General features: G+C 38.9%; 2 protein-coding genes across 3 annotated transcripts in view; both read left to right on the plus strand.

The window, feature by feature from the left end:
* The window catches only part of si:dkey-103j14.5 (isoaspartyl peptidase/L-asparaginase), a 108635-nt gene extending 100794 nt beyond the window's left edge, over positions 1–7841 (plus strand). The window contains exons 3-7 of the mRNA XM_062058292.1: positions 3097–3239; positions 5191–5354; positions 7206–7324; positions 7426–7536; positions 7631–7841. Of these exons, the coding sequence (XP_061914276.1) occupies positions 3097–3239; positions 5191–5354; positions 7206–7324; positions 7426–7536; positions 7631–7827 (734 nt within the window). The 3' untranslated portion in view covers positions 7828–7841. The remainder of the gene's footprint in view (positions 1–3096; positions 3240–5190; positions 5355–7205; positions 7325–7425; positions 7537–7630) is intronic.
* A 17993-nt stretch (positions 7842–25834) lies between these two features.
* phf3 (PHD finger protein 3) lies at positions 25835–60299 on the plus strand. 2 transcript variants are annotated; one of them, XM_062058294.1, is made up of 17 exons: positions 25835–26125; positions 29156–29418; positions 32973–33086; positions 37447–38662; positions 38857–39127; positions 40217–40259; positions 42069–42189; positions 42279–42435; positions 42540–42656; positions 42753–42875; positions 47004–47151; positions 47256–47439; positions 47514–47661; positions 47987–48076; positions 48175–48370; positions 58157–59133; positions 59230–60299. In XM_062058294.1, the coding sequence occupies exons 2-17, from the start codon at positions 29184–29186 to the stop codon at positions 59662–59664; spliced, it is 4575 nt and encodes a 1524-aa protein (XP_061914278.1). In that variant the 5' UTR covers positions 25835–26125; positions 29156–29183; the 3' UTR covers positions 59665–60299. The 2 variants fall into 2 exon arrangements, with proteins under 2 accessions (XP_061914278.1, XP_061914277.1); XM_062058293.1 differs by having other exon boundaries at positions 58157–60299.
* Positions 60300–61547: the final 1248 nt, after the last annotated feature.

Consider the following 61547-nt stretch of genomic DNA (forward strand, 5'->3'; position numbering starts at 1 on the left):
ACAGTCTATTCTTGTTCTTAGAAATGAAGGCTATTCCACAAAATTGTTTGGGTGACCCCAAACTTTTGAACGGTAGTGTATATATACATATATATACATACATACAGCCTGGCCCCCGGCTAAATTGTTTAAACCCAATGCGGCCCCCAAGTCAAAAAGTTTGGGACTCCTCGTTTAATAGAAGAGTTTGTTTATTTTTAGTTCCATGTTGTTGTGGTCATTTTGAAATATGGTGTTTGTTTTGTATGTGAAGTTTTGCATAATATTGTTAAGATAAAATTCGGAGAAAAAAAAGCCTCTTCTGGTAAACTAAGACTGAACCAATAGATGGTGTCTCAGAAGCAGCCAATGAGATGTCAAGTTTGCAGTCACATGACATGGTTACTCTACAGTTTGTGTGTGGGCTTATAGGTTGGCCCAGTCAGGAGGAGTCTTATTTGATAACAACTTTACAAGACTGACTTTAATGATAGAGTGGGTGTAAAATTTTGACTAAATTGCTGTGCAGTATGACTGGCTTTATTTTCACTCTCACATTTAACTTTGCGAAGTGCACATATGTCAACTTGTCAACAGAGTACAAGCTAAAAGTGAGCATTTTTAGTCATAGTAAAATGAGTGACAGCTCATATTGACACAAAAGTGTAGCGGCAAAGCACGTAGAAAAGGAAAAGTGAGGCCAAGTGTAGCGGTTGTGTACTTTGAGGCATGAGAGTCAAGCGTGCTGACTACAGAGCTAAAAGCCCCAGCTTTTTTGCACGATAGCACAGGGTTGAAAGATCCTGGTCATGTAGCCTGCCCCCGATAGGGTCTGATTCGTTCCGCCAATGTGCAGAACTACACAGGTCTGCTGTATGTGCTTGGATCCTTTTTAAGAAGGCTTTAAACATGTGAAGGTTGCTGTGCATTAGTGAAAAAAAATCCTACAATGCCAAAAAAGGATACAAGCTGATCACACACTAACACAAACACTTAAAATGATGACTGAAAATGTTATGACAGACCACCTCAAAAAAATGAATTAAATTTTACAGTTTTTTTACTTAATAAGACACCCACAATGTACTTGAAAATAAAGAATGCGGGCTTTACAATATCAACTCTGAACAATACGACACTGATTAAGAACATATGAAAGTTACTTAGACACCCAGCTCGTTTTTTATATATTTTACAATCGTCAAAACACAGCAAAAATGCAACAAACACAGTGAAACATGAAGGTAAAAGGCAAAAAAAACATGCACATATAAGACATAATACCACACTCGCGTCTCACACTGGCTGCTCCGTGACCAAACCCCGCCCACTCTACTTTGCGCCTCATCTGTTTGCAACTTTTGTGACATAGTCCCTCTGATTACCGTAACAACCCGTAAACAACTTGCACTGAGCCTAGTCTATAAAATCCGCTACACCTCCCTGATACCGAAGTACATGTCAAACTACTTCCTTAACGTAAATGACCGCCATAACCACAACACAAGGGGGAGCTCCACTAACCACGTTAAACCCAGATTCCGATCTAACAAAGGTCTTAACTCATTCTCTTTCTATGCCACATCAATATGGAATGTGCTCCCAACAGGTATAAAAGAAAGGGCATCTCTATCCTCCTTCAAAACCGCAATAAAAGTACACCTCCAGGCAGCTACAACCCTAAACTAACACCCTCCCCGGATTGTTAATAATCAAATGTAAACAATCAAATGTAGATACTTTTTCTTATGCCTTCTGGAAGCGCTAAAAACTACAACATGGCTGGCGTGGAGAAGACTCAGTCGAATTGGAGGCACGTAAATAAGACCGCCCACAAAACTGCATCTTGAAGAGACGGTCAGAAAGCGGCTTGAAAACGGTCTGTAAAACATAATCTTTGCAAAATCTTGGCCAAAGAACCACCATGAAATGTTATGTAGACCACAAGAAAGTCTTTTAAATGTAGAAACATTTTTTTTTAAATTTATTTACTGGAAGTGGGTCACATTTTTTTCACAAAATCTATATAAACTGAATTTTAAAACACTGTATTTTAACAAACTGGACTTTTAATTTTGCACACGTTTTTTACTCAATGAAATTGTCAGCATAAAAAAAATCAGTTCACAAAGCTCAAATGCAAAAAATCTGTTGCATAATTTTAGCTTCCAAAAAATATTTGGTAATGAAGACACAAGTTAGCCTCCGTAGCAAATATTAGGGGTACTGTTGTCGTTAGGGGTGTGGGAAAAAATCGATTCGAATTCGAATCGCGATTCTCACGTTGTGCGATTCAGAATCGATTCTCATTTTTAAAAAATCGATTTTTATTTATTTATTTATTCATTATTATTTTTTATTTCTTTAATTAACCAATCCAACAAAACAATACACAGCAATACCATAACAATGCAATCCAATTCCAAAACCAAACCCGACCCAGCAACACTCAGAACTGCAATAAACAGAGCAATTGAGAGGAGACACAAACACAACACAGAACAATCCAAAAGTAGTGAAACAAAAATTTATATTATCAACAACAGTATCAATATTAGTAACAATTTCAACATAGCAGTGATTAAAAATCCCTCATTGACATTATCATTAGACATTTACGTATATACAAAAAAAAAAAAGAACAATAGTGTCACAGTGGCTTACACTTGCATCCCATCTCATAAGCTTGACAACACACTGTGTCCAATATTTTCACAAAGATAAAATAAGTCATATTTTTGGTTCCTTTAATAGTTAAAACAAATGTACATTATTGCAATCAGTTGATAAAACATTGTCCTTTACAATTATAAAAGCTTTTTAGAAAAATCTACTACTCTGCTTGCATGTCAGCAGACTGTGGTAGATCCTGCTGAAATCCTATGTATTGAATGAATCGAGAATCGTTTTTAATCGGGAAAATATCGTTTTTGAATAGAGAATCGCGTTGAATCGAAAAAAATCGATTTTGAATCGAATCGTCACCCCAAGAATCGATATTGAATCAAATCGTGGGACACCCAAAGATTTGCAGCCCTAGTTGTCGTGTACTTTTTTTTTTTCAACTGTAACGTGTGGCTTATAAACATTTATTATAGTTATGTGATGTCATTAAAGGTCACGGAGCAGCTTTGAACACAAACGGAGAAGTGGAGCTGGACGCCATCATCATGGATGGAAAGACGTTGGCTTGCGGTGCTGTGTCATCAGTGAAGAACATCGCCAACCCTGTTACTTTGGCACGCGCAGTAATGGAGAAGGTGCTGGTGTAGCGGTTGTGTACTCTCTCTCTCTCTCTCATATGCATTGTGTTTTTCTTAATCACAGACGTTTCTCTTGTGGGTTGAATTAGCCGTTTATTCTGATAATAACAGTTGGCTTCTCACAGTTTATAACATCCTCCAATATCACAGTTACGACCACTCCAGACTGACATGTTTTAAATAGTAAAGCAATGACAAATTAAAGGTACCTGATAATAGAGTGCCTGGGATTTCTTGCTGAATCATCCCACAATGCATTGCGAGCGGCCATATTGGTAGGCTTTGTTCACCGAGAGTCATTGTTTACGATAGCGCTATTCAATGCACACATGATATTTCCGAACTGTTCAGTGGAAAATAACATTGCACCGACTGTGATACGATGTTAGTCATTACAGTAGAAGTCCCTTCGTCGTTACGAGGAGAAAACTGTTGAATGTAAGGATCCTTACCAGATCGACAAGTCAGAGTGGACTACACATACTTGCCAACCTTGAGACCTTCGAATTTGGGAGATTGGGGGGGCGGGTTAAGGTGTAGGGGGGCGGGTTGAGGAGGCCGGGGTTGGGGGGCGGTGTTTGGTGGTAGCGGGGGTGTATATTGTAGCCCGGAAGAGTTAGGGATGCAAGGGATTCTGGGTATTTGTTCTGTTGTGTTTATGTTGTGTTACGGTGCGGATGTTCTCTCGAAATGTGTTTGTCATTCTTGTTTGGCGTGTGTTCACAGTGTGGCGCATATTTGTAACAGTGTTAAAGTTGTTTATACGGCCACCCTCAGTGTGACCTGTACGGCTGTTGATCAAGTATGTCTTGCAGTCACTTTCGTGTGTATGCAGAGGCTGGGCCGGCACGCTCTTTGTATGGTAAAAAAGCGGACGCGTCGACAGGTTGTAGAGGACGCTAAAGGCGGTGCCATCACGGCACGCCCTTAATATTGTTGTCCGGGTGAAAATCGGGAGAAATTCGGGAGAATGGATGCCCCAGGAGATTTACGGAAGGGGCACTGAAATTCGTGAGTCTCCCGGAAAAATCGGGAGGGTTGGTAAGTATGAGACTACAACATCTTCCCCAATGCTTCATACCTGAACTTTGTGATCTACTTCATTTTCCAACCCAGCCCATTTTACACCTTGAACGACTTCCAAAATTATAAGAGCCTTGAAAGCTATGACTGGTTTGTTTGTGGATGGGTTTGTGACTTTTGTTTTTCTGCATAAACTTAGTGGACCTCGTGTTGACAAAGCTAGAGCCATGCACTCTAAGAAATTATCCGACTCAAGTTTGACACCCTGGATAATCTCGGATAACTAATCTAATGTCATCTCATGTCTCTTGACTTTGGCTGTGACCCGCAGACCACGCCCCCCTCCACACACAGTTTAAAAGTGTAAAAAAATGATGAATAAAGGGTACCCCATGATACCAACATATTGGCTTCTCACAGTTCACAATACTCCGACATCTATCAAATTCTGAGAACAAACAAAACAGGACGAGACACAGTTAGCACAGTTTGACATTCTAGATGAAAACAAACGCTTCCCATCCAACCTGATGGAGCTCGAGAGGTGCTGCAAATAGGAATGGGAGAAACTGCCCAAAGATAGGTGTGCCAAGCTTGTGGCATCGTATTCAAAACGACTTAAATCTGTAATTGCTGCCAAAGGTGCATCAACAAAGTGAATACTTATGTACATGTGATTTTTTTATATGTTTATTTTTAATACATTTGCAAAAAAAAACAAACAAAAAAAAAAATTCACACTTACATTATGGGGTATTGTGTGTAGAATTTTAAGGACAAAAATGAACATACTTATTTTTGAAATAAGGCTGTAACATAACATAATGTTGAAAAAGTGAAGCGCTGTGAATACTTTCGGATGCACTGTATTAGTACAATTCACACAGCTGATACGTTTTATTTTCTCTGTCATGACAACCCCCAGACTGACCACGTCATGTTGACCGACAGCGGCGCAAACCTGTTCGCAGAGAGCATCGGCATGGCCACGGTTCCCACTGATACGTTGGTGTCCAATTACGAGAGAAAAGAATGGGAGAAGCACAAGAAATATGTGACAGGCGTAATGGAAAGCTTCAACTCTCGCTGGTAGGCTTAATCTTGAAGACCTACCCTTGCTTCCACTTCAATGGCCTCATTAATCACAACGCTGCAATCTTTTAGTTTGAAAAGAAATCAGTTGTAAGACAGAAGAGCACACAATTCCGCACTGATTTATTTATCTTTTCATCCTGCTTCTACTGCAGTTTTTTGGTCCGGAAGGTGAGCAATTTGATTTCACACGTTTTATATATTTTTTTATTTGTTTACAGTAAACCCTCGTTTATCGCTGTTAAGTGGCTCCCAGCCTGACCGTAGTAAATATATTTCCGCGAAGAAGGAATCCTTAATTATAAATCTAACATTTTCACAGCTAGAGAGTCTAAGGAGAGTCTTATAATAACAATAACACCCACAGAGTCACTTTTACACTCTTTTAATCCAATACAGTACAGCTGCACTTCAAATCTAGCAACTTCACCACATTGCAGATGATTTTAAAGTTATTTAAATCAAATGCCACAATTTGTTGATCTTAAATAAGCATTTTCAAACACATCAATGTCTAAATGAACTAAAAATAACAAAACTATAGTGGTATTGGCCTCTAGGTGAGACTTCATTTGGCATTTATTTCATTTATCGCGGTCATGTCTATCTGTGTTGGCCCTGCGATGAGGTGGCGACTTGTCCAGGGTGTACCTCGCCTTCCGCCCGATTGTAGCTGAGATAGGCTCCAGCGCCCCCCGCGACCCCGAAGGGAATAACCGGTAGGAAATGGATGGATGTCCGGAACCAATTAACGAGGGAGGACTGTAATGCTGCCTGAGGCTAAGCCAATTAGTGTCCACCATACTAAAAAGCCTACTGTGGTTGGTTTGGGCTCATCTAGTCATCTAAATATTTCTAATTTATAAGTTTGAAAATGCTTAATTTAGACCAAAAATACATAAAATATATCTAATTAAAATACAATAAATATGCAATATAGGGAAGCTACGGAGCCCCTAAAGGGAAATGGGGGGGGGGGGGGGGGATTTATCATTTTTTATTTATTTTTTTTAGACATGTAACTTGTGCGCGCGAGAAACTATCTCGTGCGGATGAGAAACTTTTTATAAAGTTATAAAAAAAAAAAAAAAATTAATTATAATTTCTTATTTGATTTTTTTAGACATGTATCTCGTGCGCACGAGATACATGTCTAAAAAAAATTACAAAAAATTATTACAATTGTTTTTCCCCCCCATGTCCCTTTCGGGGCTCCGTAGTAAGCTGCAATTTTTGGAGCGCTATTTAAACTGTATTTAATATTTCTTCTACTTTGTTTTCTTTATTACTTGAATTTAATTTGTTTTGTACTAAAACAAATTTGTTAGAAATAAATTGTTTAATAAATGCTGAATAAAACAATTAATACAATGAAAATATAAAGTTGCACATGTTCCTGGTAAAACCCTGACCGGGATACAATCCCTGTTGGTTAATTTGCCAGTCCAGCTTTAACTGACCACAGGTGGCAATTATGAATGAATGAATGAATGATCTTTATTGTCAATGGGCATGTATAGGTACAGGTCCAACGAAATTTAGATTGCTTCCCTGAGGTGCTTTGCATTTTTTTTAAAAAGAAGAAACCACACAATATACAAAAACAACACAATATACACAATATGCAATATACAATGTGGCCTAAGACCACTCTAGGAGGCAATGTAAAAGAAAACGAGACAGTAAAAAGTATAAAGTGACTAGAGAGGACTAATGCTGAATCCCAGTGTGCTAAGGGGGTGTATTGAGACATTTCCTATGACATTCTTCTTATATAACAGAGCAGGAAGAAGCTGGTTGTCAACACTGTTAAAGAACTGTGTGTTACCTATAATGTTGTCATTCTAGGGCCCATGATACTGTGGGTGCTGTTGCTGTGGACTGCTCTGGAAATGTGGCCTGTGCCACATCCACTGGAGGAATCCGAAATAAAATGGTCGGCAGAGTTGGCGACTCCCCCGTCATCGGTCTGGTTTAATTTTCTTGGTCTCTCTCAACTACTTCTTTTCTGTCTTCATTGTTGACTTTTTGCCTACATGAAGTGTGTTTTCTGTTGCAAAAAAAAAAGGCTGTGGCGGATATGCAGACAACTCGAGTGGTGCAGTGTCTTGTACCGGCCATGGAGAGTCTATCCTGAGAGTGACACTGGCCAAACGCATCCTTTCTCTCATTGAACAAGGTTACTGTACATTTCATGACTTTAATTTGACAATGACTGTACTGCACTTTAAATCTGTTTTTTATTTTATTTTTTTGATCTTGCCCCCACAAAGGTAAATCCGTGGCCCAGGCGTGTGACATGTCACTGCAGTACATGGGAGAGCGCGTGCGTGGCGCTGGCGGGGTCATCGTTGTTTCTCCAACGGGTCAGTGGGCATCAGCGTTTACCACAGAGCGAATGGCTTGGGCTGCTGTGGATAATAATGTTCTGTACTATGGATTAGAACCCAATGAAAAACTGAAAGAATAACACTTTTTTACTTTGCTTACATGTCATGCAATAGAGATCTATGTTTTCTATATGTATTTATCCAATTATGTTAAAGAGGTTCATTTAGCCTACTAATGTGTATTTATAAATGGTTGATTTATATAGGCTAGTACTAGCCTATATAAATCAACCATTTATAAATATTTATCCAATTGTAGACACATTTTAAACATTAGTTTTAACCATCTCGTGAAATCACAACTTTGTTTTTACTAAGTTAGACTGATTTGAGAGCATATGTTGTAGTTGAGCAATAAGTTCATGTATTAATTATGCTATTTGCAGCAAATAGCATTACGTTAGATTACAACTGAAATTATCAGTAACAATTAATCGACTAAATCAGTGGTTCTCAAGCTTTTTTCACCGAGTACAACATCAGAAAACACTTGGCACTTCAAGTACCACTATAATGACCAACATTAAAATACAGTAGCACTGTAGTCCAAAATATTCTTTAAAAAAAAGGTAGAGGTTTTATTTAAAAAGTATATTTGATATATAGTTTAGTTTAGTTTATTATTCTTCGGTCAATGGTCAACAAAATAAACAAAAAGTTGTACATTCATAGATTGAAAATGAAAATGTTGCAGACCGAAAGGGTTTAGGCTAAAGTTGAACACTTATTGCGCCTAACCCTATAAACAATGTCAAGTACAAAATGAACTTCCGAAAATTATGAAATGTCCTTTGTACAACATATTATAAATACACATTATACACAACATAAACACAGTTACATTATATACACAGTCAGGGGCGCCGCTAGGGATTTTGGGCCCCATGAAAAGAATCTTTACAGGGCCCCCAACACAGCGGCAACATTTTTTGATGCTATTTTACATACAATTATGCATTTTCATGGTATTTTTGACTATCATTACCATATTTTTGAAAGAAGAACAGCATCACAGTTGACATGTACAGTAGGGGAAGAACTGAGCACTCTGAATACAATGGAATTCATTTTGAGTCATTTATTTGCTGCACCACTGATTCTTAAATTGGAAATAAACTCTTCCATGAAAAAATAGCAATTATAATCAGTGGAGAGAAAAAAATCTCAGCAAAAACAAAAACGCCATCAGAATACAAAATGGCCATATATGATTTCTCATAATTTAGGTAGAACTTAATATATGAAAGAATGGTAAATATATATATATAATATAACGTTGCAGACTGAGTCAAGCTTCCTTTTGCAACCTTTCAATCACTGGTCCTTGCTCAACTTTTCACAGCTGCTCACCTCCTTCCTCATGTGGGGGCACTGGGGCTGATTCAGGGGCAGGGGGGAGTTGGGGGCTGACAGACAGCTGCTGCTGTTGGTGCACTTGACTCTGTTCAGAATGAGGCATCATTTTGACAGAGGGGAGATCAACTATTATTGAATAAGAACAGCTTGATAAATGTTTGACTGGATTGATTATTTAACTAATACAGCAGTAAAATGTAAAAATCCAGAGTTTTCTTGAGCTAACATGGTGAGAAAAGTGAGCTAGCTTACTACCACAGACAGGGACAAAGTTAATATGTATAACTTTCCACCACAACAAACCAATAACAAACCCACCTTTTTTTTTGAAATATTGGGTGACATATTGTCGACCCTTCTACTCCTTCTCCTCTCTTATTTTCTTTTCCTTTCTTTTTTGGCTGCCTGATTTTTGAGGCATACTGCTGTCTCCTCCGCTTTACCCGCTGTGGCGCTGTCTGTGACAAATCGCAGGTGCTCTACCTGCAGCTAATCCAGTTGGACTGAACCATTTTACGTAAATAGAGGGGGGAAGGGAGGGCCCTGCAGGTGTTGATGCTTCCAAAACAAATAAAGGTATTGTTACCAGGACATAGAAAATAAAACATGTGTGATTATATGTTAGTTAATAACTTAGTGTCATTATTTTTTCTGTATTATAATTTCATCATCATTAGGGGCCTCTCTGGGCCCCCTTTCATCATGGGCCCCTAGAATCCGTCTCATTTACCCCCCCTTTTCGGTGCCCCTGTACACAGTAAAGGCATGTGAAATATCCTTGTACACGTGTTAAACCTTTGCACCAATTATATACTATATACAAACAATTATACTTCCATTATTATTTATATCCCACATTTAGTTTTTAATTAACATTGATCATAGTATTAACTACAGTGTTGATTCAAGAGTGATATATTTTTTCAAGACATTGGTCTTAAAGTGTTTTTTAAATGTGTGAATGGAAGTGGAACATTTTAAGGAATCATCCAAGCTGTTCCACAGTTGAACCCCCCTGACAGAAACACATCTACTTTTTAAGCTCATTCTTATGTTTGCTTTCTGAAAGACAGCTGAAACTCTGAGTTCATAGGGATTCTCTCTGGGTTTGAACCTCTCCTGTAGACACCCAGGCAGCATGAGCTTTGTACATCACAATAACAGTGTTGAGGTCAACAAGATTGTGCAGTTTTAATGTTTTTAATTTATTAAACAGAGCATCGGTATGGTCATGATAATCCGCATAATTTACAATTCTAATCGCTTTCTTTTGAAGTGAGAACATAGAGTTGATGTTTGATTTGTAATTGTTACCCCAGATTTCAACACAATAATTAAGATATGGGAGTACGAAATAATTACATAAATTGTTAAGAGCCTTTTGATTTACAGAGTTTTTAATTTTATGTTACATAGCAATAATTTTTGCCATCTTTGTCTTAAGTATATTTAGGTACAGTTTCCAATGTAATTTATCATCTTTATAGTATCCCAAAAAATGTGTTGAATACACCCTTTCTATCTCCATATCATCAATTCTTATATGACACTGTATGTTATTTTTCCTATTTCCAAAAATTATATATTTTGGTATTATTTAGGTTGATTGATAGTTTATTGGCATCAAACCATTGCTTTAGTATGTGGTGTTCACTCTCTACAGTCTCTAAGAGTTGGCCAAGGTCTTGCCCAGAACAGTACAGACTTGTATCATCAGCAAAGAGAATACAGTTGAGTTTACATATATATATATATATATATATATATATATATATATATATATATATATATATATATATATATATATATATATATATATATATATATATATATATATATATATATATATATATATATATATAAAACACAGTTTGAACTGTAACGCTGTGTTGTAATATGTATTTAAGTAATTATTTAGCGTACCACTAGTGGGACGTGTACCACAGTTTAAGAATCATTGGATTAAATCGATTTATTCTTTAAGAAAAAAAGCATTGATTTCTATTTTGTTGCTTCGATTAATCGTTTGAGTGCAACAAATACAAGTTGATCAAATATAGAACGCTTTTAAATACGCCAACATCGTTCCCGCACAGCCGCCTCAATAGAGCGTACATGAGAGCGGTGGTGTGTGGGTGCTGGATCTGTGTGGGAACACACAGCTGATGTATATATATATTTGTATTAATACACACATGTTAAAAGTGCAATTTCAATGTTGATGATGTGCATTTATTAGAAAAAAAGCAAGTGATATTAAGCAGAACAATCATTGTTTATTTCAACCATTTTCCCCAAAATATGCATTGAGGCTATAAAGTGCGATTTATCAGACCACTAGATTAATCAAACAAATTAATCGATACATTACTGGATTAAAAAAATCGACAGCCGTGGCCCTAATGTTCAGTATAAAAACTGTGATGTCATTCTGTGAGAAGAACTTGTGATTTCACTAAAACATACCTATCATTTTTCTCAATTGTAATAAACTGTCAAGAAGAGCTGTGTTGTGAACGTGGTTAACAAATTGATGTGTGTTCCTGTTTTTATTCATAACATATATACAATAAAAAAAACTTTTTAAAGGCCCCATGTCTATGCAAAATATGATTTTTTCCATATTAATTCTTTATTTATACAATGCAGAACTTGTTTGAGTGTTTTCAGTCGTCATCAAGCACTATGTATAAACATACCTGTAGGGGGCAGATCAGCTTGTGAGCTGCAGGAACATCAGCAAAGAAAAGCTAAATTCAGTAATATTACAGATTTGATAGAAAAACAAGTGAAGATTCTAGGACATCCTGTCTTCAGCTTCACAAGATTCAACTACAATAACAAATAAAGGAACATACAAAGCAAAGCTACGGCCTCAATCCAAAGGAGCCAGTTTGCCACCACTGTTGGATCTGTAGTGAACAATTATCACCCTGTCAAAAAAGACCAACAAAACATTACATCAGGAATGAATAAATGTTGTTTTCTGCGGTGCGGGGACACACTTGTCTCGTGTGCACAGTTGGGAAGATTGGAACATGAGAAGATTAACTTCTAACAGTTAAATGCAATTTGCTTCGGCTGTTTGTGCAAAAAACACATTAGTAGGCACTGCCGCAAAATGATTTCCTGTGCTAAGTGTAGCATGAAGCATCCCGCTGTACTCCACTGAAATAAAGGATTTAGGGTAGGCCGAGAAGGATGTGGAAACTGGTGTCCACATGCTGGTGTCAAGTGGTCTTACAGGGGCTGGAGACCAAGATTACAATTTGCTATTAGTGCCAGTCCATTTTAAATCCAAAATAGGAAGTAAAAGTCGAACCACTTATACTTTTCTGGATCAAGGAAACACATCCATTGTCTGTACAGAAAGCTTAATTAAAGGCCTACTGAAATGAAATGTTCTTATTTAAACGGGGATAGCAGATCCATTCTGTGTCATACTTGATCATTTCGCGATATTGGCATATTTTTGCTGAATGGATTTAGTAGAGAACATCGACGATAAAGTTCGCAACTTTTGGTCGCTGATAAAAAAAAAGCCTTGCCTGTACCGGAAGTAGCGTGACGTCGCAGGTTGAAGGGCTCCTCACATTTCCCCATTGTTTACACCAGCAGCGAGAGCGATTTGGACCGAGAAAGCGACGATTACCCCATTAATTTGAGCCAGGATGAAAGATTTGTGGATGAGGAACGTGAGAGTGAAGGACTAGAGTGCAGTGCAGGATGTATCTTTTTTCGCTCTGACCGTAACTTAGGTACAAGGGCTCATTGGATTCCACACTTTCTCCTTTTTCTATTGTGGATCACGGATTTGTATTTTAAACCACCTCGGATACTATATCCTCTTGAAAATGAGAGTCGAGAACGCGAAATGGACATTCACAGTGACTTTTATCTCCACGACAATACATCGGCGAAGCACTTTAGCTACGGAGCTAACGTGATAGCATCGTGCTTAAATGCAGATAGAAACAAAAGAAATAAGCCCCTGACTGGAAGGATAGACAGAAGATCAACAATACTACCAAACACTGGACCTGTAACCACACGGTTAATGCTGTCCAACCTGGCGAAGCCTAGCAATGCTGTTGCTAACGACGCCATTGAAGCTAACTTAGCTACGGAACCTCGACAGAGCTATGCTAAAAACATTAGCTATCCACCTACGCCAGCCCTCATCTGCTCATCAACATCCGTGCTCACCTGCGTTCCAGCGATCGACAGCGCGACGAAGGACTTCACCCGATCATCGATGCGGTCGGCAGCTAGCGTCGGATAGAGCGTCTGCTATCCAACTCAAAGTCCTCCTGGTTGTGTTGCTGCAGCCAGCTGCTAATACACCGATCCCACCTACAGCTTTCTTCTTTGCAGTCTCCATTGTTCATTAAACAAATTGCAAAAGATTCACCAACACAGATGTCCAGAATACTGTGGAATTTTGCGATGAAAACAGAGCTGTTTGTATTGGGATACAATGTGTCCGAATACTTCCGCTTCAACCATTGACGTCACGCGCAAACGTCATCATACCTAGACGTTTTCAACCGGAAGTTTCCCGGGAAATTTAAAATTGCACTTGCCGTATTGGCATGTGTTGCAATGTTAAGATTTCATCATTGATATATAAACTATCAGACTGCGTGGTTGGTAGTAGTGGGTTTCAGTAGGCCTTTAATGAACTGCAATTCACAGGATTGAAATGACGCATGATGGGTCAACTGAAAATTGTGGGCAGCAACACAGTGTTAGGACTGGATGAATTTCTCGTGTTGACCAAAGTTTACACACAGGAGTCCATGCTAGGGCACAAAGTTAATATTCCTCAAAAAGGGATGTTAAAAAGTCACCACCTGAGAATGTGAAACACTTTCACTTGCCTCAAATTGAGGCAGGATTTGAGCTTCTGATTGCAACAACTGTACCCTGGAGAAATGATGTGCAGTGAGGATGGAGAACCATTTGCCACCAGGACTAGGCTTGGATGGACCGTTAATGAACCGCTGGGATACGACTAGACAGCAAATTGGCCACAAATAACTGTCAACAGTGTCTCTGTTGTGACCTTAGAAGAGCTTTAGCAGCAACAGTTCAAAAATTATTTTCCCGAGAACAGTTTAGATGAGCAACTTGCAATGTCAAGAGAAGATCAGCGGTTTCTGGAATCAGTCAACAACTCAATAAAACGTCCAAATGGTCATTACCAGATCAGCCTTCCAGTAAAGCAAAGCACCATCTGCATGCCAAATAAAAGGAAACTTGTTGAGCAACATTTACAACATCTCAAATGGAGGCTGCAGAAGAACTCAACATTTTACCATGAGTATAAAACCTTTAGAAATTAGCTTTTTGTTTAAGGCTATGCCGAGAAAATCCCTGAAGAGGAGCTGGACCGTGCTGTTAAATTTGTATGCGGAGCAAGTTACCAAGGAACATCACTGAATGCACAACTTGGCCCTGATCTTACCAACTCTTTGATTGGAGTGGTGACCCGCTTCAATAGGAAACCTGTGGTGATAATGGCAGACATTGAGTCCGTGTTTCACCAGGTACGATTTACTCCTTCAGTACACATATCTGCTCATGTTCACGTGGTGGCAAGATGGAGACCTGGGGAAACAACCTGCAGAGTACTGGATGAGAGTGCATTTATTTGGGGCCACATCATCACCCAGAAGGGGTGCAGATGATTATGGGCATCTCTATAATGTGGAAACAATACACAAACGACATCAGTGTTTCTATGTTGATGATTGCATAATTTCGGCAGCCAGAAAGGAAGAAGCAGTGTCACTGTCTCAGGAACTGGTCTCATTATGTTCCAAAGGAGGATTTTCTCTCACAAAAAGAATGAGCAGTGAATCAGGTGTGCTGGCTACCATATCGGAGAGTTTAAAAGCAAAATGCATGGATCAGGTGCAAAAATTAGGGAACACATTTCTCCCATCCTCTCCTCCCTTCACTGGCTCCCAGTGAAGCGCAGAGTGAAATTTAAGATCGTCACGTATGTCTTCAAAGCGCTCAATGGTCTCGCCCCAGCTTACATTAAAGATCTCATGGACCAACCCACCAGCTCCAGGCTTGGTCGTTGCCTTAGATCGGACAACCAAATGACACTGAAGGTCCCACGGTCAAACCTAGTGACAAAGGGAGACTGTGCTTTCTCAGTGATGGCACCTAGGCTATGGAATAAGCTCCCTCTGAATATTAAGTCCGCCACCACTCTGGACTCTTTTAGAGCACAGCTTAAAACTCACCTCTTTACCGCAGATGACTTTTGATGTATGTGTTCATTGTGAGTCTTAAATGTTTGGTTTAGATTCCTTTGTGTGTCTCAGTCTCTGTTTCTGTTTTTTTTGTTTCTCCACTCGGGCTGCGCTGATGTAACAGTTGGTTGGGGGGCGCATAATAAATGAAAATAACATAACATAACATAACATCAGTTGAACATGTGGTGGGATAATATATCTGTGCAGGAGGAAATAAAAAAGTTTAAAAGGACCACTGTGACCAAAAGTCTCACTGTGGAGGACTTGGACCGGGGTGAATTAGCCATTTGTGATTTCCAAAAGAGCCTGTACATGTACAAGAAGGAGAAACACGGGCATGTCTGCATGATCCGCCTCCATCTTTCTGATGTCACTTAAAGTGTGGGGCGCGGTCTTTCTGGCGTCACTTCCTGTGTGGGGCGCGGTCTTTCTGGCGTCACTTCCTCTCCGAACTCACTTTGTAAACCATCAATGAGTCCATACAAAGCTGGAGATTCAAGAAATACACGGCTGACTTACCCGTGTAACAATTTGTCTGAGGAGGGGGACCATAAACGATGGTTTAGCGGGGCGTCACTTCCTCTCCGAACTCACTTTGTAAACCATCAATGAGTCCATACAAAGCTGGAGATTCAAGAAATACACGGCTGACTTACCCGTGTAACAATTTGTCTGAGGAGGGGGACCATAAACGATGGTTTAGCGGGGCTGAAATGAATAATTATTCGTTTAAGGCAGACCTGGGCATTGTACGGCTCGCGGGCCGCATCCGGCCCTTTGCGCATCCCTGTCCGGCCCGCGTGAGGCCAATCATAAATTACAAAATAAATGTCAAAAAGTATCTATGTCGAGTGTGCAATACAACGGTGCTGCTTTTGTTTTGAAAAGCGTTATTTGTATTACTTCTGTGTGGACGTATGCGCGTGTGCGATTGTGAGTGAATTGAACGGCGCTATCACAAATTACAAAATAAAGTTTAAAAAACATCTATGTCGTGCGCGCAATACAACTGTGCTGCTTTTATTTTGAAATGTGTTATTTATGCCGTATGTCCGGGGGGAACCTGTGAGTGAAGGTGCATAGAGACAAGTGATGAGACGCTAAAAAAGAAAAGTTGATGAGGAATGGCGTGTTTTCAACAAGACATGGACTGCCAAGTATTTCTTTACATAAATTAATGGTAAAGCCGTGTGCTTAATTTTTGGTACACAGCTTGCTGTGTTTAAAGAATATCATTTTAATCGCCACTACACGAAGAAACACGAGGGAAAATACCGGAATGTGTCTGATGAAGCGCGCGCAAGGGAGGCCGATGCGTTGATGGTAAAACTGCAACCCCAACAAGGACTTTTTGCCATATTTCACACCCCCAGAGATGCAGCCGTCAGGACAAGTTTCGTCATTTCTCACAAAAGCGCCAGAAGAAGTAAGGCGTTTTCTGACGGAGAGTTTATTAAAGAGTGCTTATTGGACTCTGTTGCGCTGATATGCCTGGAGACAGGACTGTTTTTCGCTAACTTTGGATGAGAGCTCTGATGTACGTGACACCGCCCAGCTGCTCATCTTCTTACGTGGGATAACTGCAGACTTTCAAATCACGGAGTAGCTGACAGCCATGCAGTCAATTAAAGAGACAACCACAGGTAATGACTTGTTCACATAGGAAAATGCGTGTTTGGACAAGCTGGCAGGTGTGACAATCCAATCCACTTTATTTATATAGCACATTTAAACAACACTAATGTTTCCAAAGTGCTGCACAACAATATTAAAAACAATATTCAAATATTATCCTTAGCTCCACCAATGACTGAATAAAAAGAAAAAACAATTACATATAAAACCAATATAAAAACCAATATAAAATATATATGATTAAAAAATATTTTTAACAACAGGTGGTTGTCCAAATCTGATGGGGAAAAATGTTGGATAATGCAGGATAAAGTGACCATCAAAAGCAATCTGCTTTTGTATAAAGTTAAGTTAGGTTAAATTAAATTATTATTATTATTATTATCATCATTATTATTTATCTTACGGTATATCAAAAATAATATTGAGCAAAATTTAATTGAAATATTGTCGTGTGGCCCTCCAGCAGTGCTCGGGTTGCTTATGCGGCCCCCGGTGAAAATTAATTGCCCACCCCTGGTTTAAGGAGTCAAACGACTTAGTGTAGACATGGCCTTAGGTTGGTTGGGACGGACTGGCCTCTGTATAGACTTTGGACCTTGTGTAGACACATTTGCAGAACTCGGTTTGTGGGTTACTTTTTAATTTTTGTGCTTTCTTCTTTCATTCATTCCTTTGCTCACATTTGACTGTGGACATATGTTTTTTGACTTGAAGAAAGAAGAGTCCAGTGTGGATTATTAATTTTGAAGGACACTGATGCAGGTGTATAGGATTGATATTATTGCTGCTGCGTTTATGTCTCCTTTTATGATACGGGTAATTACGGAAACATATTTAAGGGTCTGGTGTGTAGGAACCAGAGCATGTGTCTAAAAAGTCATGTAGTATGTGTGTGTGTGTGTGTGTGTGTGTGTGTGTTTGTGTGTGCGTGTGTGTGTGTGTGTGTGTGCGTGTGTGTGTGTGTGTGTGTGTGTGTGTGTGTGTGTGTGTGTGTGTGTGTGTGTGTGTGTGTGTGCATTCACAGAAGGGAAGTTTGTGTCACGTGACATTAGTGGCGGTCCCTAAAGGGAAGTTTGTGTCATGTGACATTAGTGGCGGTCCCTATAAAGGGAAGCTTTTTTTTTTTACCTGTGCTCAGTGTTAGAGAGAGTGGAACTGGGTAGCCATCATTTTTGTTGGCCACTTTATTGGACGCTAAACAAACAAACCCATCAAGTTTATGATTATAAAATCTGCTGTTTTATAAAACCTTTTATAGCGTTGGATTCAGTAACTCTGTGTGCTTTACTGGCCAAGCAGGAAGCATGTCAGACAAGTACCAAACCAATACTTTTACTCTCAAGCGACAGGCCGTTTTTGGCCTCTTAACCTAAACATTTTGTTATTCATGACCACGGCACTACTATTGGACTTTGAATCAATGCTTGCTGAAATGATACTGAGATAACATCTTCACTTGCTTTTCTTACTGTTTGAAACAGAATAGCACTGGTGCAGGGAAACTGCATATTTATGGTTTTCTGTGTTTTTAAAGGCTATATCATATGTTCCCAAAATGAGATGCAGTACAAAAGCTAAAGTAAAATAAAAGTTGTGTCTATAAAATTAAAAACACACTGTATGAGATATAGTAATTTAACACAATTGTCATTGTGGGTACATGTAGTAGTTGGTAGAATAAAATGTATGATTATTTAGTTTACACAAGACGATACTGCACTGTAAACTATAACAACAATAATGAGCACATAGTATTGTTACACATTAACACCCATCAAAATACCATCATTTTTGTCAAGGCAAGATACATTGTTTTCTCTTGTATTGGGTTTCATTAGAATGGGCTAATTTCATTTCATGTACAATAAAATGTTTACAAAAATGTTTTTTCACAACTCAGCAGGATTATATCCACATTCTTTGGTACATCGAGAATAAAGTACACATTTTGTCTAAAGAGTAGAACACTTATTTAAAGTACATTAAAATTGTATCATATTTGTACATATTACTTCTGTATATAGATTTCATTAGAGTGAGGCATTGTACAGGTAATTGATTTTGTTTTATTTCATGATCAATAAAGTTTTTACAAAAAATGGTTTCCACAACTCAGGATGATTATGTTCACATTGTTTGGCACATCCAGAATAAAGTACATTTTGTGTAAAGAGTACAACACCCATTTAAAGTACCTAAAAATTGCATCATATTTGTATAAATTACTTTCGTAAACAGTATTAGATTTTGAGACCCCGAGAGGGAGAAGCGGTAGAAATGGATGGGTGGAGGCTATAATTGATTTAGTTTCATCTCATGAACAATAAAGTTTTTACAAAAATGGTTTCCACGACTCAGGATGATAATGTCCACATTCTTTGGTACATCCTGAATGACTAAAGAGTAGAACACCTATTTAAAGGCCTACTGAAATGAATTTTTTTTATTTAAACGGGGATAGCAGATCTATTCTATGTGTCATACTTGATCATTTCGCAATATTGCCATATTTTTGCTGAAAGGATTTAGTAGAGAACAACGACGATAAAGATCGCAACTTTTGGTATCTGACAAAAAAGCCTTGCCCCTACCGGAAGTAGCGTGACGTAGTCAGTTGAACATTTCCGCAAAGTTCCCTATTGTTTACGGTGATGGCGGCCAGAAGTGAGAGCGATTCGGACCGAGAAAGCGACAATTTCCCCATTAATTTGAGCGAGGATGAAAGATTTGTGGATGAGTAAAGTGCAAGTGAAGGACTAGGGGGAGTGGAAGCGATTCAGATAGGGAAGATGCTGTGAGAGCCGGGGGTGACCTGATATTCAGCTGGGAATGACTACAACAGTAAATAAACACAAGACATATATATACTCTATTAGCCACAACACAACCAGGCTTATATTTAATATGCCACAAATTAATCCCGCATAAAAACACCTAGGTGTTTGTTGTGCTAGCTCCTAGCTCCTAGCTACTAGCTCCCGTCCATGTAACCCGCCAATACAATTCAAACACCTGCACAACACACACATTCACTCAGCCCAAAGGACCGTTCACCTAACCCAAGGTTCATAAAGCTTATATATTTAACCGAAGTTACGTACGTGACACGCACGTATGGGCAAGCGATCAAATGTTTGGAAGCACGCGGGTGGGACCTGATATTCAGCTGGGAATGACTACAACAGTAAATAAACACAAGACATATATATACTCTATTAGCCACAACACAACCAGGCTTATATTTATTATGCCACAAATTAATCCCGCATAAAAACACCTAGGTGTTTGTTATGCTAGCTCCTAGCTCCTAGCTACTAGCTCCCGTCCATGTAACCCGCCAATACAATTCAAACACCTGCACAATATACACATTCACTCAGCCCAAAGGACCGTTCACCTAACCCAAGGTTCATAAAGCTTATATATTTAACCAAAGTTACGTACGTGACACGCACGTACGGGCAAGCGATCAAATGTTTGGAAGCGCAGCTGCGTACTCACGGTACCGCGTCTGCGTCTGTGTATCCAAATCAAAGTAATCCTGGTAAGGGTCTGTGTTGTCCCAGTTCTCTACAGGCGTCTGTGTATCGAAGTCAAAGTCCTCCTGGTAAGAGTCTCTGTTGTCCGAGTTCTTCGATCTTGACTGCATCTTTCGGGAATGTAAACAATGAAACGCCGGCTGTGTTGTGCTGCTGACTTCCCTCGCAAAATACTCCGCTTCGCACAGACAACTTTCTTCTTTGCTTGCTCAGCTTCTTTCTCCATAATGCAATGAACAAATTGCAACAGATTCACCAACACAGATGTCCAGAATACTGTGGAATAATGAGATAAAAACAGAACTAGTTTGTATTGGCTTCAATGGGGGAGCCATACCTCTGTTTCACTGGCTACGTCACGTGCATACGTCATCATCCAAAGGAGTTTTCAACTGGAAGTTTAGCGGGAAATTTAAAATTGCACTTTATAAGTTAACCCGGCCGTATTGGCATGTGTTGCAATGTTAAGATTTCATCATTGATATATAAACTATCAGACTGCGTGGTCGGTAGTAGTGGGTTTCAGTAGGCCTTTAAAATATATGACAATTGTATAATAATTATATATATTTTGTTTATAGTATTGGATTTCATTAGAGTGGGCGGTGTAATTGATTTTGTCTCATTTCATGAACAATAACGTTTTCCAAAAATGGTTTCCACGTCTCAGGATGATAATGTCCACGTTCTTTGGTACATCCTGAATAAAGTACACATTTGGTCTAAAGAGTAGTACACCTATTTAAAATACATGAAATATTTGTATATATTTGGTATACAGTATTGGATTTCATTAGAGTGAAGCGGTGTAATTGATTTTGTCTCATTTCATGAACAATAAAGTTTTTCCAAAAATGGTTTCCACGACTCAGGATGATGATGTCCACGTTCTTTGGTACATCCAGAATAAAGTACATTTTGTCTAAAGGGTAGAACACCTATTTAAAATACATGACACTTGTATAATATTTGTATATATTTTGTATACAGTATTGGATTTCATTAGAGTGGGTGGTTTTTGATTGATTGATTGATTGAGACTTTTATTAGTAGGTTGCACAGTGAAGTACATATTCCGTACAATTGACCACTAAATGGTAACACCCGAATACGTTTTTCAACTTGTTTAAGTCGGGGTCCACTTAAATTGATTCATGATACAGATATATACTATCATCATAATACAGTCATCACACAAGATAATCACATTGAATTATTTACATTATTTACAATCAGGGGTGTGGAGGGGGTGGGGGGTAGGATATGGACAGCAAGTAGTGGACATATAGAGAGAGAGAGAGAAAGAGAGCGAGAGAGAGAGAGAGAGAGAGAGAGAGAGAGAGATCAGAAGGCATAAGAAAAAGAAAAAGTATCTGCATTTGATTGTTTACATTTGATGATTAGCAATCCGGGGAGGGTGTTAGTTTAGGGTTGTAGCTGCCTGGAGGTGAACTTTTAGTGCGGTTTTGAAGGAGGATAGAGATGCCCTTTCTTTTATACCTGTTGGGAGCGCATTCCACATTGATGTGGCATAGAAAGAGAATGAGTTAAGACCTTTGTTAGATCGGAATCTGGGTTTAACGTGGTTAGTGGAGCGCCCCCTGGTGTTGTGGTTATGGCGGTCATTTACGTTAAGGAAGTAGTTTGACATGTACTTCGGTATCAGGGAGGTGTAGTGGATTTTATAGACTAGGCTCAGTGCAAGTTGTTTAACTCTGTCCTCCACCTTGAGCCAGCCCACTTTAGAGAAGTGGGTAGGAGTGAGGTGGGATCTGGGGTGGAGGTCTAGAAGTAACCTGACTAGCTTGTTCTGAGATGTTTGGAGTTTAGATTTGAGGGTTTTGGAGGTGCTAGGGTACCAGGAGGTGCATGCGTAATCGAAAAAGGGTTGAACGAGAGTTCCCGCCAGAATCCTCAAGGTGCTTTTGTTGACCAGAGAGGAGATTCTGTAGAGAAATCTCGTTCGTTGGTTAACCTTTCTGATTACCTTGGTTGCCATTTTATCACAGGAAAGGTTAGCCTCTAGAATGGAACCTGGGTAGGTGACCTCATCTTTCCTGGTGATAACAATGTCACCCACTTTTATGGTGAAGTCATTGACTTTCTTAAGGTTGATGTGGGACCCAAACAGGATGGATTATGTTTTACCCAAGTGTATGGATAGCTTGTTGTCAGCGAGCCAGGTGCAAGTTCTACACAGCTCAGCACTGAGGATTTTCTCCACCTGTGACTTGTCCTTGCCGGATACCAGCAGGGCAGAGTCATCCGCAAACAAAAACAATTCACAGTCGCATGCCGATGACATGTCATTTATGTATATTAGGAACAGTAAAGGTCCCAATATACTGCCTTGGGGGACTCCACAGCTCACCGAGAGGGGGGGCACACGGTGCCGTTCACCTCTACCACCTGCTCCCTCCCCTCCAAGTAAGATTGCATCCAGCTCCATGAGGTTTTGTTAAATCCGATTGCTCTGAGCTTATCCAACAGTATAGCGTGGTTAACGGTGTCAAAGGCCTTCTGAAGGTCTAATTGATTTTGTCTCATATGAACAATAAAGTTTTTCCAAAAATGGTTTCAACGACTCAGGATGATAATGTCCACGTTCTTTGGTACATCCAGAATAAAGTACATTTTGTCTAAAGGGTAGAACACCTATTTAAAATACATGAAACTTGTATACAACATTCCCTCTAAGGTGCGCGCCTGTGCAATTGCGCACTGCTCAAGCGTCCTCTGTGCACGGCAAATCTATGCCACGCACAAAATCAAAAAAAAAAATGAGCGCATAACAATTTTCGACACGCGGACACGACAGAAAACAGTTTTCGTCATCATTGTTCAAATATTGTAACGTCTGTCGAGACGCTTTGAGGACATGAATTCCATCCATCACTTTACTGAGCAAAACTCTTTATTGTCGGCCATAAACACATCACCAAAACATTAGTAAAAAAATGATATCTAGCAAAAGTGGTCATTTTCTGCAGTACAAACCAGACCAAAACCAACTTTGTTATATCAACAGCAGCCGCTCACTCTTTCTCACTTGCGCCAACACATGCACATATGGCACTTAGCTAGTGATGCGTTTACAGCCACACAAAAAGTCGGACAACTCCAACACCACACATAAAGTGTAATTCCACTATGATTTACCAATCAAATGTGTGCTTATTCTAGTGTCATTTATTAGGAATCTTAATTTATAAATATTAATCATGAAATGCTGTTAGTATATTAAATAAATACTAATAAAAATATATTTTTTACAAACGGGAAGTTGCAGGAATGTACACATGATCCCCTGCTTACATCTCATTGTGCAACATGTGAATGTTTTAATGGGAACTAAATGCAATGTCTGAAAGGGGTACAAACTATTTCCAAAGCAGGACCTCCACCCAGACAAACAATACAAGTACACAGGTCATGAAAAACAATATTTTTTTGTTATTGTCATTGTAAGTGGGCCTAAACTTAGAAAATCATCTCATGGAAATGACTGCTGTCATTTGATTATAATAATAAGAGAATGTTGTCTGTCTATCTGTGTTGGCCCTGCGATGAGATGGGGATTTGTCCAGGGTGTACACCGCCTTCCGCCCGAATGCAGCTGAGATAGGCTCCAGCACCCCCCGCCACCCCGAAAGGGACACGCGCTAGGAAATGGATGGATGGATGGAGATAGAACTTGTTATTTAGTCAGGTTTGGTACAGGTGTGCTGCTGGTGTAGCCACAGTGTGCACGTCTGATGTTGCTCACATGGGCTCCACTGAATGCTCAGGGAGTTTTTGCGTTTGCTAACACACATGAACAATTGGAGGGAACATTGCTTGTATAATATTTGTATATATTTTGTACACAGTATTGGATTCCATTAGAGTGGGCTGTATAATAGATTTTGTCTCATTTCATGAACAATAAAGTTTTTCCAACACGACTCAGGATGATAATGTCCACCTACATTCTGAATAAAGTACACATTTGGTCTAAAGAGTAGAACACATATTTTCAATCAATCAATCAATCAATGTTTATTTATATAGCCCTAAATCACAAGTGTCTCAAAGGGCTGTACAAGCCACAACGACATCCTCGGTACAGAGCCCACATACGGGCAAGGAAAACTCACCCCAGTGGGACGTCAATTTTAATGACTATGAGAAACCTTGGAGAGGACCGCATATGTGGGTAACCCCCCCCCCCCCCCCCTCTAGGGGAGACCCAAAGCAATGGATGTCGAGTGGGTCTGACATAATATTGTATAATATTTTCAAATACATAAATATTTGTATATATGTTGTATACGGTATTGGATTTCATTAGAGTGAAGCGGTGTAATTGATTTTGTCTCATTTCATGAACAATAAAGTTTTTCCAAAAATGGTTTGCACGACTTAGGATGATAATGTCCACGTTCTTTGGTACATCCAGAATAAAGTACATTTTGTCTAAAGAGTAGAACACCTATTTAAAATACATGAAAAGTGTATAATATGTGTATATATTTTGTATACAATATTGGATTTGGAGTGAGGCCGTGTAATTGATTTTGTCTCATTTCATGAACAATAAAGTTTTTCCAAAAATGGTTTGCACGACTCAGGATGATAATGTCCACGTTCTTTGGTACATCCCGAATAAAGTACATTTTGTCTAAAGGGTAGAACACCTATTTAAAATACATGACACTTGTATAATATTTGTATATATTTTGTATACAGTATTGGATTCCATTAGAGTGGGCTGTATAATAGATTTTGTCTCATTTCATGAACAATAAAGTTTTTCCAACACGACTCAGGATGATAATGTCCACCTACATTCTGAATAAAGTACACATTTGGTCTAAAGAGTAGGACACCTATTTTAAAATACATTAAATATTTGTATATATTTTGTATACAGTATTGGATTTCATTAGAGTGAAGCGGTGTAATTGATTTGGTCTCATTTCATGAACAATAAAGTTTTTTTTAATATTTTAACATGGCTGCAACAACACAGCATGATATACGTTAGTTTTCAGAATAAAATCAACATAACAATGTAGATTACTTTGCATGGTCAGTTGCGTTTTCTTCACAATCAATTAGTTACAAAAAAAACTGATATATATTGTGTTGTGTTGAAACGGTTCACGTCAGTCAGTGGCATACCCTGAATAATAAATAATAAAGGAATAATATTTCAAGGCCAAACGTCACATACTCTTATTTTGTCAACACGGTGGTGCTTCCGCTCTCCATTCTCTCGCGCGTATATTACTGCTTACCATATATTTGAAAATGACATTTTAATTGTATTGTTTCACTGACTAATACCTGCCTCTCTGAGGTATGTCCGCCAAGTGTAAACACGTCCTTTAAGTCACGTTAGTAGCGTCTTTACGTGCTCAGCTGCTAAGCTACGTGCTGTAAACACAAACCACGTGACTCGCAGCTCTGGCCGTCAGCAGCTTTTTGCAGCAGCGGGACGAATGACGGCTTAGACTAGAGGAAGTTAGTTCAGCCAGCCCGCACTACTATGTCATCTCTACACCAATTGTACACACCACTGGACTGAGACAGAGGTAAGACTCATTCATTTATCACGCCGAATATACAATTAGCCCGACGCTGGCGTGGGCGTGTTCTGGAAGCTTCTGTTAGCGGCGCGCAGGCTACAAACAAATCCTAGGCCCGTGCTAGCACGACCTAGCTAGCATGCCTGACAGAATTGAGCCTTCGTCGTTACACTCTGTATACTACACGTTTTCCGTCAATTAAAAACACTGTTCTATTCTTACATACAGCTGCTTTTAAACAACTGTATGGGGGAAACGTAGGAATGGAGACTTGAGTTATAACTAAACTTCCATCCACAGGTCACCGTTAGCGAGCTAACAGCACGGCATTAGCCATGTGTGCTAACTTGCAGGCGGCTCATTTGTAGTCTGCTTGGAAAACAAGTCCGGATAAGCAACATTAAAGGTTTTAGCATTCAATTGCAAGATCGAATAGTTACCCGGACTTACGTGTGTCTAATAACTACCTCTGAGCATAATAACACGATTAGTGCATTTACATTTGGCCCGTTTTAACGTGTGTACCATGAATTGATTAATACCAGGAATTGATTAACGTGGACCCCGACTTAAACAAGTTGAAAAACGTATTCGGGTGTTACCATTTAGTGGTCAATTGTACGGAATATGTACTGTGCAATCTGTTAATAAAAGTTTCAATCAATCAATCAATACTCGCATGCTAAAACTTCATAGGACGCACAGATTATTTTAGCATTTGTGACAAACCGCATGTTAGGATATCCTATTAAGACTGATATGTCAAACTACTTCCTTAACGTAAATGACCGCCATAACCACAACACCAGGGGGAGCTCCACTAACCACGTTAAACCCAGATTCCGATCTAACGAAGGTCTTAACTCATTCTCTTTCTATGCCACATCAATATGGAATGCACTCCCAACAGGTGTAAAAGAAAGGGCATCTCTATCCTCCTTCAAAACCGCACTAAAAGAACACCTCCAGGCAACTACCCTAAACTAACACCCTCCCTTCCACATAATACCTCTTCGGATTATAAATAATCAAATGTAAACAATCAAATGTAGACACTTTTTCTTACACTTTTTCTTATACTTTCTGATCTCTCTCTCTATGTCCACTACTTGCTATACACACCCTACCAAGTCAGTCCTACACTGTTTCAATATCCATTTCTCTAATGATGCAATTGTTGATGCTGATTGTTGATGACTGAAGTGTTGATACCAACCAAACCAAACACCCTCCCCCACGCCTCACCCCCCATATCCCACACCCCGGATTGTAAATAATGTAAATAATTCAATGTATATACTCTGATGATTATCTTGTGTGATGACTGTATTATTATGATGTTAGTATATATTTGATAGTATATATCTGTATCATGAATCAACTTAAACAACTTAAACAAGTTGAAAAACTTATTCGGGTGTTACCATTTAGTGGTCAGTTGTACGGAATATGTACTTCACTGTGCAATCTACTAATAAAAGTTTCAATCAATCAATCAAGCCCGTTTTAACGTGTGTACCATGAATTGATTAATACCATGAATTGATTAACGTGGACCCCGACTTAAACAAGTTGAAAAACTTATTCGGGTGGTTTTTTTTTTGATTGAAACTTTTTTTAGTAGATTGCACAGTGAAGTACATATTCCGTACAATTGACCACTAAATGGTAACACCCGAATAAGTTTTTCAACTTGTTTAAGTCGGGGTCCACTTAAATTGATTCATGATACAGATATATACTATCAAATATATACTAACATCATAATACAGTCATCACACAAGATAATCATCAGAGTATATACATTGAATTATTTACATTATTTACAATCCGGGGTGTGGGATATGGAGGAGGGGGGGTTAGGTTTGGTTGGTATCAACACTTCAGTCATCAACAATCAGCATCAACAATTGCATCGTCAGAGAAATTCAAAGAGGTATTATGTGGAAGGTAGGGTGTTAGTTTAGGGTTGTAGCTGCCTGGAGGTGTTCTTTTAGTGCGGTTTTGAAGGAGGATAGAGATGCCCTTTCTTTTACACCTGTTGGGAGTGCATTCCATATTGATGTTGCATAGAAAGAGAATGAGTTAAGACCTTTGTTAGTTCGGAATCTGGGTTTAACGTGGTTAGTGGAGCTCCCTCTGGTGTTGTGGTTATGGCGGTCATTTACGTTAAGGAAGTAGTTTGACATGTACTTCGGTATCAGGGAGGTGTAGCGGATTTTATAGACTAGGCTCAGTGCAAGTTGTTTTACTCTGTCCTCCACCCTGAGCCAGCCCACTTTGGAGAAGTGGGTAGGAGTGAGGTGTGATCTGGGGTGGTGGTCTAGAAGTAATCTGACTAGCTTGTTCTGGGATGTTTGGAGTCTAGATTTGAGGCATTTGGAGGTGCTAGGGTACCAGGAGGTGCATGCGTAATCGAAAAAAGGTTGAACGAGAGTTCCCGCTAGAATCTTCATGGTGCTTTTGTTGACCAGAGAGGAGATTCTGTAGAGAAATCTTGTTCGTTGGTTGACCTTTTTGATTACCTTGGTTGCCATTTTATCACAGGAAAGATTAGCCTCTAGAATGGAACCTAGGTAGGTGACCTCATCTTTCCTGGTGATAACAATGTCACCCACTTTTATAGTGAAGTCATTGACTTTCTTAAGGTTGATGTGGGACCCAAATAGGATGGATTCCGTTTTACCCAAGTGTATGGATGTTGTCAGCGAGCCAGGTGCAAATTCTACAGAGTTCAGCACTGAGGACGCACATATTATTTTAGCATTTGCGACAAACTGCATGTTAGGATATCATATTAAGACTGACTTACTGTTTGAGATAGTGTTCTTTCTCTTTGATGGTTCGAATTAAGATGCTAATTGTTAGCTTAGCAAGACTGTACTGCGTTCAGCTGATAAAGACAGCCCGGCAGTATTTACAACTATGTATTGTTTATTTTTTTGCAATAATCACAGTGTAGTTTTGCAAAATATTGTTTGATGATGCATCCAGATGTTTGGTAAAGAAGTCCTCTTTCTACCTTTTGGTTTGCAGGAAGGCAGCAGCAGCAGCAGCAGCATTCATGGATATTGTGGACTCTTTTAACCTTTTAATACCCAGTGACCAGTTGGATGACACCCTAATCGTAGGTCAAAATCTGGAATGTGAAGCCAGTAATGAGTTTGGGCCAGGACTCTGCCTTGAAGATTCGCTGAAGAACATGTTGAGTGACAAAGACCCCATGTTTGGATGCGCAAGCTCTCAATTCAACTTGCTGGATAGTGAGGACCCGACTTTTCAAATTCCAGGCGCAACAGGTATGTGCAACATCAGGACCACCAAGGAAAGGCATGTTATATTCCATAACAGAAGTACAGTGGTACATTGTTTTCTGTTATTGAAGACGCTTGATGAAAAGGAGAGCAGAGGAGAGCCATACAGACACCACCTTTGCTACTTTATCCTCTTTCTTGAATTCAGTTGGGTTTCTCACCTTATTTATCCAAGTACTGGGACTAGATATGTTGTATCCAAGAATGCACAGACAGCAAATGAAGTGCTCACACGACTTTTACATTAACTGATGCGATCACATCACACACTTGCACAAAACACCTCACTTTTGTGACTTTCGCATTTTATAATACTTCTTCAATCTTTGACTTTCATTGGAATAATAATGTGTGCTACAACTTTCTTTGGCCCCATGGTGACCTTTTTTTGCAGCCGTATTCGATAAACAAATATACAGAGATACCAACGCGTGGGATTCTTTGTTTGGGCACTCGTGTCTGCAGAATATGTGGGCAAACAAACTAGTTTGTTAAGTGCAATGTTTGGCCATAGGATAACTCAGACCATGTACGAAAACCGAGACATGTTTTTGACAATAATTTTGTCAAAACCCAAATCCTACAAAAACCGAGGTACCACTGTAAAATAGAGCTAATCGTTTATTTCTATACTTGTATAGCATACGTTACCAGTGTTGTGTTGCAAAAGCACATTTATGTGCACAACGCCTGCAATTGTTAACCAATAAGGCGTTTGCCTTAATCAAATACAAACCCCGTTTCCATATGAGTTGGGAAATTGTGTTAGATGTAAATATAAACGGAATACAATGATTTGCAAATCAATTTCAACCCATATTCAGTTGAATATGCTACAAAGACAAATTTGGTGTTCAAACTGATAAACTTTTTTTTTTTGTGCAAATAATCATTAACTTTAGAATTTGATGCCAGCAACACGTGACAAAAAAGTTGGGAAAGGTGACAATAAATACTGATAAAGTTTAGGAATGCTCATCAAACACTTATTTGGAACCTATTTGCTATCCATACACTTGGGTAAAACAGAATCCATCCTGTTTGGGTCCCACATCAAACTTAAGAGAGTCAATCACTTCACCATAAAAGTAGGTGACAGTGTCATCACCAGGAAAGATGAGGTCACCTACCTAGGTTCCATTCTAGAGGCTAACCTTTCCTGTGATAAAATGGCAACCAAGGTAATCAAAAAGGTTAACCAACGAACGAGATTTCTCTACAGAATTTCCTCTCTGGTCAACAAAAGCACCTTGAGGATTCTGGCGGGAACTCTCGTTCAACCCTTTTTCGATTACGCATGCACCTCCTGGTACCCTAGCTCCTCCAAAACCCTCAAATCTAAACTCCAAACATCTCAGAACAAACTAGTCAGGTTACTTCTAGACCTCCACCCCAGATCCCACCTCACTCCTACCCACTTCTCTAAAGTGGGCTGGCTCAAGGTGGAGGACAGAGTTAAACAACTTGCACTGAGCCTAGTCTATAAAATCCGCTACACCTCCCTGATACCGAAGTACATGTCAAACTACTTCCTTAACGTAAATGACCGCCATAACCACAACACCAGGGGGTGCTCCACTAACCACGTTAAACCCAGATTCCGAACTAACAAAGGTCTTAACTCATTCTCTTTCTATGCCACATCAATGTGGAATGCGCTCCCAACAGGTATAAAAGAAAGGGCATCTCTATCCTCCTTCAAAACCGCTATAAAAGTTCACCTCCAGGCAGCTACAACCCTAAACTAACACCCTCCCCGGATTGCTAATAATCAAATGTAAACAATCAAATGCAGATTCTTTTTCTTATGCCTTCTGATCTCTCTCTCTCTCTCTCTCTCTCTCTCTATGTCCACTACTTGATGTCCATATCCCACCCCCCCCCCACCCCACCCCCCCTCCACACTCCTGATTGTAAATAATGTAAATAATTCAATGTGATTATCTTGTGTGATGACTGTATTATGATGATAGTATATATGATAGTATATATCTGTATCATGAATCAATTTAAGTGGACCCCGACTTAAACAAGTTGAAAAACTTATTCGGGTGTTACCATTTAGTGGTCAATTGTACGGAATATGTACTTCACTGTGCAACCTACTAATAAAAGTCTCAATCAATCAATCAATCAACAGCCCACTGGTGAACAGTTAAATTGGGAACAGGTGGGTTCCATGATTGGGTATAAAAGTAGATTCCATGAAATGCTCAGTCATTCACAAACAAGGATGGGGCGAGGGTCACCACTTTGTCAACAAACGCGTGAGCAAATTGTTGAACAGTTTAAGAAAAACCTTTCGCAATCAGCTATTGCAAGGAATTTAGGGATTTCACCATCTACGGTCCGTAATATCATCAAAGGGTTCAGAGAATCTGGAGAAATCACTGCACGTAAGCAGCTAAGCCCGTGACCTTCGATCCTTCAGGCTGTACTGCATCAACAAGCGACATCAGTGTGTAAAGGATATCACCACATGGGCTCAGGAACACTTCAGAAACCCACTGTCAGTAACTACAGTTGGTCGCTACATCTGTAAGTGCAAGTTAAAACTCTCCTATGCAAGGCGAAAACCGTTTATCAACAACACCCAGAAACGCCGTCGGCTTTGCTGGGCCTGAGCTCATCTAAGATGGACTGATACAAAGTGGAAAAGTGTTCTGTGGTCTGGCGAGTCCACATTTAAAATTGTTTTGGAAACTGTGGACGTCGTGTCCTCCGGACCAAAGAGGAAAAGAACCATCCGGATTGTTATAGGCGCAAAGTTGAAAAGCCAGCATCTGTGATGGTATGGGGGTGTATTAGTGCCCAAGACATGGGTAACTTACACATCTGTGAAGGCGCCATTAATGCTGAAAGGTACATACAGGTTTTGGAACAACATATGTTGCCATCCAAGCAACGTTACCATGGACGCCCCTGCTTATTTCAGCAAGACAATGCCAAGCCACGTGTTACATCAACGTGGCTTCATAGTAAAAGAGTGCGGGTACTAGACTGGCCTGCCTGTAGTCCAGACCTGTCTCCCATTGAAAATGTGTGGCGTATTATGAAGCCTAAAATACCACAACGGAGACCCCCGGACTGTTGAACAACTTAAGCTGTACATCAAGCAAGAATGGGAAAGAATTCCACCTGAGGAGCTTAAAAAATGTGTCTCCTCAGTTCCCAAACGTTTACTGAGTGTTGTTAAACGGAAAGGCCATGTAACACAGTGGTGAAAATGCCCTTTCCCAACTACTTTGGCACGTGTTGCAACCATGAAATTCTAAGTTAATTATTATTTGCAAAAAAAGATAACATTTATGAGTTTGAACATCAAATATCTTGTCTTTGTAGTGCATTCAATTGAATATGGGTTGAAAAGGATTTGCAAATCATTGTATTCCGTTTATATTTACATCTAACACAATTTGCCAACTCATATGGAAACGGGGTTTGTATTTTGCTGTGATTCTATTGAGGACTGAAGACTAGTGCAGCTGCTTATGTTACTACTGATCTTTTCCTTGTTGTCAAATCTTCCTATGTGGCAGATATAGGTAGTGGTTCAACATCTGACCTTGGTGGGGAACTGACAGTGACAGAGACCAATCCAGTCAGGCGAGCTGTAGGCAGACCCAGAAGACGTCCATGTAATGTTGAACTAGGTAAGCCTAATGCTCTCTTCATGCCATATATTCGAAATAATGACAATGGTTGATTTATGAAGTATAATGCGTATAAAATCATCTTAAGTGAAATAAGAAGTTCTCGGCTCAAATTTTCATCATCATAAAACCTTTATCATTTCTACAGGTGGTGTTTTAAACATCATTTTAACATTCTTTACTCTGATGCAAGTACAAAGAGATGAAAGATGCAGATAACCCCTGTATAATCAAACAAAAATAAAGTAAAACTACTTACCATGTGAATATGCCTGACAGACACAGGGAAAAAGGAGGTTTTGTGCTGAGGAGTACTGTGACCTGGTGGTATTCTATAGTATTCAAGTTGGCTTCTGCTTGGTATGAATCATTTCAGTATGTATGGTGTCTAATTTATACATATTATAATTGAATTTATTTTAATTTAGGGCTGCAACGATTATTCAATTAATTGGATTAAAAAAAAGCTTTGATTTATATTTTTTATTCTGTTGCTTTGATTAATTGTGTTTTAAAATTCAGGCCGCAAAAAATAATGTAAAAGAAGGTAAGTTGAAAAATGGTAAAAATGGATATAGAAAGTTAATTAGGTAAATGGAAGATCAAATAATGAATTTAGGTGTTAAGTAACGTTAAAAGAAGGTCAAGGAAGGTAAATAGAAGGTAAAGGTAAATAGAATCTAAAATAAGGGAAACAATGTAAATAAAGGTAAAACAAGGTCAAATACGGTGAAACAAAGTAAATAAAAGGTAATGAAGGTTGTAGCAAGTAGAAAAACATTTGTTTATTTAAACAATTTGTTTTATCTGATTAATCGAGCACACTACTGGATTACTAAAATAATCAATAGCTGCAGCCCTATTTTTTTTATTATTTTTTAGCATTATTAAAATTTCCCAATGTTGCATTTTTGGATATACAGTGCATCCAGAAAGTATTCACAGCGCTTCACTTTTTTCACATTTTGTTATGTTCCAGCATTATTCCAAAATGGATTAAGTACATTTTTGTCCCCAAAATTCAGCACACAATACCCCATAGTGACAATTTGAAAACGTTAAAATTAAAACAAATTTAAAAACAAAGAAATCACATATACAGTTGAGGACAGAATTATTAGCCCCACCATAAAAACACATTTTTTATTAAGTATTTCCCAAATGCTGTTAAAAGAGAGCAATGCATTTTTAACACAGCTTTTCCAAGCATCCTACTTTCATTTTGGATGCTTACAATATTTTATTTATACACCGAAACAAAGTTATTTCACAAAAAATACAATAATGACCACAGTCAAAATTATTAGCCCCCTTAAAAACACAGTTTGAGAGACAAAGTGTTGGAAGCCATGTGCTCTGGTTAATCAAACTTATTTGAAGTCACCAGTGCACACTGACTGTATAAAAGGGACCTGTAGGGCGGTGCAGAAGATTCAGTTCACACTGGTTTATTCAGGACTCGGAAAGCATCGTGCCAAAAACTAAATAAATCAGTTTAAACTTAAGGACAATAATAATTGATGCACACAAAGCAGGAGATGGAGACACCAAGTTATCACAGCGTTTGCAAGTGTCAAGAACTGGAGTGAGACGTATCATCCAGAAATTGAAAGACAGCCGCATAATACAAAACAAGACAGAGGTAAGAAATTTAAGATTTCAAAGACTGTAAGGAAAGCTAGTGGGAGATGTGTCTAAAGTCCCCAGAACAACTGGCAAGACACTAGTGAATGACTTGGCCAAATCTGGAATTGTAGTCTCAAAGAAGACAATAATTTGAGCCCTGCACAGGAATGGACTGCGAGACTGCAAAACAAGAAAAACTCCACTTCTGCAATAAAGACACATTCAAGCCAGACAACCTAGAGAAAGACTATGCATACTGAAAGCGTGTCCTTTGGTCAGATGAAACAAAACTAGAGCTCTCGGCCATGGCGACACTGCATATGTTTGGAGAAAGAGGAGATAGGCATACAACCCAGAACACGGTCCCCACAGTGAAACATGGTGGTGGAAGTATTATGCTGTGGGGATGCTTCAGTGCATTTGGAACTGGGAATCTTTTCAAGGTGAAAGAAATCCTGTAGAAGGATATTTGAAGATCTTGCAGGAAGACCTCATGCAGTCAGCAGCAACACTGGGTATGGGTTGCCGCTTTGTCTTCCAACATGATAACGACACAAAACATACGTCACTCCGAGTGAAGAACTACCTCCAGAAGGCCCAAGTGAATGTTATTGAATTGCCTGCACAAAGCCCCGACTTGAATCCCACCGAGAATCTTTGGAGAGAATTGAAGACCAAGGTCCATGGCAGCAGACTGTCAAATCTTGCGGAGCTTGAGCGGTTTGCCCTAGCATGGGCTGGGATTGCTCAGGAGGTGTGTGTGAGACTTGTGGAAAACTGTAGGAAACGATTGCTGGCTGTTAACCAGTAAAAGGGACACACAATTGCCTATTAGCATAAGGAAGTTAATCATTTAGACTGCGCAAAAAATATGTAGGAAGCATTCAATATGAAAGTAGAATGCTTGGAAAAGCAGTGTTAAAATGCATTGCTCTGTTTAACAGTACTTCGTAAATATTTAATAAAAAAATAATTTTTTATGGGAGAGCTAATATTTCTGTCCTCAACTGTATATAAGTATTCACAGCTTTTGCCATAAGCACTGTTCCTACAGCTTAATTGGAGTCCACCTGTGGTAAATTTGGTTGATTGGACATAATTTGGAAATGCACACACCTATCTAAGTATAAGGTCCCACATTTGACACAATTAGAGTAGGGTACATAAAAATATCTGCTGCCTTGAAGGTCCCAATAAGTACAGTGGCCTCCATTATCCGTAAATAGAAGAAGTTTGGAACCAACAGGACTCTTCCTAGAGCTGGCCGGCTGTCTAAACTGAGCGGTCAGGGGAGAAGGTTCCTGGTCAGGGAGGTGACCAAGGGAACTTTCCAGAATGGCAACCACTTCTGCAGCAATCCACCAATCAAGCCTGTATCGTACAGTAACCAGACGGAAGCCCTTCCTGAGTAAAGGTTGGCCAAAATGCACCTGAAAAACTGTCAGACCATAAAAAATCAAATTCTCTGGTCTGATGAGACAAAGATTGAACTCTGTGGCGTAAATGCCAGGCATCATGTTAGGACAAAACCAGGCACCGCTCATCCATCACCAGACCAATACCATCCCTATAGTGAAGCATGGTGATGGCAGCATCATTCTGTGAGGATGTTTTTCAGCGTCAGGAACTGGTTAACTAGTCAGGATAGAGGAAAATATGAATGCAGCAACGTACAGAGACATCCTGGATGAAAACCTGCTCCAGAGCGCTTTTGAACTCCCGACTGGGGCAACGGTTCATCTTTCAGACTGTAAGCACACAGCCAAGATATCAAAGAAATGACTTCAGGACAACTCTGTGAAATGTCTTTCAATGGCCCAGCCTGAGCCCAGAGTTGAATTAGATTGAACATATCTGGCGAGATCTATAAATGGCTGTGCACCTACGCTTCCTATCCAATCTGACGGAGTTTGAGAGGTGCTGCAAAGTGGAATGGGTGAAACTGCCCAAAGATAGGTGCGCCAAGCTTGTAGCATCGTATTCAAAAAGAATTGAGGCTTTAATCGCTGCTAAAGGTGCATCAAAAAAGTATTGAACAAAGGCTGTGAACACTTTTGTACATGTGATTCCTCCCGCCTCAAAGACATGCACCTGGGGATAGGTTGATTGGCAATGCTAAATTGACCCAAGTGTGTGAATGTGAGTTTGAATGTTGTCTGTCTGTGTTGGCCCTGCGATGAGGTGGTGACTTATCCAGGGTGTACTCCGCTTTCCGCCCGAATTCAGCTGAGGTGGGCTCCAGCAACCCCCGCCACCCCGAAAGGGTCAAGCGATAGAACATGGATGGATGGATTTCTTAGATTTTCATGATTAATACATTTGCATAAAGCTCTAAAACTTTTTCACATTGTCAATATGGGGTTTATTTATTGTGTGTAGAATTTTGAGGACAAAAATTAATTTATTTCATTTTGGAATAAGGCTGAAACTTAACAAAATGTAAAAAAAAGTGAAGCGCTGTGAATACTTTCCGGATGCAGTGTATGGTTATCACACTTTTCTTCTTTGCCATCACTGATGCACTTCTGTGGTAGCATTGGAAAAAAGTTAAAGCAAAGCTAAAAAAAACAACATTCTTGTTTGATCACCTGTAGATGCTCAATGAGATGAGGTTTATGATTGATGGGCTGAACTTCCGGTTTTGTTTGACTTTAGAGGCATGCTGTTTTTTTATATACAATGATTTGACCTGTGGGGTACGCCAAATGTTGTAACATATGTGTTTTTTGTCCAGATACAGAATCCGCGCCCACGGGACACCTGGAGAATAAACCTTTAAATAGGCAACAGAAGTCGTTTTTGATCGACGAAGGAGTTAAGGGCGTGCAACTGAAGAAGGAACTAACTCTGGGTGGGCGCATCAATATCAACCATCTTGAAGGCGGATTATGGTTAAAACCTTCTGTTGTGCTCAAACGACTGACCGTCACCATTGGAGGATTCAAAATTGAACTACTCCCTGGACCGTCTTATCTCCATGATGCCGACGCTAACTTTGACAGTAGTTTTTCCTACGGCGGCGACATTGGGTTTACTATGTTGTCCGAAGATGCCGTTAGTGTGTCTAATTCTGAGAAAGTTCCCCACTTGGATGATGCCAAGAAGAAGTGTGTAGATGATATTCCCCTTGGACTGGGTCCCTACGTGAACCCAAATGATGTCCAGGCGGCTAATGGGATGGAAAGTAAAAGTTCTTTTCCACAGGAATCTGGAGTTGACAATCAGAATGTGGTAGGAAAACAAAAGCCTGACAAAGATGGTGTTAAATCGCCACCAGACAATGGAGCAGCTAGTAACACGGTGGATGTTAAAGAAAGGAAAGGAATTACAGCCAAAAACCTACTCCAATCCAAGCAACCGCTTAATTCCAATAAGAATAAAGGATTGATTCCATGTGAACAAAGCAGCATGGCTAAGGGAGCTAACATTTCCCAAAGTGTACCATCCAGAGTTGTCCAAAGAGATGACCTTCCTAAATCAAAATGTATTAAATTGAAGAGAAGTAGTGAATCTTTAAAAAGGCCTGGTGAAAACAACCCAAGTGAGCATGCTTCTAAACTCCAAAAGATGCACACAGGAGAAAACAAAGTCAAGCCTATTTCTCCAGTGAAAAAGACGCCATCTAGTGGCTACCATGCAGTTGAGCAGCACAGTCCAACCAAACCCTCCCATGCTCAAAACTCCTCACATACCGCCCGTCCAGGCCATTCTCTCAAAACGCCAGAAGAAGCCGTACAGGAGAAGCCTAAAACAAAGAAGCTGGAAAAGATCCTTCAAAGGCAAAAAAGTAAAACGTCAAGAAGCATCTCGGTGGACGAACCACAGCTGTTTGTCCCAGATAACGCTCCGGCTGTGAAGAGGGAAAGTATCGAGGAGCAGCCTGCCAACAGTGAGTCTGTGTGGGATGGAAACAACTGCTGCGGTTTGTGCAAGAAACACCACAACAATATGTAAGTCATGAGTGCCAAACTTTTACTGTTGGCATTACATTGAAAAAATGTGTACCTAGGTCTTGTAAATCTAATTAATTATGTAATCTTGTGTGCAGCAATCACAACAATTTGCAGTTAATTCAGGCCCAACTAGTTGGGGCCTAAACGGGTTGCGAAGGAAACCTAAACATAAAAATGTTTTGGTCTTCCAGGTTCATGGTTGGCTGCGGCCGCTGTGACGACTGGTTCCACGGCGATTGTGTTGGTCTCGACCTGCCTAAAGTACGTGAGATGGAGGAGGAAGATGAGATGTACGTGTGCTTGAAGTGCTGTGAGGAGGAGAGCAAAAAGGTGGAACCTGACCGCCCGACCGGACCCGTGCCCGAAATAAGAACTGGCACACCGGATCATAAGCAGGCTGCCAATCCAAAGCCAGGATCCTCCCAGGCACTGACATCAGGGAGTGTCAGATCAGTAAAGAAGGTAGGTCATGTCATGTTTATTTTTGTATATACTTAAGCTGTTGACCAAAATGTATTTTTTCATTATAAAGGATTATAAAGGTTTCACTATGTGCTTATTTTTCTCCAGCTAAGTGATGCTCTGATAATAATCATAGCCAGTATTTCCACTACACAAGGGTTTGTTATATTTTTGCTTTTACTTTCCTTGGACACTGATGGCTTGCACAAGGGTGTATGCTAAGGTCGCTGTACTCACTATTTTGTAGCTTCTCACTAAAGTTGGACTCACTGCACTCACCAACCACATTGTTAGCTATGCAAAACCCCTACTGGTACTACCTGTACAATCTAATGAGATCAATAAAAGAGCTGTATCTATATTCTGCCATTACAAGATGATAACACTGAGTTTTGATTCGCACTATCAGAGGGGCATTTAAAATGTTTATTATTTCGTTTTTGATTATACTGATATGTTGTAATATAAGACATTTAGTTTTTAAGACATATATTTGGTCTTAAGCATGGTTCTGTGCTATTCTACAACATTTCACATTTTTGTTTAAACTACAATTGCCTCAGTAACCCCCAGTCAAGCGCAAGCCGTGGCCAACCAAACAACATATTGTACATCTGCAAATACCCAGATCTTCATTTACTTAAACTTTGTTGTAAAGATTTAACCTCGAGTCAACCAAAAACACATGGAATATAAATTACATGGTTTGATAGTTTGTGCAAAATTCTGCCAATATACATAAAAAAGGTCATTGAATTGTAAACTCATAAATCATTTAAAGGGGTCCTATTATGTAAAACGTTTCTTACTTGTTGGCAACTGCCTTTGTGTATTTAGGATTGCCAGTAAAACAAAATCTTTGCAATGAAGTGTTTTAAATGTAGGGAAAACAATCATACTATGACCCCTTGAAGTTTGATAGTGTCAATCAAAAACTGAGCCTGGTTATTGTTTCAAAGGCAGAATTGTAACAAAGTGTATATTTATGTGTTTAATTATTTAAAAATGTTCTAATTTTGAGGAATGTTTAGTAAGTATTGTACTGTATTCAAATAATCCTTAAGTAATTTTCCACCTCATCTGCAATAGGAACCAGGTAGAAGATCGTCTACAGAACCTTCTCATAAAACAGGTATTTGATGTGGCTTTAATGTGTGTACACCAATATGATATTAGCGATCAATCAATGTTTTTTTTAGGGTTAATAGTAGATTATTAGTAGACAAGGAGGCCGATAACCGATATTTGGAGCCGTTATTCATTTGCAGTGAAAGTGATTTAAACATGAATATTATACATCAGTAAACAGATGGCCAAGGCTGTACGTTGTTTTTCTAACTTTATTTTCTAAGAAACGTTGGACCAATAGCGACATAATGTTTCATGCGGCGTTAATATTGTGGTTTATTCAGCACCAAAAAACATTTGGAGAAGTGTGTCCAATACTGCAGATCAGAGGGACATCAACATTTGCATTTCAAAATTTACAAAATCTCCTGGGAAAATTGGTAAAACATATGGGATATCGCTACATCACAATAACTTGCCGTCTACTTAATTGCATACAATTTTATGGCAGTTTATCGATTTATTACATTAAGTTCCTCGTAAGGAACCCTGAAATATTGCAAACATTTAAATACAAAATATTCTCACCTCCCTTTTTATGTAGCTTATAGTTGTAACATTTTTTAAGATGGCTGACATAATTTTATTCTTGAATTTTACAGAAAGTATGAGAATGTGTGAGCTGCTGCCTGCTCTTCTTAACCTTTATAATACGTTTTCTATTTGTGAAAGTATTAACATAAAGTTTGTATTTTTGGCAGAAATATATTTTGTGGTCTTCATGTTCATCCATCTTTGTCACATTATTGGATTGAAACACGTAACATGATACTCTGTGCGCTCCTTTAATGAGCAGCGGGTAGAGGCTTGTCCAGGGACTTGATCTCTGCAGTCGCAAAAACAAACAAAACATAACCGAGAAGATGCCAAAAAAGAAGTACAAAAACTAATTTCCCACCAAATTGGAAGTTTTGACAGGTAAGCAGAAGAGGTGTACTGTAGGAGAACAGCATTGCAAGGGGGAGAGAGAAAGGCGAGGGCTAGGCAAACAAACTAGTGCTTGACCAGTGGTTAGTTACAGGGGGTGAATCTTTGGGTGCCTAATGATTCGATCCGATTCGAGTTGCTGGGGTGACTATTAGATTCAGAATCGATTCTTGATTCAACACAATTCTCAAGTCAAACTGATTCCGCAATGTATTATTTGTATTAATAATTATAGTGAAACTTTTTCAAAACAGTGAACAGGGTCAAAAATCTCCTTCTGGTGGCATAGAGATGGCCTAAAAAGTATTGAATTTGTATTTATTGAAAAAAAATATCTTTGTTAAATCAGTATTTGCAAATTATGAATCAATTTAGAAAGGGGATGAATAAGAATCGCGATTCATTTGTAAATTTATTTTTTTGTGCACCCTTAGTTATTACTGTCTACTTAAAAAAAAATTATATACTAAATACTGATATCATATGCGTTATCTATTGTATCTGCTGATGTAGTTGTATACCAACAAAAAGGGCTGATACCTATATACGTCAAAATGCCAAATATCGGTGCCAATAATTGGTCGATCTTTAATGAATATATAGATGGAAATAAATAGCCTGTTTAGCAAGGAAATTGTTGGTGATATAATTATAGCAGTATTTTGAGGTTATTTTTAAACTTGATAGAAAATAGTGCTACACAATTTATCCAGAAGTAAGTGGTTGGTTTGGTCTCGCTCATGCAAACATTAAGTGATGTGTTATTACATGCTGAAGACAACTTTACATTATACAGAATTTTAATTTGAAAAAAACGCTTTGTTGTAGCTGCACTTGCGTTTGTGTATTCATACTAACCTTCTTATTCTTGGTTCTATCCTCACAGGATTTCCCCTCAAACTTGAGGCAAAAGTTAAATCTGCATCTTCCACTTCAAAAAGGCGTGCATCTGTGGAGGAGATCAGGCGCAGCGTGCGTGATTCTCTGAAAGAAATCCTTATACAGAGGTAGAAAACTTCCATAAAGTACATCTTCATTGCAAAGCTTTGAAACGCTGTGTACATTTGCTGAATGTGTAACGCTCTCTGCATTTTAGGTTGAAGGACTCTGACTTGAATATACCTGTGGAAAAAGCGTTAGAAGTTGCCAAGAAGACAGAGAGAGAACTCTTTCATATGTATAAAGACACAGAAAACAAATACAAGAACAAGTATCGAAGCTTGATGTTTAACCTTAAAGATACTAAAAATAATGTAAGCGCTGTTTGAGATTTCTCTAAATGAGAACAGACATGATGTGCATGTAAAGTCTTGTTGCATTTCACTTCACATCTAAAAGGTTTTATCCTACTACTCAGGTTCTCTTTAAGAAGGTTCTCAAGGGAGAAATCTCTCCTGCTAATCTAATCCGAATGAGTCCCGAAGAACTGGCTTCCAAGGAATTGGCTGCTTGGAGGCAAAGAGAGAACCGACATGTGAGTAATTGTCAAAACCTACCACCTCACACATTCTGCTTTTGATTCAATCAGATCGTCTGTTGGGTAAAAATAATAATGTTCTATTTTTTCCAGACAATTGAAATGATTGAAAAAGAGCAAAGAGAGGTAGAGAGACGCCCAATCACAAAGATCACGCATAAAGGGGAGATTGAGATTGAGAGTGAAGAACCAGTGAAAGCACCTGAGCCCGTGAAGGTACAAGACATGCGATGCCTTTCATTGGTTGCACTCGCAAGTAGGCCGGTAAATCAATTAATCAATTAATCAAATGGTAAAATAAAATAAAATAGTTAACTTCGCCATTTATAAATGGCCATGTCTGATTTTCCTTGTGTTTTTTTTCTAGTCCGTCTTTTCTGACCAAAAGGGCTCACAAGAGGCGTGCGTTTATTTAACAACAGAATTTAATTAATGGAGTGAATTCTCATGTCATCAATCTATGATTTTTGTATTCAGTGGGTGGAGGCAGGACCGCTAGCTTACACAGATGCACGAACAAAGAGTCTTGCAAGTGAAAAACACCACAAAGTAACAATAATTAGGAGGAAAAAAGATGATTGTAAAGCCAACTGTCCATGTTTGGAAATATTCCAGCTTCAAACTAAATAAGCAACATGAGCCTATCAACACAGACAATGAGCAAGTATGCTCAATTTATAGGAAAGTTATAGCAAAATAAAAGACCGGATCGAGTTTTTCCACTGGGGAAAAACTGCACTTCAAAATGTTAAATATTTATTAAAGTGTTATTTTTGCTAACACTTGAGTCCTTTTGATTTTCATGTTTGTGTACTTATTTTGGATAATTGATTAGTTGTTGACCTTCCAACTACAATGGTAAAAATTCTAATATATATATATATATATATATATATATATATATATATATATATATATATATATATATATATATATATATATATATATATATATATATATATATATATATATATATATATATATATATATATAATTGATTAGTTGTTGACCTTCCAACTACAATGGTAAAAATTACATATATATATATATATATGACACACAACCGTTCAAAAGTTTGGGGTCACCCAAACAATTTTGTGGAATAGCCTTCATTTCTAAGAACAAGAATAGACTGTCGAGTTTCAGATGAAAGTTCTCTTTTTCTGGCCATTTTGAGCGTTTAATTGACCCCACAAATGTGATGCTCCAGAAACTCAATCTGCTCAAAGGAAGGTCAGTTTTGTAGCTTCTGTAATGAGCTAAACTGTTTTCAGATGTGTGAACATGATTGCACAAGGGTTTTCTAATCATCAATTAGCCTTCTGAGCCAATGAGCAAACACATTGTACCATTAGAACACTGGAGTGATAGTTGCTGGAAATGGGCCTCTATACACCTATGTAGATATTGCACCAAAAACCAGACATTTGCAGCTAGAATAGTCATTTACCACATTAGCAATGTATAGAGTGTATTTCTTTAAAGTTAAGACTAGTTTAAAGTTATCTTCATTGAAAAGTACAGTGCTTTTCCTTAAAAAATAAGGACATTTCAATGTGACCCCAAACTTTTGAACGGTAGTGTATATATTAGGGCTGCAACAACTAATCGATTAAAATCGATTATAAAAATAGTTGGCGATTAATTTAGTCATAGATTCATTGGATCTATGCTATGCGCATGCGCAGAGGCAATATGTTTTATTTTTTATATTTTAAATGTTTTGATTTTAAATTTTAAATTTTTTTTTTTTATAAACCTTTATTTATAAACTGCAACATGTACAAACAGCTGAGAAACAATAATCAAAATAAGTATGGTGCCAGTTAGGGCTGGGAATCTTTGGGTGTCCCACGATTCGATTCAGAATCGATTCTTGGGGTCACGATTCGATTCAAAATCGATTTTTTTTTTCCAATTCAACACGATTCTCGATTCAAAAACGATTTTTTTTTTTTTTTTTTTTTTTTTTTTTAAATGAAAACAATACACAACAATACCATAATAATGCAATACAATTTCAAAACCAAACCCAATTTTGGAGTTCTGAACTTGTGATTTCTTGCAGTGTTAAGTGGTAATATTTCACATTTGTCGCAATTGACTTCATACCCTGATAAACAGCCATATTCAGTGTTGACATTATTGATATAGTGTAGAGAGGAGTTAACATGTGACAGGTAGAGAATTATGTCGTCACAATACATCGATAGCTTATTATACTGAGAGCCAATTTTTATAACATTAATATTATTTTCACTTCTTATTTTTGCAGCTAAGGGTTCAATAACCAAATTAAATAATAATCCAGATGCAGGACATCCCTGTTTTACTCCTCTTTTTAACGAAAAAGGTTCTGAAATATGATTATTGGTTTTGACTGATGCCATGGGCCTTGTATAAAGCATCTTAATCCATTGTATAAAATTATCTCCAAATCCAAATTTACGTAATGTGCAAAACATAAATGAGCAGTTTATGCGGTCGAATGCCTTCTCCGCATCAACAGTACATACTGCTGTGGGATAAGGGAGACTTCTAGCATAGTAAATAACATTAAACAATTTCCTTGTATTGTCTGAAGATTGTCGACCTTCCATGAAGCCAGTTTGGTCAGTATGAATTAATTTTCCTATTACATTTGATAATCGTGTGGCTAAGATTTTTGCCAAGATTCAAAAGGATTCTCTAATCATTCAATACATAGATTTCAGCAGGATCTACCCCAGTCTGCTGACATGCAAGCAGAGTAGTAGATTTTTGTAAAAAGCTTTTATAATTGTAAAGGACAATGTTTTATCAACTGATTGCAATAATGTAAATTTGTTTTAACTATTAAATGAACCAAAAATATGACTTATTTTATCTTTGTGAAAATATTGGACACAGTGTGTTGTCAAGCTTATGAGATGCGATGCAAGTGTAAGCCACTGTGACACTATTGTTCTTTTTTAATTTTTTTTTATAAATTTCTAATGATAATGTCAATGAGGGATTTTTAATCACTGCTATGTTGAAATTGTAACTAATATTGATACTGTTGTTGATAATATTCATTTTTGTTTCACTACTTTTGGTTTGTTCTGTGTCGTGTTTGTGTCTCCTCTCAATTGCTCTGTTTATTGCAGTTCTGAGTGTTGCTGAGTTGGGTTTGGTTTTAGAATTGGATTGCATTGTTATGGTGTTGCTGTGTATTGTTTTGTTGGATTGATTAATTTAATTTTTATTTTTTTTAAAATCCCAAAAAAAATCGATTTTTTAAAAATGAGAATCGATTCTGAATCGCACAACGTGAGAATCGCGATTCGAATTCGAATCGATTTTTTCCCACACCCCTAGTGCCAGTATGCTGTTTTTTTCCAATAAAATACTGGAAAGGATAGAAATGTAGTTTGTCTCTTTTATCCGATTATTAATCGGAGTAATAATCGACAGATTAATCGATTTATCAAATTAATCGTTAGTTGCAGCCCTAATATATATATATATATATATATATATATATATATATATATATATATATATATATATATATATATATATATATATATACATATATATATATATATATATATATATATATATATATATATATATATATATATATATATATATATATATATATACACACACACTACCGTTCAAAAGTTTGGGGTCACATTGAAATGTCCTTATTTTTGAAGGAAAAGCACTGTACTTTTCAATGAAGATAACTTTAAACTAGTCTTAACTTTAAAGAAATACACTCTATACATTGCTAATGTGGTAAATGGCTTTTCTAGCTGCAAATGTCTGGTTTTTGGTGCAATATCTACATAGTTGTATAGAGGCCCATTTCCAGAAACTATCACTCCAGTGTTCTAATGGTACAATGTGTTTGCTCATTGGCTCAAAAGGCTAATTGATGATTAGAAAACCCTTGTGCAATCATGTTCACACATCTGAAAACAGTTTAGCTCGTTACAGAAGCTACAAAACTGACCTTCCTTTGAGCATATTGAGTTTCTGGATCATCACATTTGTGGGGTCAATTAAACGCTCAAAATGGCCAGAAAAAGAGAACTTTCATCTGAAACTCGACAGTCTATTCTTGTTCTTAGAAATTAAGGCTATTCCACAAAAATGTTTGGGTGACCCCAAACTTTTGAACGGTAGTATATATATATATATATATATATATATATATATATATATATATATATATATATATATATAAAATGATGCTAACAATAATATAGTTAATCAGTAATAATTTTGTGGTACAGTATATCATCGAGCAAAACTTATCATCCAAGCCTACTTGCATGTAAAGGTGTAGTACAACACTACTTCATGTGTTTGCAGGAGGTTGAATCTCCAGTCAAAGTGACAGAAGCCCCTGTAGAACCTTCGAGTGGTCCTGAGAAGGTCGAAGAGAGCACAGATGAAGAGAAAGACACCACCAAGCAACACAAGGCTCATTTATTTGACCTCAACTGCAAGATCTGTACAGGTAAACTGCAACTTGAGCCTGGGTCATGATGATGTCAGACATCATGAGCCTCAATCACTGGTTTGTTGTGTTGCTCTTCTTACCCTTTCTTCTTACCCGTTAAGGTCGTATGGCGCCCCCTGTGAAAGAGGCGCCCACCAAAGTGGTTAAAGTTGCTACTACGGTGGCAAAGAGGCAGTCTACCAAAGGAGATGAGGCGTGCACTGCACCCCCTGCTGTTGAGGACGACTTGCATCTCTCTGTCCTAGAAGAGAGCTTTCAGAAGGCTCAGACCAGCTATGAGCGAAGGTGACCAGCCATTTTGAATGTTGGGTTCTCTTTGTGTTGGAGTAGTCGCTAATGTACTGCTCTCTCCATCTAAGGTCTGATTCTACATCTGGTGGAGATGATGACACGTCGTTTCTCTCCACTCTGACATCCCTGTGGCGAGGTTTCATTACTATGCACTCTGTGGCCAAACTTGTCACAAAAGCTTTCCCTGTATCTGGCAATTTGGACAACTTGACTCAGGTACGCCACCCCTGAAAAGAACCCCCTCCAGACAGAACACTAAGTGTATCATGTTGCGAATAGGATCAATGACACCTGACATGTATAACCTGCCCTCTAAAGAAAAACTTAACAGATGTGATTTGTGATGAAAAATACTTTGAAGCTTTACGTCAGAAAAACCTGATTTGTTAGCACACTACAGGTATACTTAAAGGAACCAACAATGAACACTCCATAAAAACGGTTGTAAATTGTCATCAGTTTAATGGGCAATTAAACCTGACTACTTGTAAAGTATAATCACATGCAAATGCTTAGAGCAATGCTGTATCTTCTTCTAAAGGATTTTCCAGACAGCATCCAGGTTGGTGGGAGGATAAGTCCCCAGACTGTGTGGGACTACTTGGAGAAGATCCGTGCAACTGGAACTAAAGTGAGATGTTTATCATGGATTACGTCTCACCAACAAATAAGAAATATTGTCTTCTATTGCTGCAACGTGCTGTTTTATTTCATCTGGTGATTTTACAGGAAGTGTGTCTGATTCGCTTCTCCCCTGTGACCGAGGAGGACGAGATCTCCTACACTCTGCTTTATGCCTACTTCAGCAGCAGAAGGCGTTTCGGGGTGGTGTCAAACAACCGCAAACAAGTGAAAGACATGTATATCATTCCTCTGGGTGCTACTGAAAAAGTGCCACATCAGCTTGTGCCCTTTGATGGACCTGGTGAGCCAAATTGTTTGTGCTTCTCTCTCTGTGAACACCTTACAACTAAAAAAAACTTGTTTTTCCCCCGCAAACAAAGTACTGTGCAAAAGTCTTGGGCCACCACTAGGGATATAAAGATAAACGGCATTAATGATAAACCAAAGTAAAACTCCAGAAAGCTAGTATTACCATTGTGAATTAAAATGATCGTAATACTTTGATTTGATAAACTCTGGGATGGGTGTTAATACTTATTTACTGGAGATGCCAGTTTGCTTAAATGCTAACATGAATGCAAAAGACAATAATGTCATTACCTATTTATAAACAACATAACGTCTGAGCAACTAAGGTATTCATTTGTGCACGTTGAACATACAGGCTGTACTCTCTTAGTATTGAATAATGGATCTATACTCTGAGGAATATGACACAGAAGTCTCTACAACAGGAAGTGAACGCGTGTAATGAAATTAACTGGACGTGCAACCTTAATTTGGCCTTTATCATTAAAGAAACTCTCCAAACTTTTACAAATTAATACGGAAGAAGACAAATGTATTTAAACACTCAAATAATGAACAATTTACTGAAAAAAAGAATAAACGCAACAATTTTGTTTTTGCTCCCAATTTTTAAGAGTTTAACTCAAAGATCTAAAACTTTTACTGTACACACAACATACCTATTATTCTCTAAATATTGTTCACAAATCGGTTTAAATATGTGATAGTGACCACTTCTTCTTTGCCAAGATAATCCTTCCCACCTCACAGGTGTAGCATTTCAAGATGCTATTTAAATAGCATGACTATTGGACAGGTGTGCCTTAGGCTGCTCACAATAAAAGTCCACTCTAAAATATGCAGTTTTGCTTTATTGGTGGGGGGTCAGAAAAGTAGTCAGTATCTGGAGTGACCACAATTTGCCTCACACTGTGCAACACATCTCCTTCGCATAGGCTTGAATCTTCCTGCAAAAAGCAGATACGAGCAAAAAAATCTAACTATGCAATCGAATAGAACCCTATACTTTATCAAAAAAGATTTGTCGAGTGATATCAAGGATTATGCGTCGGTCGCGTTTCCAGACATATCAAACTATTGTGCTCCAGACGCCATTCTACACGACAAAACAGATGGAAGCTTGGAAAAGCATGGAGGTCTACAACTTCTTTGTGTGTGGCTGGGTCAAGGAAATTGGTATCAAGATTCTCCCGGATAAATATGCATAGTTTTTGCTTGGGTAAAGTTGCATTTCATGATTTAATTTTGCGTCTTCCGCCATTTTTGTTGCTGTTGTACACGCCGTTTACGGTTGAGGGTTTCCCCCGCCTTTATCAAAATATAACTATAGATGTCAACATTGAGTATGTGCTGAAAGATTAATTAATGATTGTTGTCTTTGGTAAAAGCTTAACTCTTTAAGGTTTTGCTCACATTTGCTTTCTTTTATACAGACACGCCGAGTTGGTGTTTTTCGAAACACTCGTTGCAAACATGTGTTTAAGAAATACAAATAATATAAATAAATAAATGATAAATGGGTTATACTTGTAAAGCGCTTTTCTACCTTCAAGGTAGTACTATACTTTGACAGTATTTCCACATTCACCCATTCACACACACATTCACACACTGATGGCGGGAGCTGCCATGCAAGGCGCTAACCAGCAGCCATCAGGAGCAAGGGTGAAGTGTCTTGCCCAAGGACACAACGGACGTGACTAGGATGGTAGAAGGTGGGGATTGAACCCCAGTAACCAGCAACCCTCCGATTGCTGGCACGGCCACTCTACCAACTTCGCCACGCCGTCCCCTGGTAATATCAAAATTATACTTAAAGGCCTACTGAAATGAGATTTTCTTATTTAAACGGGGATAGCAGGTCCATTCTATGTGTCATACTTGATCATTTCGCGATATTGCCATATTTTTGCTGAAAGGATTTAATAGAGAACATCGACGATAAAGTTCGCAACTTTTGGTTGCTGATAAAAAAAGCCTTGCCTGTACCGGAAGTAGCGTGACGTCACAGGTTGTGGAGCCCCTCACATCTACACATCGTTTACAATCATGGCCACAAGCAGCGAGAGCGATTCGGACCGAGAAAGCGACGATTACCCCATTAATTTGAGCGAGGATGAAAGATTTGTGGATGAGGAAAGTGAGAGTGAAGGACTAGAGGGCAGTGGAAGCGATTCAAATAGGGAAGATGCTGTGAGAGGCGGGTAAGACCTGATATTCAGCTGGGAATTAATAAAACAGTAAATAAACACAAGACATATATATACTCTATTAGCCACAACACAACCAGGCTTATATTTAATATGCCACAAATTAATCCCGCATAACACCTCCCCCCTCCCGTCCATATAACCCGCCAATACAAATCAAACACCCGCACAACACACTCAATCCCTCAGCCCAAAGTACCATTTACCTCCCCAAAGTTCATACAGCACATATATTTCCCCAAAGTTACGTACGTGACATGCACATAGCGGCACGCACGTACGGGCAAGCGATCAAATGTTTGGAAGCCGCAGCTGCGTACTCACGGTAGCGTGTATCCAACTCAATGTCCTCCTGGTAAGAGTCTCTGTTGTCCCATCTCCACAAGCATGCATATCCAACTCAAAGTCCTCTTGGTAAGAGTCTATGTTGTCCCAGTTCCCCACAGGCCAATGGTAAAGCTTGACTGTCATCGTTCGAGAATGTAAACAATGAAACACCGGCTACGATGTAGCCGCTACGTGTTTGTGTTGCTGCAGCCGGCCGCTAATACACCGCTTCCCACCTACAGCTTTCTTCTTTGTTATCTCCATTGTTCATTAAACATATTGCAAAAGATTCACCAACACAGATGTCCAGAATACTGTGGAATTTTGCGATGAAAACAGACGACTTAATAGCTGGCCACAATGCTGTCCCAAAATGTCCGCTACAATCCGTGACGTCACGCGCAAACGTCATCATACCGAGACGTTTTCAGCAGGATATTTCGCGGGAAATTTAAAATTGCACTTTACTAATCTAACCCGGCCGTATTGGCATGTGTTGCAATGTTAAGATTTCATCATTGATATATAAACTATCAGACTGCGTGGTCGGTAGTAGTGGGTTTCAGTAGGCCTTTAAATGGGAAATAATAAACGTTAAAAGTATATCAAACAAACCTTTAACGAAGTGATCACTACATTCTTCGACTCTGCTCCCTTGTGAGCTTCTTTTGTAGTCGTCATTGTTGGTACAATCTTGCACTCTTCCGCCCTTTTTGTTTACCTCTCGAGGAACTCTGTAGAAATGTTTATCATTTTTGTGACTTGAACGATTCGTACTACTGAAAACAATGACACAATTACACTAAAAGTACAAAACTAGAATCATAACAGCCCATCAACTCATCCTCCATAAACTAAGAGGTAGCTTTTTCTGGCAATTAAATTAACAATTCACCCTTGGTCTAGGTATGCTGTAAGTGACATTCTAGTGATGTGGTCATTAAAGTTTAGTCAAAAACATGGTAGCTTAATTCTTATGCAAAGTACTGTGTTCAGTATCATATATGTATTCATCATCACATACTGTACATAAACCAACATGACTGCTAATAAATGATGTGCCTGCTTGATGATCATAACATAGTTCACAGCAGGGGGTGTTTGAAGTGTGAGGCGGGCCTCTCTAGGAGGGTTGCATATGACGTTTATGACGTTTGCATATTATGTTTATTTCCAACACGGAAACAAGATTACAGCACATATTTACAGTGTCACACAAAGTTGAACACGTCTGAACTCTGAAAATGAGTAGGAAGAAGCGTAGCTGATTTGATCCTTTCTCCATTATCCTTTAGCTGTAACAAATAATTTCGTTCACTTCCTGTATTCAATCTGAAATGTAAATGCATGCATACATAATAAATAATGATACATTCACATAAATAAAAAGTTATCAAAGAGTTCTAGTCCAAATAAATACATATAATGTAGATGGTTGTGAATATCTAAATTAATATTTAGTTTTTACTATTTACTATAAGGCATGGGAATGGTTTACTTTTTAAACGATTAGTACCAAATCAGTACTTTAAAAACAGTGCAGGCCCAAACTTGTACATTTAAAAAAATTTGAAAAAATGCCTTTTGACTTTTATGGAATTTATGTGACATTCAAGTTCAACAGGCTACTAATTTAAATACTTCAATTATGTAAATGGAATGATAACTAAGAAATACATTCAAATATAAGAAATGTAATCAACAACAAATGGTCATAGTTGCAGCAAGAACATAGAGAATGTGCAAAAAATTACTTACTTGAGTTTTAATGTTTGATACTCATATTTCCGGATGTTCCTAAATGCAACCTCACTTGCTGTAACCGCCATTGGTGCATAATGAAGTGCTGTCTCGTTGTGGCTGCTGGCTAGGCTAGTGCTGCAGTGCTAACAGTCTTATAAGAGCTGCTGTTGGTGTGTTAAAGGGGTTATTGTGCAAAACCAACTTTTCTTACCTGTTGACACCTTTTTGTGTATTTGGGATAAAACATGGGGTGCCTAGCAGAGATATCAATTAAACAGTTTTGCCTATTTTCAAACGAGCTGTTTGGAATATGAGACTTTAGTGAGAAATATTTTGCCTTAGTTATGTAAGTGGATATCTTCATATTAGGGATGTTACGATAAACAGTCGGTAAAACTCCTGACGGTTAGTATTACCGATTTTAAATTAAAATTATCGAAAAAGCGTGATTAACTGCACTGTGAACACCTCACGGAATGACTGGTGCCAGCTCGCCTGCTTTAATGAAAACAAGAGACATTGAGGTCTTTCCCCATTATAAAACAACGTACTCCAATCTAAACTTGTATAAACACATTACTGTCTGAGCAACTAAAGTTAAAGTTAAAATACCAATGATTGTCACACACACACTAGGTGTGGCGAAATTATTCTCTGCATTTGACCCATCACCCTTGATCACCCCCTGGGAGGTGAGGGGAGCAGTGAGCAGCAGCTGTGGCCATGCCCGGGAACCTTTTTTGGTGATTTAACCCCCAATTCCAACCCTTGATGCTGAGTGCCAAGCGGGGAGGTAGTGGGTCCCATTTTTATGGTCTTTGGTATTACTCTGTTTGAACTCACAACCTACCGATCTCAGGGCGGACACTCTAACCACTAGGCCACTGAGTAGGTTAGAGATATTCAACAAGCGGTGCTCTTTTCGAACAGAGTGATCGTTGTATACGATACGATACGGAGGTCTTTTTATGTTCCGCTGGACACAGTTACACACTTTTCATTTAAATAAATCTTAGTGCTACACTACAGACCAATATTTAAAACAATAAAAGCTTAGCCATTAAAACAGATAAAATACTAAGACTAAAACACTATCAGTGAAGCATATGAAACACAAAACATGCAAAATAGTGGGTTGTCCCAACAGTGTGTCTATTTATTTTAGTAATTTAAAAAAATATTCAAAATATTTCAGTGTGTGTATTGTAGTACTTTTTGAGCACATTCAACAATACTGCGATAATAATAACCGTGAGAGTTTTGGTCACAATAACCGTCTTATGACATTTTCATATTGTTATATTCCTACTCCATATATCAGACCTGGGCATTGTACGGCCCGCGGGCCGCATCCGGCCCTTTGCGCATCCCTGTCCGGCCCGCGTGAGGCCAATCATAAATTACAAAATACATTTCAAAAAGTATCTATGTCGAGTGTGCAATACAACGGTGCTGCTTTTGTTTTGAAAAGCGTTATTTGTATTACTTCCGTGTGGACGTATGCGCGTGTGCGATTGTGAGTGAATTGAACGGCGCAATTACAAATTACAAAATAAAGTTTAAAAAACATCTATGTCGTGCGCGCAATACAACTGTGCTGCTTTTATTTTGAAATGTGTTATTTATGCCGTATGTCCGGGGGGAACCTGTGAGTGAAGGTGCATAGAGACAAGTGATGAGACGCTAAAAAAAGGAAAGTTGATGAGGAATGGCGTGTTTCCAACAAGACATGGACTGCCAAGTATTTCTTTACATAAATTAACGGTAAAGCCGTGTGCTTAATGTGTGGTACACAGGTTGCTGTGTTTAAATATCATTTTAATCGTCACTACACGAAGAAACACGAGGGAAAATACCGGAATGTGTCTGATGAAGCGCGCGCAAGGGAGGCTGATGCGTTGATGGTAAAACTGCAACCCCAACAAGGACTTTGTGCCATATTTCACACCCCCAGAGATGCAGCCGTCAGGACAAGTTTCGTCATTTCTCACAAAAGCGCCAGAAAAAGTAAGGCGTTTTCTGACGGAGAGTTTATTAAGGAGTGCTTATTGGACTTTGTTGCGCTGATAATGCCCGGAGACATGGACTGTTTTTGGCTAACTTTGGATGAGAGCTCTGATGCAGTCAATTAAAGAGACAACCACAGGTAATGACTTGTTCACAGAGGTAAATGCGTGTTTGGACAAGCTGGCAGGTGTGACAATCCAATCCACTTTATTTATATAGCACATTTAAACAACAAAATGTTTCCAAAGTGCTGCACAACAATATTAAAAACAATATTCAAATATTATCCTTAGCTTCAGCAATGACTGAATAAAAAGAAAAAACAATTACATATAAAACCAATATAAAAAAACAATATAAAATAAATATGATTAAAAACTATTTTTAACAACAGATGGTTGTCCAAATCTGATGGGGAAAAATGTTGGATAATGCAGGATAAAGTGACCATCAAAAGCAATCTGCTTTTGTATAAAGTTAAGTTAGGTTAAATTAAATTATTATTATTATTATTAATTATTATTATTATTATCATCATTGTTATTTATCTTACGGTATATCAAAAATAATATTGAGCAAAATTTAATTGAAATATTGTCATGTGGCCCTCCAGCAGTGCTCGGGTAGCTTATGCGGCCCCCGGTGAAAATTAATTGCCCACCCCTGCCATATATGGTTGAGGTTTGCCTGAAAAGCTTTGAGCGAGTCCACCATTTTCATCCTCTTGTAGTCTGACGCTGTAGTCAAAAATTCCTTTTACCTCTATCCTCTTGTGGTGGGTAGAGCTGAGCGATGTGGACGAAAAAGTATATCTCGATATATGGTTGCTTAAACTGGATATTCGATATATATCTCAATATATTTTTCAGTGAAAGTATACATATAAAGATATTCATTTTTTAACGATATTCACTGAAATTGAAGTGAATGACAACTAACTGTACTGTAAACAATCAGTGGCACTTTTATTAACCCAGTTAGTCAAGATGGGTATTAACAGCACAGAAAATAAACTGTTTAAGTAGCACATCATTACATAACATAAATAAAATAGAAAAATATTTTTCTACATAACATAACATACTGTAGCTGTGCAAATAATACAACATGTATCAAACTCCGATAAAAAATAAATTTGCCGCCAGGCACTTTTTAATTCCCAGTCGGCGATGTAATGGACTGTCACACAAAGTAAATGACTTTACTTAATTGTTGATCTTCTTCACTTCGTCGTACATTTCGCTTGAATATTCTCTTCTCCAACTCTGTCGTCGTCATTTGGGATGTCTGTTGTGATTTCCCTTCCTGGTTCCATGACCCGCCCTTTCTAGCCTCTGATTGGCCTGTCCCTAATATTTTGCCCTACTCTTAACCAATCGTGACTCATCCTTTTAAACCAACCATCCAACCAACCAATCATGGATTTTCTTATACGTAAACCAACCAATCATTGATCTTTCCCGTATATTTTGTCCCCTGCCTGTGGAGTTGCATTAGTCCAGTTCTCTTTCTCTTCTACCGCTCTCTTCTTTTGTAACATGTAGCTTAGCTAACTGCTACATGGGTCTAAAAATAGCTAAGCTAAGGAAATCGCTACTTGTTTAAAAAATGGCGAAGCTACTGGGAAATGTAGTTAAGCTATGTAGCGTAGATTTTTAAGTTATTTATTTATTTTTAATTTGAAAATCGTATTTTCTACCACTGCAGTCGTAAACCGGAATGGATTATCAAAAACCGTAGTTGTTGGCGAGTATGCAGAAGTTGGCGTTTTACTTACTAGTTGGTCACTGGCACACTGCTGATGGCACAGTCGGGCTCCATATTTGCTTGTGTGTTGTTGTTGTTGTGGGTCAGTGCAGTGGTGGGGAGACAACAAGCACGTCTTGGAAGGGGGAAGGGGAGGCGTTTAATAGCTCATGGCGTGTTGCGGGGGAGAAAAAGGAACACAACAAATAAGCCGCGTTTGGTAATTTTAACATTGAACATTTTTTTATCGATATTATAGTTTCTTAATTCATATCTTGTTAAAAAATAATTTGATATATCTTACAAACTCGATATATCGCCCAGCCCTAGTTGTAGGGCAGACTGGCTCGTACATGCACATGCATCCTCCACTGTTGCCATATCTAATAAAAAGTAGTGTATAGTTCATCTAATATAGACCACAAGGAAGTAGAGATGTCCGATAATGGCTTTTTTGCCGATATCCCGATATTGTCCAACTCTTAATGACCGATTCCGATATCAACCGATACCGATATATACAGTCGTGGAATTAACACATTATTATGCCTAATTTTGTTGTGATGCCTCGCTGGATTCATTAAACAATGTAACTTTACCATGAATTGATTAACGTGGACCCCGACTTAAACAAGTTGAAAAACTTATTCGGGTGTTACCATTTAGTGGTCAATTGTATGGAATATGTACTGTACTTTGCAATCTACTAATACAAGTTTCAATCAATCAATCAAAAACAAGGTTTTCCAAAATAAGAGAACAATTTCAACTCCAGTTATGGAAAAAAAAAGGGCCAATATGGCACTGCCATATTTATTATTAAAGTCACAAAGTGTTTTTTTTTTTTTTAACACGCCTCAAAACAGCAGCTTGGAATTTGGGACATGCTCTCCCTGAGATAATCCTGATACCCATTACAACTATGGGAAATACTATACATTGACTTTCACAAAGTGCATTATTTTTTTTTTTTTTAAACATGCCTCAAAACAACAGCTACAAAAACAATGAAGGCACACAGCTTCAGTCCAGAGTATACTAGAGCATACTTGCCAACCTTGAGAACTCCGAATTCGGGAGATGGGGATGTGGGGGGGTATATTGTAGCGTCCCGGAAGAGTTAGTGCCAAAAGGGGTTCTGGGTATTTGTTCTGTTGTGTTATGGTGCGGATGTTCTCCCGAAATGTGTTTGTCATTCTTGTTTGGTGTGGATTCACAGTGTGGCGCATATTTGTAAGTGTTAAAGTTGTTTATACGGCAACCCTCTGTTTGACCTGTATGGCTGTTGTTTAAGTATGCCTTGCATTCACTTGTGTGTGTGAAAAAGCCGCATATGTTATGTGACTGGGTTGTATGGAGGAAAAGTGGACGTGACGACAGGTTGCAGAGGACGTTTAAGGCAGTGCCTTTAAGTCTTGCCCCAACAATGTTGTCCGGGTGGAAATCGGGAGAAATTCGGGAGAATGGTTGCCCCGGGAGATTTTCGGGAGGGGCACTGAAATTCGGGAGTCTCCCGGGAAAATTGGGGGGTTGAAACCGATACCAAAAATTTCCGATATTACATTTTAAAGCATTTATCGGCCGATAATATCGGGAGGCCGATATTATCGGACATCTCTACAAGGAAGTGTTTTAAATGTAGAAAAAAAAATCTTATGGCCCTTTTTAAATTTGGAAATGCTGTTAAATCACAAACAATTCCTCACGATTATGAGCCAAAGCTAATTGTTGTTGTGATTCAACAGGTCTCGAAAACAACCGAGCCAACCTTCTGCTGGGACTAATAATTCGCCAGAGGCCAAAAAGAGATTATCTTCCTGTTGTCTTGAATGAAGCAGCAAGGATGTCTCCTGAAGTCAAAGCCGTTCCAGTTTCTGTGAAAGAAGCGCCTGCAGAAGAAGAAGATGAGAAGCTCTTCTTGGCCTCCTTGACGACTCCGAATAAAAGCGAGCAGGAAAAACTCCTGGAGACTGCGGAGGCGACGGAAGAGCCGATCACTGAATGTTTTGAGGAAGCAGCTCCTTCTGGGAAGAACAATCCGGAGTCCCAAAAGCCTCTTCGCTTTCTTCCTGGCGTGTTAGTGGGCTGGGGTGGAGAACTACCGCCACTCCCCGATTTTGGAGAGACCCCGAAAACCGAAGCACTAACGAGCGCAAGCTCCAAGAGTCCGACTGCCGCTGCTCCCCGAGAACGCTTTGTCATTAAGAAAAAAGAAGTGAAACCCGTCCAAGCAGAACCGGCGTCTCCCTGCCAGACGGAGGCTGTGAACGCCTCATCGGGAAAAGCTGCTGAGGCGGCGCCCCGAAGTGCTCCCGTCACCCTGAGAGATAAGCCGCCGGACGTATCGACCGACGCTTTCTTGGAGAGCTTGTCGGCGACGACACAGAGCCGGGAAGAAGTGAGCAGCAGCCCCAACCCGGAGGACGCCGCTCTGTTCGCCGATGCAGACAACATGAAGCCGGAGTCCCAGGCGGCGTCAGATCACACTCATCACTCCAAAGCTCCTCTAAGTGGGATTTTGAAAAAGATTTCCGCCTATTCGAGTGCGACGGAAAATAAAGCCAGTGAAAGTTCCCCTAACGCTCCTGCGGAGACCAAACCTGCGCCTGTGTCGTGCGGCGCTAAGAACAGCCCTGTCACAACATTTCATCAGGGCCTGTTACAGATGTCTCAGGCCAAGCAGAAGTTGAAGGAACAAAACCAAAGTGAAGATCCGGCTGAGGTAAGATCGCCTTCAACTCTCCCAGCATGCATCAGTGCTGCAGCTGTCGCCCAGCAGCAGCCTGTTCCCAACTCCTTCCACAACCCGCACGTCCAGGACCAGAACCAGGCCACAGACGAGGCCCCCCAGGAGGAGCAGCGCTACACCTACTGCCACCCGTGGGAGATGCCGCGTCACAGCGAGGAGCGGGACGAGGGCGAGGAGGAGGACGAGGAGGAGGGCGAGGAGGACGGCCAACACCATCATCAACATCACCGCGGCGGCAGCAGACACCGCAGGGATTCTCACCACGGGAAGAAGAGCAAGCACCACAGCCGGGAGCGCGAGAGGAAGCACGAGCGTAACCACGACGACAAGCAGCGAGAGAGAAGCAGACACCACGCACACGGCGAGGACCGATTCGGCGAGAAGAGGAAAGAGCGATACCACAGCGACGACTACAGCAGCCGCCACAAAGAACGCCACCGACATCGGCGGGACTCGGACTATGAGAACGGACGCAGGGGCTCAAAAGACTCCAATTACTCCTAATTATTAGTTTTTTAAAGGAATTCCATCGATGGTGTTTGGTGCTCTGACACTCATTCAAACCACTTCTGCTTTTTATTTCATCATCACGTCCCTCCTTTGACCTTTTTGTATGAAGTCATAAACGTCATCACACTCACTTGTCCATTTAGAACCCTTAACTCAACCTCTAAAGTTTACCGAGCACTTCAAGCGGTGGTCCTAACATCTTTAATCTTAGTATAAAAACACACAAAAGTATTTCAATCGTTCATTTGTAAAGTGAGCGTCGTCACTTTCTCTCCACCGTTCATCACTCCCCATATCAAATTTTAACCTTTTATATTCTAAACATCTGCTTTGTGTGTACTGGACAGTCCTGGTAGTAATGATAAGACGTTCTTATACATTAGGTCAGTTTTTTTTAAGAGTTAAGACCTTGGCCACAAAAGGAAAACTATTGACTTTGCCTACGTTCCCAACTCGGCTACTTCTTTTTTTGTTTTTTTTAAAAGATTGCTTTAAATATTTTATAGTCTTACTCTCTATTGGCGAAGTGCGATGTACATTTTGGCTTGTAATATACCTTTAGAGATGAAGTGTGCCTTTGCACCTGTGTATGTACAGTTGGTAATAAAGCTCATTCTTTTTTTATTGTTGGTTATAAAAAAGAACTCACATTTCTGTGTACAGTAAATATATTAAAGATACAATCACCTAAAAAAAACACCTCTTCCAGTTTGTTAAATTAGTCAAAACAAAGACATCTTCACCAGGTTCTTTTTTTACAAAGACTTAAAAAGCAGTTCAGTCAATTTTGTCTTACGGTTTCAAAGTAACATTCACAACTGTCACAAATGACTACACTAATGAAAGTAGCTGTCCTGATAAACATGAGAGCAACACTGTCACTTAGTGGCGGGATCGAGTATAGCTGCATTTAAGTGTTTTGGTGTCTTAGGTGGTTTGTACTGTTAAATAAATAGAAATTCAATATTGTAAACATGCTAGTTTAAGTTATAGCATTTATGCTTTTTATCTAAATGTTATATCAGAAATTAAATTAATTTGTGTTTTTAATAATTCAATCTAATCAGACTTTTTTTTTTTCAATATCCAGTTTATCACAAGTTTGCTCTTTGCACTGCTGGTATGCAGCCTGTGGTGGTTTGACAGTCTATCAGGCGCTCATAGGACGGAATTGTCATTTACTGACCTGCTATTATTGCGTGCATATTTTTCATTAAGAGAAATTTGCGTTTTGTTTTGCATCCAACCCCAAAATAATTGCAACAAAAAAAATGGACTTGGAATTGGAATTTATTTTTTTAATCGCAAATTAAATATGTAACCAAAATAATATGTATATACATATGTGTATTCAATATATACACATATATGTATGTATTCATATATATATTTATAAAAATGTATATATATAAATATACATATGTGTGTGTATATATATATACAGGTAAAAGCCAGTAAATTAGAATATTTTGAAGAACTTGATTTATTTCAGTAATTGCATTCAAAAGGTGTAACTTGTACATTATATTTATTCATTGCACACAGACTGATGCATTCAAATGTTTTTTTCATTAAATTTTGATGATTTGAAGTGGCAACAAATGAAAATCCAAAATTCCGTGTGTCACAAAATTAGAATATTACTTAAGGCTAATACAAAAAAGGGATTTTTAGAAATGTTGGCCAACTGAAAAGTATGAAAATGAAAAATATGAGCGTGTACAATACTCAATACTTGGTTGGAGCTCCTTTTGCCTCAATTACTGCGTTAATGCGGCGTGGCATGGAGTCCATGAGTTTCTGGCACTGCTCAGGTGTTATGAGAGCCCAGGTTGCTCTGATAGTGGCCTTCAACTCTTCTGCGTTTTTGGGTCTGG

The sequence above is a fragment of the Entelurus aequoreus genome, linkage group LG09 (assembly GCF_033978785.1).
Source record: "Entelurus aequoreus isolate RoL-2023_Sb linkage group LG09, RoL_Eaeq_v1.1, whole genome shotgun sequence".
In the NCBI taxonomy this organism is placed as follows: domain Eukaryota; kingdom Metazoa; phylum Chordata; class Actinopteri; order Syngnathiformes; family Syngnathidae; genus Entelurus; species Entelurus aequoreus.

Coding starts and splice junctions, on each gene's coding strand:
- phf3 (XM_062058293.1), top strand. CDS start 29,184: ATGGATATTGTGGACTCTTTTAACCTTTTAATACCCAGTGACCAGTTG. Junction 42,436..42,539: donor TTAAAGATACTAAAAATAAT/GTAAGCGCTGTT, acceptor CCTACTACTCAG/GTTCTCTTTAAGAAGGTTCT. Junction 47,662..47,986: donor ATTTGGACAACTTGACTCAG/GTACGCCACCCC, acceptor CTTCTTCTAAAG/GATTTTCCAGACAGCATCCA.